Genomic DNA, 71,458 nt, shown 5'->3' with positions numbered 1-71,458 from the left:
ACTTATTTGATTATGTGCAGACTGAGTTCGCTTCCTATGGCTAATATTGGCTATATAATCATGTTTATAAATTATATTGCAGGTTTGGGGTCCAAATGACTTCCCTGACTACCAATCACTATCAGTGACTATTTCGACTTATTTGTTTTGTGCAGGGTGAGTTGGCTTCCAATGGCTACTATTGGCTCTACATTCATATTTATAATTATATGGCAGTTTCGGGGTCCAAATGACTTCTAGGGACTGTCCATGATTATCAGCCCCCATTTCGAGATATCTGATTGTGTGAAGACTGAGTTCGCTTCATATGGCTATTATTGACTATATGATCATATTGTTACGGTGATTATGAGATGATTTAATTTACATTGAAGAGGACATCGGAAAAATAAGGGTTCTTGTAGAGAACCAAGTGAGCTGCTCTAGCGTCTTTGTCTTCCTTGGTCCCCAATCTCGAAATTCCTTTTTTTCCTCTTCGTATAATTACTCGCCTGCCGGGGGAAACGGCGTCTCGCCGTTTTGAGGAGCGTGGTCTGGCTTCAGTCGTAGGACATGAACCGTATGTGGTTGCTCAGAGCGTTGATTTTGGCGGGGTCCGTAAGGCTCGACAACATAATTGACGTGAGAGGTTTGGTGAATTATTTTCTATGGACCGCGATAACGTGGAAGGAGCTTTTGAGCGAGGCCGATGCGACGCAGATGTGTCCAGAGCAACACCAAATCTCCGGGAGAGTAAACGGCGACGTTGCGTCCGTGAACGGAGCGAACACATTGCCGCTCTTGCGAATCTAGAGTCCGAAAGCCTGCTAATTGGCTTGCCTTCTGAGCACGACACATGGCGTCGAGCGGGTGGTCCGTGAGCGTAGTGTCATGTTGCAATTGAAGCAGGGAATTAAGCATGAGGGATGGTTCACGGCCGAATGGATATTTTGGTGGAGGTGAATATTTTCCCCCTACCTCTACGCCTCGCCCAACCTGGATCTTCGAAACCGCCGCCGCCCACTGCAGAGCGAAATGCCCAATACCGGTACCCCGCACCTCCGCCAAAATGTTACGGTGATTATGAGATGATTTAATTTACATTGAAGGGGACATCGGAAAAATAAGGGTTCTTGTAGAAAACCAAGCGAGCTGCTCTAGCGTCTTTGTCTTCCTTGGTCCCCAATCTCGAGATGCCTTTTTTTTTTCCTCTTCGTATCAATATTTATAAATTATATGGCAGGTTCGGAGTTCAGATGACTTCTACTGACTATTAATGACTATTGGTCGCAATTTTGAGTTATTTGATTGTGTGCGGGCTCAGTTGGCTTCCAATGGCTATCTGACTCAGAGTTGTTTGCACGTCATTTTCAAAACCTTGAACAACAGCCTGATATGACGAACTTCCGTGTTCAGATATATTGCGATTTTAATTTACCAGAAATTGACTGGCCGGCAGGTTATGACTCGTTGGCGAGCAAAGTCACCAGCCTGAAAGTATACAGCCTGTTAGATTTTATTTATTTTAATGGATTTGTAGAAAGCAATATTATCCAGAATTCAGTGGGAAATATACTGGACCTTGTTTTAGTTTCTCGCCAATTGTATGTATCTTGCCAATTGTGGACTCCTTAGCACGTGTTGATCATATCCATCCCCCTTTTGTTGTGTCATTTCTCTTTCCGCTACTTCAACGAGGCTCGTGCAGCCAGGAATATTTTTTGTACAGTAAGGGAGATCAGCTTAATATGTACTATCGGGGAAAAATGAAATGCGAACAGAGGAGCGCGTGGCTCGCGGTACAGGCTGCGCCGCCTGGAAGTGAGCCTAGGGGCGCGGGTGCTTGGCCTACTCCGGCGTGTTCACGCCCCTCCCTCTGCGCTCCCCGAGCTTCTGCAGTGCGCCGCTTAGTGCGCTGAAAATTATCACCGCTATCTTTGCTGGCTCAGCGCGTGCGGTGCAAAGAAGCTCGCCGCACTCGCCGAGCAGGCAAAGATAGCGGTGACAGCTTTCAGCGCACTGAGAGGCGCACTGCCGAAGCTTGGGGAGCGCCAATCGAGGGGCGTGAACACATCGGAGTAGGCCACGCACCCTCGCCCCTAGGTTCCCTTCCAGGAGGCGCAGCCTGTACCGCGGGCCACGCGCTCCTCTGTTCGCATTTCATTTTTCCCCAATAGTAAAAGCTCTTGCACAGCTATGACTGGCAACAAATCTTGGAAGATAATTGCGCGGATTCGGCTGCTGAGGCTCTTACAGCAGTAGTTTCAAGCGCCATAAATAAATTCGTGCCTAAGCGTTTTTCTTGGGCAAACAAGTACCCGTCATGGTTTTCAAGGGAGCTCAGGCGTTGCTTGCGACGTAAGCTTCATTATCATCGTCTTTTTAAAAAATCTGGGCTGCATAAGGGGTACGTCAAATTTAGTGAGTGTCGTGCTTTGGCAAAAGGGCTTCTTAAACAAGACGAAAGTATGCATACGGTTGTACTTGATACCGATATGCACACGAAGCCAAAAAACGCTTGGAAGTATGTACCATCAAGAAAGAAGCGAAACCAGAATGTCGTCCCCATAAGAGATGATTCGGGTTGCACATGTGATCTAAGTAAAATTGCCAATAAGTTTGCAGTCCATTTTAAATCCTATATTTCGTCTCTGGCAGTCCCTGACGGCGGCACGACGAGCCAAGGCACATTAAATTTTCTTTCTATTACCCCATTTGACGAACTTGAAATTAAGGAAAGCATTTCTAAAATGAAACCTAAGCTGTCTTGTGGTACAGATGGCATTCCCAGTTTTATTGTGAAAGGGTGTGCGGAGCTTCTGTCTCCTGTCTTATTACACATATGTAATTTATCACTTCGTTCAGGAATATTTCCGTCTCTCTGAAAAAGCGCCGTGGTTGTTCCGATTCATAAATAAGGTGATCCTAGTATTGCAAACAACTACCGTCCTGTTTCGTTACTGTGTAGTTCTTCCAAGGTTTTTCAGGTGGTAATACACAAACGTCTGTATAGACCGACACGGTTTACAAACAAGCCCGCATTTGCCCACACCAGGTGTGGGCACTGCGCAAGCGCAGAAACCAGATTCGCATGAGGTGAAGTTTCTGCGCATGCGCCGTGGCGACAACAGCGCCACCGCCGGAGCGTAACGTCAGAGCCGCGTGTTGGTCTATAGTTACTTCAGCCTAAAAATAAACCCCGAGCGACACGGAGTTTTGAAGGGCAAGTCAGTTCAATCTAATCCGTGCTCTTTTTTAGATTATACTGTTCCATTTGTTCGTGACCATGCACAATTCGATGCAATATATTTTGATATGACGAAGGCCTTCGATAAGGTTGATCATAATATATCTTATCAATAAAACTGGTTAGGGCTAGTTGGTTCATATCGATTAAAAGGTTAAAAGGCGCGAACAAACAGGACGAAAAAAGACACACGTACGACACAGAGACGCGCCAACTTCCAACTGATTTATTGAAACGAATCATCGTCAAACTCGATCCCCATCGCCTAAACACGCACCACTGATAAAAATTCTTATCGCTCATTACACACATCCTTCAAGAAACACAATGTTTTGGGCTAACAGATAAAGAGATGGCATGCTTACGCATCTGTCAGCCGCTTTATGTATACAGAAAGCTTCGATTAGCTATTAAATGGAAAGAGAACTAATCGAAGCTTTCTGTATATACAAAGCGGCTGACAGATGCGTAAGCATGCCATCTCTTTATCTGTTAGCCCAAAAAATTGTGTTTCTTGAAGGATGTGTGTAATGAGCGATAAGAATGTTATCAATTGCATGTGTTTAGGCGATTGGGATCGAGTTTGACGATGAGTCGTGTTTCTATAAATCAGTTAGAAGTTGGCGCCTGTCCGTGTCGTACGTCTGTCTTTTTCGTCCTGTTTGTTCGCGCCTTTTAACCTTTTAAGCTTCTTATCAAACTTGATGGTTATGGTTTGTATCCAACGTAGTGCCATTGGTTTAAAAGTTATTTCTCATGTCGTGAAAATTATGTTCGTGTGTCAGGGCTCATATCTGGTAATTTTTTGTCGCCTTCCAGAGTGCCCCCAGGAAGCAATCTAGGTCCACTTTTATGCTTGATTTTTGTGAACGACATCTCTCATAGCGTGAAAAACTCTGAAGTATTACTATTTGCCGACGACATCAAACTTTTTCGCTGTGTTCGTTTGTACTCGGAGTGCAAACTCCTTCAAGATGACGCGTTGGCAATTTCAAGGTGGTGTTCTAGGAACCATCTTTGGCTTTATGAGCAAAAGACAGAAATGATGTCACTGTCTAGAAAGCGTCAGTCGCTTGTGTTTCCTTACACAATAGACAGCAGTGTCATCTTCCCGAGTGTCCGTCATTCGTGATCTTGGAATTTTTGTTGATTCATCTTTAGTTTTAATAATCATGTTTCAGCTATATGTAATGCCTCTCTTAGGAATCTTGGGGTGATATTTAGTTTTACGAGGCAATTTTCTTCTCCTGATTGTCTCGTGCGTTTGTTTGGCTGCTTAGTGCGTACAAAACTGGAGTTTGCTTCAATTGTTTGGAATTGTATCAACCATACTGCATCATGCTCTATTGAGCGTGTTCAAAGACACTTCATGGCCATAATCTATGACAGGCATTTCGGGCGCAACTGTTACTACAACTATAATGTACTACTTAAGAAACTAGGGTTGCGCACCTTGCTCGATACAAGGCGTTTACATAATTTTATGTTTTTCCATAAGGTTGTGAACGGAAGTCTTGATTCATCGCTTTTGTTAAGTACTGCTTGTTTTCATATTCCCTTGCGGTCAAGTCGATTTCAGAGCCCGTTCTACCCCCGGACTTTATATAATACGTCTCCCTTAACAAGAATGCAGCTGGAATTTAACAGGCTTGACCAATCTGCTATAGTTAATTTTAGTGACGTGACAACTTTTCGACGTTCACTGGAGTCAATCATTTGTGTATAATGTTGAATCTATGTGGCTGTCTGCATTTACTTTCCAATGACGAACTGTACCACTATTTAGGCTGTGTGCGGTTTGTGGACACAACAAAGTAAAGATTACTCTAAAATAAAGATTATTATTATTGGCTATTTGATCCTATTTCTGAATTATATGGCAGATTCGTGGTTCAAATGACTTCTAGTGACTATCAATGACTATTGGTTACTATTTCGACTTACCTGATTGTGTGCAGCCTGATATAGCTTCATATGGCTATTTTTGGCTATATGATCATGCTTATAAATTATATGGCAGATTTGGGGTCCAAATGACTTCCGTGACTATCAATAACTATCAGTCACTGTAGGTTTAGAAAGAGTTATATACGTAAAAACAGGGGACGGGACAACACATCTTTCATGTCAGTCACTTTTTTGACTTATTTGATTTTATGCTGGCTGAGTTGGCTTTCAATGGCTACTATTGGCTATACATTCATATTTATAATTATATGGCAGATTCGGGGTCCAAATGACTTCTAGTGACTATCAATGGCTATTAGTCGCTAATTCGACTTACCTGATTGTGTGCAGACTGATTTGGCTTCATATGGCTATTATTGGCTATAAGATCATATTTATATATTATATGGCAGATTTGGGGTCGAAATCACTTCTAGTGACTATCAAGGACGATCAGTCACTATTTCAACTTATTTGATTTTATGCAGGCTGAGTTGGCTTTCAATGGCTATTATTGGCTACAGGCATCTGTTAATGACCTGGTTCGCTCGAATTGCCAAAAAATGTCTATTAGCGCTTATCGGTCGCAATATTCTGCAATTCAATACTTCTTAATGAAAATGGCTTCAAGTGGCTATTGTTAACCATAGCATCTCATCTTCACAATATCACCTTAAATCGCTTCCGAATGAACATTAGTGACAATTAGTGACATTATATTCATGACGTTTTGAATATGAATGGATTCAAGTGCCTACTATTATTGGCTATGGGCAATTCTTGGCCGAATCAGCTTGAGATGGCTATTTATTTATTTATTTATTTAAAATAACCTCAAGGCATACATGTCTATCAGTAACTATCAGTGACTATACATGTCTATCAGTGACTATTATTGGAAATTTATGCAATTGGAGTGTGTATAGATTTGAATGACTTCAACTTGATGTTATTGGATATATAGGCATCTATTCTCGACTTCGTTGGCTTGGATTGGCTATTTTCGGCTATAAGCACCTGTTCCTGTTATGTTTGGCTTGAATTGGCTGAATGGCTGTAAGGGACCAGTATTTATAATTAGCAGCTATTTCTTTGTCTACAAACTGGAATGGCTTCAAGTAACTATTTTTGGTTATTATCATCTATTTTTACCATATTGGCTTTGAATGGCTATGAATGGCTATTCGTGAATATTCACAATTACTCTTGCTAATAGCAATTGCTAGCCATTTGAAGCCAATCTGCGCAGAAATACATGATAACAGCCAACAATAGCCAGTTGAAGCGATTCCAGTAAGTAAACACAAAAATCGCTCATAACTATCAACACTAGTCACTAGTAGCCATTTGCAGCCAAATCAAGCCATTACAATAAAATAAATGCTTATAGCCAGTAATAGCCACTTGTGGCCATTTTCATTCATAAACACTGAAATAGCACATAAATGTTAATTATACTCTCTAATAGCCATTGCTAACCATTTGAAGCCAATCTGCACAGAAATAGATGATTTTCGGCAACTATAGCCACTTAAAGTCATTCCAGTTGCTAAACACAAAAATCGCTCATTACTATCAACACTAGTCAGTTGGTGCGCAAGATAGGCCTGGCTGGGGTTCAGGAAGTATTTGCGTTGTCTAAGATAGGTCTAATATACGTAACATATAACGCGCTTTTAATGTTCATATGACAATCTCTGAAGATTAATTTAATAAAGTTATGTATCCGAGTAGTTTTGCGGTTCATTAGTCCACGTGTTTGATCCAAATAGGGTTTTCTGAAAAATATGCACCAAGGTGTTTTACATCTGATACTGTTGCCGAATAATTCCCGCTGGTGTCTTATGTAAATAGGAGAGGTATGCGCGTAAAACTTCCGTGATTACATTTATCTATATTTAACTTCATGCCCCCTCTCTAGCACCAGGCCGAGATACGACGGATGTCACCTTGTAATGTCCAACAGTCGGCCATTCCTCGAACTTCAGAATAGACTAGACAGTCACCCGCATAGAGCCTTATTTTAGAGCGCAGCTCTTAGGCGCCCTTTTCCGGCTTGAGCGGCGTCGCCGTCGCCGTCGGCGTAACTGCGCGGTGCATTATGAATAAATTTTCCCGAAGGAACCCGAGGTCCTCCCGAGGTCCTCCCGAAGGAACCCGAGGTCCTTCGGGAGGACCTCGGGTTCCTTCGGGAGGACCTCGGAAGGACCTCGGGTTCCTTCGAGAGGACCTCGGAAGGACCTCGGGTTCCTTCGGGAGAACCTCGGAAGGACCTCGGGTTCCTTCGAGAGGGCCTCGGGAGGACCTCGGGCTTCTTCGGGAGGACCTCGGAAGGACCTCGGGCTCCTTCGGGAGGACCTCGGGTTCCTTCGGGAGGACCTAGGGGGGGGTCACGTGACGATGACGTCATCTGTGACGATGACGATGACGATGCGGATGCCGATGACGTCATCAGTGACGTCACTGATGACGTCATCAGTGACGATGACGATGGCGATGCGGATGCCAATGACTTCATCGGCATCCGCATCGTAATCGTCATCATCACTGATGATGTCATCGTCACGTGACCCCCCCCAGGACCTCGGGTTCCTTCGGGAGGACCTCGGAAGCACCTCGGGTTTCTTCGGGAGGACCTCGGAAGGACCTCGGGTTCCTTCGGGAGGACCTCAGAAGGACCTTGGGTTCCTTCGGGAGGACCTCGGGAGGACCTCGGGCTCCTTCGGGAGGACCCCGGGAGGACCTCGGGTTCCTCCTGGAGGACCTAGGGGGGGTCACGTGACCTGGGGGTCACGTGACGAGGACGTCATCAGTGATGATGACGATGCCAATGACGTCATCAGTGACTTCACTGATGACGTCATCAGTCACGATGACGATGGCGATGCGGATGCCAATGACGTAATCGGCATCCGCATCGTCATCGTCATCATCACTGATGTCATCGTCACGTGACCCCTCCCCCTGAGGTCACGTGACCTGGGGGTCACGTGACCTGGGACCCCCCCCCCCCCCCCCCTCCGAGGTCAACTGATCCCCCCAGTACCCTTCCGTCCTCCTCCTCAAGAGCTGCGCTCCAATTCGGCGTTACAGGGAGTTGTAAACGGCTTTCATATTTTATATCAGTGAGTGTGTGATACCATTCATAAAAATCAAAACAAAAAAGCGGTCTCAACACTGACCCTTGGGAAACTCCAGATGTGACTGGGACGCGGGCTGAGTGCTTGCTTTTGGTTAAAACGAATTGCTTTTCCTGCTTTAGATAATCGGCCAACCATCCAATGATGGTAGTTGAAAAGTTTAATATTTAAAGTTTATGGATGTTAAACGCATGACACTGCTTTGTAGTAAGTGCTGTTTAATGTTAAACGAAATTTGGAAAAAGTAACAAAAAACGACTACATTGTGAGAGGATTCCAAAACCAGACGGCTATTAGATAGTTGTCTTGTTTGAGAACTGAATAATATTTTTGATCCAGATTCGTTTTTCTTCATTAAATGTCCCCAAAGTTTAATGCATCATGCGAGAATCGTAATGCACTGAGAGAAACCAAATAGACTTAAAGCCGAAACTTGTCTGAAGCATTTGTGTCCTTATGCGGGTATCGTTGAAAAAAAAAAACTCTGCTTTCATGATGGTTTTTTTTTTTACTCCCAGGGCCATTTGAAGAGCAGTTAAACGTTCTGGTAATGCTTTGGTGTAATCAACACTGTCAATTGTCACTGCAATTACCACGTACACTTGTTGACTGGAATGGGCTACAAACTAATACTGTTTTAATGATTTCAAAGTACTTTTTGTTGTTTCTTGTTTGTTTAATGTTTGTTAAATGTACTTGAATAATGCTTTCTTTTCTATATTATGGTTTGTCCGTCCTCGATAATCGAACTTAATAATGCTTGTGGTATACTTGCGTAAATTTGTACGTACTTTATTGGATATTTTGCATTGTTCTTGTTTTCTTAATTGTGTATACTTACGTTAATATCTTTCGCATATCGGTATATATATACTTCTCCCGCCTTCCTGTCATGATACCCTACTGGCAATAAAAAATAAAATAAGTAGATAGACATTCACTCCTTTGGTGATATGACGTCCAATGTATTAAAAAAAACGTCACTTTGATGTTTTTGGGAGCTTTTAAATTGTGTCCGATGAGCCAGCTGGGCAAAGATTAACCGATACACAAAAAACACCATTCCTACGCCTGGTCAAATAGTGTCAGGAAAATCCAATAAGAAGAACAGCAAAGAAAAGTGAAGAACACACATTTTTTCTTCCCCTAAGTATTTTCCGCACTCTCTCGGCACTCGTGACTCTAACCGCTCGGGTCCGCGTTTCCGCTCAGCAAAACGACGTTGTCGGCGGGAGTCGTCCGAGTACAACGATGCCGCGGAAAAGCAAACACCGCCCTGTTTCTTTGTAACGGCTTCGGAACCCCACGGTCCATTACTCAGCGTTAATGTCGACCGGGCCCAGTTTTCTCGCTCGGCGCGGAAAGCAGCCGACTCAAAGAACGCTGAGCCGGCCGCATTGTCCCAGTCGCGGGAGCTAATTTCTGCTGATGTTTCTTTCCTCTTCGAACCCAGTCTGAGCTCTGTACCCCATTAAGTTGACACTACGGTGGAGGCTATTCGCGCTCGTCGGTTCAATCGCACGTTTCTCTTTGGACACGTGATGACGCTCCCGCCCATAGCCACACGCAGAGAACAGGGTAATTGTGTTGTATGCTGACCAACCGGAAGGATGGTCAGCACAAGTGAACGTATGGTACCTCCGCTGTGAATAAGACATTTAGCCAGTGCAGACCCAGTTCTGGCCTGGGGTCTTTAACGTGCGTTACAAAGTACGGCGATGCTCGACCGCACGCAGGCGATATGCCCATCCATATCAAAATGGCCAGGGTCGGTGTTTGAACCTAGAATTCAGTGGCAAAACAAGTACAGGACTCCCTTCCTAGCGAGCTTTGAAGTTCACATACCTTTAGGCAAGTATCAAAGCGCTATCTTTTGTTCACTTTTATCACCTAGACCTTCATTATTTCTTGGTTTAGCGAAGTTAGTACGAGTCCTACGAGTATATGTCTTGTTTACATATCTTTTGCTTTAACAGTGTATTCGTGTACCCTGTTTTGAACCCAAACTAGCTAACTAGTTACGGGTCCGTCTGCTTTTTTTCCAGTAACAGGTGCCTGCCTTCCTTCTAATTACACAAATCGAACTGAATTGAATCCCCGAGTTCTGAAGCGCGAGCTCTCTCACCATGCGCTCCGAGACAGCCGAGACGGGTGATGAAAGGGACGCCATGGATTGGCCCGGCTTGCGCGTAGCTCCCATTGCACTGTCAGCCTTAGGGGTACACAGAGTATAGTCGGAGCTACCCTCTTTTTTTCGTTTAGTGGTCCCTTCGAATTTGCTTCCATTCCCCTGTCCCCTCGCAAGCGATCGGCGCGACTGCAACGTAAGTGGTGTTCTTGGGCGTCGGGCGTCGCTTGTCGGCTGCGGGTGCTTGATGGCTGGCGTCGCTGCCCCGTCGTGCTGAGAGGCACTTATCCTGAGGGCCAGCCGGCGGGGATGCAATTTCTGCTCTTGAAAAAGTCGATTTAATAGCAATGGCCACGGTTGTTTTTGTTTTTTACATTTTTTGTTTACACTTGGGAGTTAAAGGGATACTGAACGAAACATTTCAGTGTCCATAATAAGTGGCGCACGAAATTTCCACGAGCCAGCAGCCGCCGACGTACACGAGCACACTCAACGAAATTGAAGTGATAGTCCTTAATTCAGGCTTAAGATGACAGTGAAATGTACGGGCCCCGGGCAAAAGCGGAACAAAAACAGGCTTTTCATCTCCACATGTGAAAGGTTTACGTGCTTACTAGACCACTCAATCGCCTACATTTTACCCCAGACCTCGCTGTGAAGATCAAAAGACTTTCTTTATTATCTTTTTGCCCGGAGCCCACACATCTTACTGTCATCTTAAGCATGAATGGAGGATAATGACGTCCATTCGGTTGCGTGTGCTCACCCACAACGGCGGCGGCTAGCCCGTGGAAAGTTCGTGCGCCAGTTCTTATGGACACCGAAATGTTTGGTTCAACATACCTTTAAGCCGGGGTCACACTGCATATACATCATACCCTAACTTGACACAAGCTTGGCCATTCCAGAGACCCAACTTTTGGACGTTTCTAACTTTCTATGGCTTCTCTCTAGTTCGCCACATATCTTCAAAATAGCCAGACTTGAGCCAAATATGCCACGCGCAAACCGAAGAACAAAACAGAGACGCCTAAATATAGCATTTGTTCGTCAATTTGGTTTCAAAGTTGCCACACGAACCCCGCAGCAACCAAAAGTAAAGCATAACTCCGGCACTTGTCTGGCGCTGTAGCCGCCAAAATTACACAGACTGTGGCCAGAAGAAAGGACACGTTTGGCCGTACCTTACCTTCTTCGGGCTTTTCTAAAACACAAAATTCCCAGACCAAAAAAACAAAACAAAAAATTGACCCAGAGAATGTTGCTGCCTTACACTACATTTCACCTGGACCGCAGCAGACATTGCGAACTTCCCGACGCCAATCGAGATCTGTCGAACACATCACGTGACAACGCGCCCTGTGCGCCACCGCTTCATTCTGAAAGGCCACGTGACGCTCATCCGGCATTGAATTGACTCTGATGGCTGGTAACGTCCGCTCAGTTCTATCGTAAAATGAAACGGAGCCAGGAGGGACTTTTAGTAGATCGTTCTGATAACTGCGACAACGATACCCAACAATCCGCCGATCATTATCGGCAATCAATATGGGAAGTGTCAGAGCGATCTGCTAAAACTCCCTAATAGCTAAACTTCGTTTCGACTTAAGTCCCGACGTAGCCCACGCTACGAGCTAATGGTACCAATCAGGCAGAATCAAAAGCGCAAGTCGCTGGGTTTTTTTATGATTGGTTTAGCGGTTATACAACACGTACAGAAACATAACGAACATCATTATGGTGCGCTTTTGACGTTGTCTGGTTGGTCCCTTCTGCTCGTGGCATCAACTATACGTCTCGAGTTAACGTAAAACGAAACAAGAGTCCTTAACAAGACAATCTATTTTGGCGCACTTGACTTTGTCTAGCGTATTGTTGCGCGTGCAACGTGTAAGGGGAAATCGTTTTGATCTTTCGTCCTCAATCCGTCATATTCCTTACTCCCCTCGCCTCTAGAGAAACCAGTCACGAGATTATCCCCAGGATAATCTCCAGACATTGTTATCTTTACGTCAATAGAAAAGTCAGTTTCCACGTAGAGGGAAATGATAACTTTATTTATTTATTTATTTTTACGTACTGCAGTCCCGTAGGGGCTATTGCAGTAAAGTGGGGGGGGGGGGGTGCTGGGATCACAATTCAATTTTGGATAAGACAGCAAAAAAAAAATGAAAGCCGTTTACAACTCCCTGTAACGCCGAATTAGAGCGCAGCTCTTGAGGAGGAGAGAAGGGTACTGAGGGTCACGTGTTCTCGGGGTGGGTGGGGGGTGGTAACGTGACCTGGGTGACCCCCCTCCCCGAGATCACGGGGGAAGGGGGTCACGTGACCCCCCAGAGAAATTTTTTCGCTAGGTTTAGCGGGGAAATGTTCCCGTTAGACTTAGCCGGGAATTTTTTCCGCTAGATTTAGAGGCGAAATTTTTTTGATAGATTTAGCGGGGAAATTTTTCCGCTAGATTTAGCGGGGAAATTTTTCCGCTAGGTTTAGAGGCGAAATTTTTCTGCTCGACTTAGCGGGGAAATTTTTCCGCTAGATTTAGCGGGGAAATTTTTCTGCTAGATTTAGCGGGGAAATTTTTCCGCTCAATTTAGCGTCGAAATTTACCCATAATGCACCGCGCGGTTACGCCGACGGCGACGCCGCTCAAGCCGGAAACGGGCGCCTAAGAGCTGCGCTCTAAAACATAAAAGATCATGAAATAAGACCAACCAGTGTCATTTGCACACAAAAACTCGTCTGGAGGTAATGAACGGGCTTTACCGGGTAGAAGATTCCAATGTTCAATCGATCTAGGGGATAAAATTTCATTTAAACATGTCAGTACGTGCATAAAACGGTGAAATGTTTAGGCTATGCTGGCTCTTTGTTGATGACGCTATGTGAAACCTTATCTATGTATCCAATGAGGTGAGACGTGGTGAGTTAACCGGACCATATAGGACTTTAAGGCTGTCAGTATGACGTCTATTAGATAGAAGACTTAACTTCAGAGCAGAAAGGTTAGAGGATGGGGTAAAATATATGTCGTAGCGACAGAAAATAAAACGTACTGGTTTGTTTTGAACTGATGCGATTGTGTTAATATCAGATTGTTTGCAGGGATTTCAAATCATCAAAACGTACTCGAGGATAGGGCGAATTAGTGTCTTATATCTGAGAATGTTGGTTTTTTGCGGGGCAACACGTAGGGTACGTTGAAGATCACCGAGTTTTTTTATGTGCTTTGTTACAGGTGGACTCGATGTGCTTTCACCAAGTCATGTCTTGCAAGAAAAGAAAAATCAAAGGACTTGCATTCAGAAACTCTTTTCACTGTGTAACCATTGAATTAATATGTGAACATAGAAAGAAACTTACGCATAAAAAAGTGAGGAGGAAAAGAAGGACGAGTGTGTAAGCACTGCCTTCATTGTGCTACATGTGTAAAATAGCGCCTGTGCAAAATTGCCTGAATGAGCTCAAAAGACGTTACCTCTGGTGATGCAAGGTTTTTTAAACTGAAGGGATGAAGAAGAGGGAGAATTATTTCATCTAGGCAATAATTAAAGCCGACAAAGGAAAAGCAGTTTTTATCCATTAAATGAAAGTCGACGAAGGAAAATATGTTATTTGGTAAATGGTTCTTAGTCCAGCGGAGTGCACGCGTATGTTCCTTGTGTCTCTCTCTGTTTTGTATTTTTCTCCTTGCATTCAGCTGGAATATATCGCAAGCATAAATAACCAACCTGCTCAGCTTCAGGCGATCACAGAATTAAGACAGTTTTGCGAAAGTTTATGGTCATTTGCCAAGTGTTACACCAGGCGCAGGAGCTTGCAAACGAACTGTTAAGGAAGTTATAGCCTTTAATTAAGGGAGTTAATCGTGTGGTACAGGGCGTAGTCGTCAGCGTAACGACGTATTCTAGTTGCGATGTTACGTGGTAAATTGTTGATGTAGAGCAAGAAAAGAAGCGGACCAAGAACAGAGCCTTTTGGAACACCTGATGACACATCGGCAATAGAAGGCTTGGAGGTGTTGAATCATACATACTGTGAGCGATGGGAAACAAAACTTGATATCCAGTTAACAAGGGAAGGGTTGTTTAGTATCATTAAAAGTTTGTGCAAACGTTTCGAATGGGGAACAGTATCGAAATCTTTAGATAGGTCTGTGAATATTGCATCCACTTGGTTGCCAATGTTAAGAGACTGAGTGATGTTGTGAGTAAATTCAGTTAGTTGTGAATCTGTGACCACGTCGAAACCCGTGTTGAAGATCACATAAAGTGTTGTTAGTTTCAAGGGACGCCATGATGTGTTTGTAGATTAAATGCTTCAATATTTCGCATAAATGAGTTGTTAAAGAAATGGCCTGTAATTAGTTAACGGACGTATGTCGCCGGATTTATACAATGGAAGGACTTTTGCAAGTTTCCAAGACAAGCGAACTGCTGCGGTTGACAGTGATTTCTGAAAAAAGAAACAAAAATAGCGAGGTACCGACTAGTTTAAAGAGAATACCGAACACGAAAGGAATTATGAACGCGGTCAGGGCTAGGGTTTTTTCTAGAATCTAAATTCGACACCATGTTTAGTACGCCCTCATCACGCACAGTTGCATTACAAATTGTAGAATGTGAATTATTAATTAAAAAAGGATTTTGAGATTGTCCATGCTATACACCGCTTGGAAGTATTATTGAACGCAATGGCGATTGTTAGTGGATCGCCACTGAATACGTCGTGAATTGTAAGAGAGCCTGAAGAAGAACTACCGGTTAAAATGGATTGCGAAAATTTACCTGGGTTGCTTTTTATTAAATTTTGCACTGTAACTAAAAAATAGAACTCTTAAGTCAAAGTTCCTCCTTCGCTTCGTTAAACTGGGCAATCATCACTGAATCACCGGAACGTCTCACAGGCCGGAGTCTATTGACACAACGTGATAAATGGAATATTTTACGTGTTAGCCAAGAAACAGAAAGATTATTTTTTAGGCACCCCAATCTTTTTGATTCCTGAGGTTTTCTTCTTTTCTTTCTTCAGTCAGTCTGTCCTTATCCTCTATCGTTTTATATAACCTCAACGTTTGGGCAAACAATCCCTCTCTGTCTGATTTTATCTTTCTGCGCGACATATAGCCGAACAAAACTCTTTTTAGCCTTGCTGCTGTCTTCTGCTAACGGAACGGAAACTGATAGGAACCACTTTTCATCAAAGCGACGTTCTGTTCGGCGCTGGGAGATGGAGGCAGAAAGAAAAATGACTACGTTTCACACTGTCTTGCTGGTGCTCCCATGGTGTCCTGGCAGCTAGGTTTGTTTGCTTCTGACTAGCAGTTAGTATTACATTACTATCGCTCTTGAAGTATTTTCTTTTTCCGTTTAAACTCACAATGGGTTGTAATAATTGCGAAATCTAATATGACATCCTTTTTTTTTATGAAATCTGAATGTATGTGAGCGTTTGAACTTAAACATTTGCCACAAAAAAACCCCGTAAAACGTCAGATTAAAATGTAATTAAGTGCCGTTTCCTGTTTTTTTTTTAAAGAACGACGCTCATTGAACAGAAAAAAAAAAAAATAACGAGATGCTTAATTTCTATCTGATATTTCTAAAGCATTTTTCTTGACATTTGGAAACACGGTCATTGAATACTTAGAAGAAAAACGCTTCTTTTTATCATAAAGATTTATTAATAAGAAAATGCTATGGCAAGAAGAAACACAATCTTACCTTGCTCGGGCCTTCCTCAAAGAAAAAAAACGAATCAATGCTTATGAGTGTGCCTTTTCAAATTGCACGCCGTGGATCATTACTGCAACATAAAAGAAACCAAAAACAAAAACGAGAAGCAAAATACTCACAAATAAGCCATGCTTAGTTATCACCTTCCTTAAAAGGTGTTGACAGATCTGTTTAGGATTTACAGACTGTTAAAAAAACGCAGTGAAAGCTACATTAATACGTTCTGTGCAGGTAAGTGATACGGTCAGGGTGATATAATATAAGTGGCTAATCGTCCCAAAATTTTAGTCAAAGGACATTTTAATTAATAAATATAAACATATGGTTACTATGAGAAACTTGCTGAAAGTCTTCGAAGGAAACAGTGTGTCGTCTGCTCGCAGCTCCTGTCGGGAGATGTCCCCACAAGTAGATAGCGTCGCTAACTATAGATCTTCTGCTGCGAATGCGCCCGACCATGACTTCGGCAAGTTTATTTTGCTCTTATTTTTTTCAGGAAGGGAACTACGCCTGAAAATTTCACTCGATAAAACTGACCTGCTCAATGCACATTCCGTGAAAGTTCGAGCTTGCTCAGTGCAGGCGCCCATTTTTACGACCCGTTTTACAATCAAAAGTCTGTTTGGAAAACCGTATAAAAGTCTGTTCTTCCCTCCTCTCTATACTTATAGCTCCTATGCATTCCCATTTGTAGATATAAGACGTCAGCAAGTCACCTCATTGGCTTCATTACTTCACTATACTTCGTATTACCTTATAGCCATCGAAAGCATTGAGCCTATCTTATCGCTCAGCGATTAATAATGTTGCAGCATATACCGATAAGAACGTCGCAAAACGAATCAGAAAGCGAGAAGCGGGAACCGCATAAGCCACTCCTCTTGTCTCTTACGTTGTCGGTGACGGTGACAATGCGGAGAGAAAGTTGTCTGCATCTCGCGCAGTAGTGGCGATGACGTCAGAACGACGCCGAGCTCTGATTGGCTTTGCTTGCGAGGATAGTGGGTAGACCTCAAAACTAGATGCCTTAAGGTCTACCCATTATTTTCTGTTTTTCAATCAGCCAATAAGAGCTTGGCGTTCTGATATCATCGCAACCCCTGTGCAAAAAACTGACGAACTCGCGCTCCTCATAGGTTCGAGCGCGGCCGACGTTAAGAGCCGAAGGGACCATTCAAACACGCAAAAAGCGCAACATCATGTTTGTCGTCTTTCTGTGCGTGATTACACGCCGGCTCAACCGACCAAGTTCAGTGAGTGCGTCATGACTTTGCACTCTTATTCTGTGTATGCGTTTCTGCGAATTTTCTTGGCTTTGACAGCGCCAGGCACTGATCTCTATTGTAGTAGGCTGGATCGCGGATTAGAAGCCCGTCGGTGTCGCCACCGGCGGCCATTGCTTGACACCAGGTCATATACGCAAGCCTATGGGAGAAACGCACAAAAGTAAGAATATTGAAGCATGTACGTTGAGCTCTTAGGCGAGTATTTTATGGCGTGCTGCGGTCCTTATGTCGGATGTTTGGAGATCGAATCGGTATTTGTCAAACGTTCGAACGCCAATTAAAAAATGAAACGTACCGGAGCACCTACGGCTGAGCTGGCAAGCTAGGTCTCGTAGTGGAGTAAACAAAGGAACTTGCCGTCAATGAGACCGTCCTCGGGGAAGCCAAGAAGTTGATGAATGACAAAGAAGTTTCATCTCGACATCGGCTTTCCGGGAGTGAGCAAATTCCCCGTAGCAAAGCCTTCGAGCTTGTCGTCTGCTAAATCCAACTCAATGAAACCGCCACGACTCCGCGGTAACTCTAGGTAACTCTCGCTTCATTGTGCTGCACTGCAGCGGAGTCACTCTCGATCACAAAATATTTATTTATAAGAACTGCGATGGCTCTCAGTTTTGATGTTTGTATGGAAGCTATTTGACGGGCTTATCGAAAAGCATCCAAAAAGTTTCAGTGCCGACAACAGCTTAGAAACAGGGGAAAACGTCACTTTTTCTCGTTCTTCCCATAGAGTCTCATGCATTGGTTGGTGTCAATCAATGGCCGCCGGCGGCGACACTCGGCCCCAGCTGCCGAGGCCGGGGTCCGCGATCCAGCCTACTACAATAGAGATCAGTGGCGCCAGGATTCGGCGCTGGCTCACACGCTTGTATTTGGTTGCAACCGAATAAACCACAAGCGGTTTTTCGTTTTTTTTTTTTTTTGGTGCCCCATTGTGTTGGTTGTGAGCAGTCACATGAAGTTTAAAATCTGGTATTAGCGCACTCATTTACAACCATACACGAGGGTATAAACCATATTTTAAAATAAAAAAAAATTCCAGTTTAGTATTTTCTAATATACTTTTTTTTAGAGATTAATCTGACCGGCTGATTTAAAGCACTGAATTTTTTCTTTAACTCTGTAAACCAGACGTTTCAGGATAACAGTTCACTGCCTCGTAATAACGTTTGTTTGGTATCATTATTAGACTCATGGCTTCTTAACGAGCTATTTCAAAATCAGACTCCGCTGACCAGCTATCTTGTTACCAGTTGAAACCAAAACGAAGTCCAATCGGGTGTCACATGATATTTCTGAATAATTAAGTAAATTTGTTATAGACGCAGACGTCCGCTTCTACTTATTCATCCAGAGCTGACTAGGTGGCACAGGCCGCCGTCCAACTTAAAAGCTTAGGCCGCATCCATTAATCCACTCATCCATATAGCGCCGTGTTTGTGTATATTTACGTGGATATACGTGGATGTAGCGGACGTGACCGATCGTGTCCCCCCATCCGAGAGGCGGCACTCTCGACTTTCAGCACTGTCAGAGGAGCTTAGGACCGCGGCTTCCAACGAAGGCCGGTCGAGGTCTCGGACATTGCCTTGCCAGACCAAAGAGAAAGTCGACTCTCGATTTTGTTTTCTTCTTGCGTTCCGGGATGTCACTTCCTCTTTTTGTCCGAGTTCATGTTCTCGCTTGCTCGATTCTTGCTGTCTAATCTTTCTTTTCCTTGCCGCCTCTTAATGGACAGAAAAAGGCTTACGTAAAGCCTGCTAGTCTTCTCTTGCGTAATGCAACATGCGTATTTTCTTCTTTTTGAGTGTTTGTACTGTGGTGTCTTTGTTAGGCCCAGTAGTTCCACAGCATATCCTTAAAAATGATACTGAAGTGAACTTAGAGTTGGCAGTGGGCGATGGATATATAAAGATCATGCTCAAGGACCCGCTGCTGCAATATAGGTATCGTAGTCATTCCTCCTCGTTGCGTTAGAGATTTATGAAAAAGGCAGTAACGTTGCACCAGGATTAACTACCATCAGCGTTACCCTGAAGCAGCTTCACCCGCTCTGCCATAGCTCAATTCTGTACTATAGTCTCTAGCTACTATTCAAAACTATAGAAAAAGATTGGCTGCATGTTTGGAAGTTTTGTCATACGCCTATAAATGCGGTAGCTTCCCAGGTCGGGTGGTACGCGTACTTCGTGTGGAAACTAGGGCAGGATGACCTTTCGTTTTTCAGTGCCTAAACTGTGTGGTTATCTTAGTTCAAGTGGTGCCTATGGCGGGGTTTCGTATGGAAACAGATTAGATTACACCACTGCCTCTTTGCGACGCTGTGCGCGCTTCCATTGAACACCAACCGGGTACAGCCTTTGCGCTGAATTCCCTGGGTCACCAAGAGAAGGGAAGCGCGCTTTCCTGCCCTTTCCACTTCTCGTCGTTCCGCGCGCTCCTTCTGCATTACCCCTTTCCGCTCCTCTCCTTCTCGCCCTTTTTACCCCTCTCCACTCCGCGCCCTTTCTTGCACCACCTACATCTGCTCCTCCCGTTTTTGCGTTCCGGATCCGCAGCTCAGTCAGCAGCGGACTCGGCTTCCACGCCTGTGACTGGGGTTCGATCCCTGACACCGGTTGCCGTTTTTATTAAGATTGTTTAGCAGCTACAGGCTGACCGGCCTCCACATATCGTGCTTACGCGACTCCTGAGGTCGCTTGGCCCTATAAAACTGCCGCTTAAAAAAAACAAAAAAAAAACTGTGATTTCACTGTCCTGAAAAACACGGAGACGGTCAGTAGCGGTGAACAGTAAGGAAGGATCTGAGCGAGTGATGAAACTGAGAATGCGAACAGGCCACAAGTGTTGCGATGCGCGTAGGGATATTTTGCGTGAACTTCACTTGCTCGTTGTTGCTACGCACATCGCATCAGTTATATCTAATGGTATTCTGAGTTTTGTCATTTGTTCGGATCATTTGATGGTTCTCGCCCCGATTAAATGTCGTTTTGTCCTTCGGAAAGTGAACTCGTCGATTTCTTTTAACGTGCAGGAAAGAGATAGAAGGCGAACATGTTCACCCCTGTTCTCACGGAACTTAATTTTGAAATATATTTGAAGATGTACGCCGATTTTTACCAGAATAATGAGTGACATTTATTACACTAAGTAATCGAATAATATGTCTAGTATCTAATAAAATTGTTACAAAGTATGGCAAAATTATAATTAAATAATTAAACATTTGGTCAACGTATTTATTGGATGGTGGAACAAAACTATCTTTAGCTATGGAAGAGCGTACTTTATGGCTGTAATTTTATTTAAATGGTTGATGTTTTGGCATGTATTAAAAGGCGGTGGGTCGATATCACAATGAGCGTTAGGAAGTGCTTTTGAAGTAATCTGAAGGCCTGGTATTCACCTTGACATGTTTATTTGATTCAAATACAAAGCAGTGAACTTAACAAAAAAAGCAACGGAGTACCTTAATTGACTTTTTATTTATCTTTCCGCCTACTCCATAACGACATGAAAAACTAAAAAAAAAAAAACGAAACACAATGTGACGTCAGTAGGGAGGAATTTCTCAGCAAATAGCAAAGAAGCAATAGACCATTTGCAGTCTCTCCCAAGCGCCCCGGCGCGCGCGCGAGGAATCTTGGGATCGGTGTTCTGTCGGCCCCCGTCGTCTGGCTGCTCTCCGTTGGAATCGCATCACCTCGCCCTAGACATACTTTTCATCTTCGTTGTTTATACTTAATAATCCTCTTTTTTATCTACTCCAGTGTATTTTTCTTGTTCATAAGTGTATCTATTTCGTTCAGCGCTTTGTATTTCTTCTGTATATTACGTGTTTTTGTGCATATTCCATCGTTTTCGACGCGGCCGTCGACGGACACCACGCCGCTTCGTTCGCCGCTCCCGGGGTGAGTACTGACTGTTGCCGTTACGCTCTATCCCGCTCCTAGGCCGTTCATTTAACTCGTGTGCGGTCGCGAGAGAGCAGTTTCGAACATCACTACAAATGTCACCGCTGTAAGCAGAGAAATAAAGTAGTCATCACGAAGCGAAGGCCGACATGCCTTCGCTTCGTGATGCGCTCGCCCTGTGAAATGTGAGCGTGGGATATCGAGTACTGCTTGCGTGCTCAACATTCGGGACGGTGCTTTGTCGTTGCGATCTTTTTGCCCTTCGGACGCTTGCGAAGCTGTACCAGCGGTCGGCGTGCCTCGGCAGCGCTCGTCAACAACCGTCCGCGCAGCATCACATCCTTCGCGTTCGGTTCTTCGTCGCGGCGGGAGAAGGGGTTCTGACTGCGTTTTATGCATAGTATGGGGGAGATTCCATTGTTTATCGAAATTACAGTTCAGCTAGCGCGCTCACTGTGGTGAGGCAAGATTGCCCCTGCGAACCGCGCTAACACAGCGTCCCGCGAGTGCATATCTTTATTGATCATCCCGTTTTCACGCAAGCGCGTGCATATGAAATGCTAGACACTTTTTAGTGGCTCTGCGAACTGCTTCTTTTGGACGAACACTGACGCATTGAAAGCTGGAGTGTCTTTGCCACTCCTGTACAACACTTCACGGTCGTGCCAGCAGCTTTATGCTGCTGGCACGAAACGGATTATGGTCAAAACGCGTTCTTCGTATTCAGAGCTGCACTATATCATGGACACTGACAGGGCAGCAGCAACAAGCAGCTCAGTGACACTGGAGATGCTTGTCCCCAATGCCAGTGCGTGGCTTGCTTTCAGAATGCTCCTTCGACTGTGTAATGTTCGAAAGTGCACAAGAAGTTGTAGATTACAAAAGCTGGCATGTTTGCCTAATAGCAAACGCTCTTTTTTTAGCACAAAGTTTACAGCAGGCTTTTTTTGAGGGGTTGTTACCCTAGATGAACTCTTACTTCGCAAGTTTAGGTTAATTCTGTTAAAACAACACCAAACCCATTAAAAAACTGTGTTGGTCAAATTTCCGTCCTCCTTTTAAAACGCTGACTGAGCTGCCTTTTTTTCAGGGAAGGCTATGGCGACACGGGATGTACCAGAGCCGCAAGAGCTACCACTTCCAGCAGGACCTTGGACCAAGCAGCTGAAGGACTTTCCTTCCGCATTCTCGGAAAGCCACATCCAAGGGCATGGCCAAGCAGCTGGAGCACAGAAGCACACAAGTTCTGGCTACAAAATGTTCAAGGCCCACAAAGTGCAGAACATCTTCCTCCACACCACAAGTGCATCAGAGACAATTGTCAAGGCTAACGTGGAGGCTTCCATGACCCTTACGAAGCGATACGCAGTGCATGCTGTGCTCTGCCAAGATGGGCAGGTCAGCAAGGCTTCCTGTTCCTGCAAGGCTGGACAAGGCGGTGTGTGCAAGCATGTGGCAGCACTGCTTTGGCACATGCTAGACCTGATAAGGGAGGGAAGGTCCTACATCCCGGATGCTCTGGCCTGCACTGAGGGAGCAAGGCAGTGGGGCCCATCTTCAAAGAGAGGTGCAAGTACGGTGTCGTTCAACGAACTAGAATTCGTCAAGCACGACTCTAGCAACAAGGCGAAGAGTGCGAGAAAAACCACGGAAGTGCATGTGGACGTGGCGCAGGCAACCGTCAAGAGGCTGCATACAGATTTCATTGAGAAGGGAATATTCCCAATGTTTGCGGACGTGATGGAAGAAGCTGCCTTCACACCCTTGCCAAGGAAGGTTCAGGAGCACTCGAACACGGATGATGGGGCCTCTGCAGCACGGATCAGCTTGCCCATAAAAGAGTGCTGGAATCACCAGATGCCACCAAGCGATCCATGCACCCTGACTCTTACACAAGCTCAGCACCTGGAGGAACAGACACGTGGCCAAAGCAGAAGTATGCTGTGGCACACGGAACGTGAGAAAAGGATCACGGCATCACAGTTCGGAGACATCGTCAAACGACAAGCACCCGTGAACGAAAAGTTTCTCAGGACGATTTTCTCGGGCGGACATGGCACGACACGTCACATGAGGGCGGGACTTCAGAATGAGGCGGCTGCTCTGAAGCGCTACAAGGCCAAGCAAAAGGTCCAAGTCTTCAGTGTTGGCCTTTGCATCAACCCTGGCCTTCCCATGCTGGGGGCATCACCAGACGGGCTGGTCTGGGACGAAGATATACAGGAGTACGGACTAGTCGAAGTGAAGACCGTGTCACGGGCGATAGATGCGAACCTGACGACCTTCGAGGAGGTGATGAGCAGAGGGTTTGTGGAGTTTATCCATGCGGACAAGAGTGTCGACAAAAAGCACAAGCACTACTACCAGGTGACAGGACAACTTGCGCTCACAGGACTGGAGTGGTGTGACCTTGTTGTTGACTGGGCGAAAGACTGCTGGGTCACACGGGTGCCCTTTGATGAGGCACTCTGGGTGAACGTTATGGTGCCACGCCTGACAGACTTTTTTTTTAAATATCGGAAAGACTGAGTGTTGATCATAAAATTGTAGTGTCTGTTGTGGGCGGTTCTAGTGCCAAGTTTGGACACTTTTGGTAATCGGGTTGCAAACACTGCCCGCGTGGGTGGGCGGCTCCGTACGTCAGCCTGCTGGTTTCGACTTCGACAACACCGGTTCTTGGCCTACCCGGTTTACGCAACTCGAGGAGTACGCTTATGCCTCCGTACTTCGCCAAGCACCACCGGACATTCAGGTGCGGACACTTCTCTACTGCATGGGCCCCGAGGCTCGGGTCCTTCTCGACATGTTCGGCTTGAACGCCGCCTCCCTGAACAACTACAACACGGTGGTCAAGCGCTTCTCGGAACACTTCCTGTACCCCGTCAACGAGGTGTAAGAGTCCTCGAGGTTCCACGAGCGGGTTCAGCAGCCGGGAGAGAGCGTCGACAGTTACTACGCCGAGCTCTGCAAGCTTGTCAAGTGGTGCAACTACCCGTCCCCCAAAGTCGAAGAACGCCTGGTTCGCGACCGGTTCGTTGTTGGTCTTTGCGACGAACGCCTGTCCGGCCAGCTCTGCTGGAAAGCCAAGCTCAGCCTCAAGGACGCGTGGACGCAGGTGAGGCAGATCGAAGACGCCGAAAAAGAAAAAAACTGCTCGCGGGAGTCGAGAGTGTCCAGGTCACCGTCAACGTTGACGCCACCAAGTCTTGTCATGGTCCGACGCACCAACGCAAGACAACAAAACGGTCAGACGACGCATCAGCAGTGTCTTCACTTGGCGATAACGACCCAGGTTCCTGCAGCTACTGCAGTCGGGCCCCCCACACACGCTCAGACTGTCCTGCTCGGCAGTCTCTGTGCAATTATTGCAAGAAGAAGGGCCACTTCGCGGACGTCTGTTGCGCTCGGAAACGAAAGCAGAGCAAGGTGGCGTTCCTTACCGCTCCACGCAATCCTCGAGACTGAGAAGGCCAAGGCCAAGTACGTTGAGGTCAATGTCGACAACTACACGGCGATATTCAAGGTAGATTCCGGCGCGGAGGCGTCTGCTGTTTCGGAAGCCTTCCCGAACTTACCTCATCATCTGGACAAGGTCGACGACCTGCTGACAGCACCAGGAGACCAGTCGCTAAAAGTCATTGGGTACTTCATGGCTACCCTCCTGTGGCGAGGCAAGACCGGTCATCAGCGTCTGTACGTGATCAAGTCCCTCTCTATGCCCCTGCTCGGGTTCCCAGCCATCCAGGCTCTGGGTGTGGTAAAGTTCTTGGACGACATGAAAGTGCCGGCACCGCAGGGACTTTTCAGAGGTCTCGGCACGCTCAAGGAGGAGTACAAGATTCGGCTACGCCCGGATGCGGTTCCGTTTTCACTTAGTGTTCCATGCCGCATACCGATACCCCTGCGCGAGGTGGTGCAAACAGAACTGGCCAAACTGGAGCAAGACGGAGCCATTCGGCGTGTCACCAACCCCACACCTCGGGACGCTGGACTGTTCATGGTTCCAAAGTCGTCGGGAGGTTACCGTGTCTGTATCGACTTTACAAAATTAAATCAAGTTGTCCCGAGAGAACGTCATGTGCTCCCCACCGTCGATCAAGTCCTGGGACTTCTGGGCGATGCGGCAGTCTTCTCGAAGCTCAAAGTTACCTCAAGCTTCCATCAGGTCAAGCTTTCCAAGGACTCTCAAGAGCTTACGATGTTCATTACGCCGTATGGGCGTTATTGCTTTTGCCGACTCCCATTTGGCATCACGTCGGCCCCTGAGTTTTTCCAGCGACAGGTGGCGTGGATCTTGGAAGTCCTAGACGGATTGGTCAACATGGTCGACGACATCCTAGTCTTCGGCAGAACGAAAAAGGAACATGACCAACGCCTGCGGCAGGTGCTGTTGTGTCTCTCCGAGGCCGGCGTCACCCCTAGCTTCCGTCGACGGTTCGGCCTCAGGTGGACCTGTCTACTCGCGTCATCGTGATGTGCCTCGTCCAGCATCACCACCACGTGTTCGTGGTGATGGTACGGGCCGACACTACTCAACCCATTCTGGAAGACAAGTGGTCGCTCCCAAGAGACTCAATCTGTAAAACTTTGTTTTTTTTCACAGCCAAGGTGTCCGATACTCTCCTTGAACATTCTAAAGGGGGGATTTTGCGGGCGGTGCTAGTGCCAAGTTTGGACACTTTCGGTAATCGGGTTGCAAACACTGTGCCCACGTCTTGTGTAAAAAGCCATTGCCTCGTGTGATAAAGGTGCCTTTTGGTTCCTAGCTCTGGACGCTCAGTTGGTTGCTTGCCGTCGCTGGTGGGCTGTGCAGTTTCACCGCCGGCCACAGCCCGGCACGGCAGTGTCACAAAGGAATCAACCTCATTTTTAATGCCAAAGACTTGGAGAACATATAATAAACCAACTTTTGTGAACTGAAAGTGGCTGTCATGACAAGTAGTTGGAATGCCTCAGACTGCTCATGTCGGCACAAGAATTTGTTGCAAACTGTAGCGCGTACCTCTGTCCGATATAGTAGTCGCAATATTTGTGTACTGAAAATAGAGTTTGTGCACTGTGCATGCTAAATTTCATACACTTTTCCATTGTTTACAAACCCACGCCCCAGCGTGTAATCTTCACAGCCTAGCATGCGCGTGGTCGTCAGTTGTGAAACCGTCCAAAGCACGCGCCATACACACAAACACTAAAGATGGTATGAGAGCGTGTGACACCTAAAGAGGGCATGATCCTCTTCTGCATTATGCGCGAAAGTTCCAACAACGACCATGTGCTGTGGCTACCAACGCCGCTTCCGGCGGCCCACCTGGGAGCAAAATTGGTTTACGGTAGTGTCGTTACTGATTTCAGCGCTATTGATGGTGAAATTTTGGTTGCACGTCAAGGTCCCCACATGTTCTTCCTCTGGGGTGACAGACATCTTCCTTTGGTTTAATCTGTAAACCCTCTAATCTTCATTTGCTGGGGCATATTGACGGAGAATTTTAGTAATTCGCACAATTTACAATGCAACAGCTTGTTTTCAACATCTTGAATTTTTGCCTGTGGCACACGCAATGGCATCTCAGTTAAAGCCCCTTCATGTTTTAAAAGTAGCGCAAAGTGCGTCGATGCACGAGGCACGTGCAACATGCAGCCCTTGGGAAGATCATGGCGACACAGCGCAGCACTGAGCTAGATTTCAGACGCCATGTCCTTCCCAGAAGTGGCACACGGTACGTGTCTCGAGAATTTCCACAACAATGAATGGCGCCACTTTTCCCAGGATAGAGGGGCTTTAATCTCAGTCTGCCTGTTGCCCCACCAAACAGTTCTGCTAGGAGTCGACTGTGGCCCCACCATTACGTCTATTTTTCTTTATTAACCACTACATTTCCGCCCTTTTTAGAGGATATGTGTGTATTAAAATAAAACATCCAAAAGTATTGAAATTAATTTAATCAGTCCTAGTTAAAAATTAAGAATAATCAAATGCTCGCTACTCTGTCGTGTAGTGTGCAACCAATCTAAAATTAAAACCTGGCAAGTTTGGACAACATTTTATTGCGTTGAGTACTTCTGACAGGAATCCTAACGTCCTTGATTTCTTTCATCATGACCATCTACCTTTGCTTTGAAACATTTATTTAACGACCAAAGAAGTGGCCACCATATCTGCCCTGCTGTTTGGGCATAAAAAGAGGAAAAGCTTTTAATCTTCTCGGGAGCTTCCAGGGCGAATGAGACAAGTGGCAGCGATCAGGGACTCCTGGGGCTTCAGTAGTCTGGAGTCACCTGGTTGATCTCGGCGAGTATGGTTTCCTTGAGTGCCGTAGGGAGGTTCTGAAGTTGCCCGACTGTGACGTTGTTGGGGGCCAGGTGCACTGCGAGTGGAGGGTGAACGGGCAATCCATCCCAAGAGCTTGGTGACAGGGTGAACACAAGTGTAGCATCCAGAGTCATGTTGCGCTGGTTGCGGAAAAAAGACGTCCGAGGCCCGTTCAGCTAGCTCCTCGGGAGAGACACCTTTGCGAAGGGCAACAGTGGCAGCAAATTGCCTAGGTTTGTGGTCCCCGAGGAGAGAACGGAGGAGCCTTCAAACTTTCGAAAGATGGCTATTGCCGGAGATGGATCTGCACAGGGAAGTCCAGCAGTTGGAAGCGAGTTCCGAAGTGTAGCACGAGATAGTCTTTTGGAGTTTATGTGAAGGTTTGAGGAGTCGTCGTGGTCTGCGAGAACGGCGGTAACAGGCCAACAGGTGAATGCGGCGGTCCAGTAAGTAAATGCTCGTCAAAGCGGCATCGTCCGGTACGGTTAGCCGCTTTGTGGCAGACTTGTGGGCGGACTGGATAGCTTGTATAATGTCGGAAAAGCCAGCAAGTTCCATGACAGAAGAAAGAGCTGCTCGGAAGTTGTCCCACTTAGTGAAGAATGTGTCGCAGCAGGCGCGACAGTGAGATAGGGTTGCGGATAGGAAGTCGTAGCGTAAAATAATGGGGAGGTGATCACCGCCGAGGCGGTCGCCGGCGACATGCCATCTCCAGCGTCGAGGGTAACGAGCACAGGTAAAGTCGGGGCAGGTGTCCTGCTGTTGGGAGGATTGTTTGATACGTGTGGGGGTGTCTGGGATGTTGAGGAACGAAAGTTTCAGCCCTGTGAGGTCTGCAAGAAGCCGCGTGCCGTGGGGAAGGTCAATGTCGTAGCCCCATGCGTGTGTTTGGCATTAAGATCACCGCAAACGGGAACGTCGTCTTTTGGATAAAGACGGGCGAAGTGCTTAAAAAAAGGGATGTTTAGCGGCTGCCTTGTCCAGCGGTTTAGCGATGTGTCTGGAGCCACATAGACAGAGAAGAGAAAAACGGGCCGTTGAGGAATTGGCGGCAACCCGTAACGCTGGTCATTGCAGAGCACCTCTGTGAGGTGTCGAGAAGAGTGAAGCACACTGATCGATGAACGTACAGGGCGGAACGAATCCAAGGCAAGGGGGCACTAGTCTCAATGTTCGGAGCAAGTCCATCGTACTGTGGCAAAGAAGGGAGGGGGCCGTTGATTTCTTGTAGAGCAAACGCAGCGGCCATGTCGGATGACGAGTGAAGATAAAATTTTTCGATGAAGTCTGCCTTCTTCTGTTTAAGCGAGCAACAGTTCCACTGAACAATCCTGGGGGCGCTAACCATGTTTGCGTGGTGATAGTGGGGGGCCGCCGAACGGAATGATGCCCTGCATCGCGAGGCGCCCGATTACTGCACGGGTGCAGGTATCCACGAGAGTAAACAGCGAGTTTTGCATCGTCGGAATTCGCTGCGTGGCTGCCAGCATTTGTTTTGTGAAAAGGGTGATTTGTTGTTGCAAGCCAGTAAAGTCTGACCCTGACGGAAGTAGGGCAGGCGTCTCACTAGTGCTGTTGACAGCTCTCGCTGATTCTGCGAAGGTGGTCCGAGGCGGTTCTGATGTTGGGACTTGTGTGAGGTCGGCGGTGATGTTGTGTGCCGGCGTTAGGAGTTTTGTGGCGAGCACCGGGCGGGAGTCAGTCTTCTGCTTCGCAGACCTCGGTGCTGCGATGAGGGCTTTGGGCGCAGATAACAGCACAGCTTGCTGAGCAGGAGCTAGTTTCAGGCGTCACTGGTGGTGACGCCGGCTTCTCTTTGGATGTTGATGAAGGCAACTGACGACGCTGTGTTGTGCCGTTGGCTTGGGTGCTGTTGGGGCACTGGGCAACGCGAGGCTGGTGCCGTCGAATGTAATGAGTGCCGACCCAGAGTTTGTGAGAGGACCGGCCTGGAGGATAGCAGATTTCCGGCAATGAAGGTTTTTTAGGACGCAGAATCCAGGTCGCCAGACTTTTTTTATGAATCCGCGAACCTGGCCACGGCGAATGGCCTCGTAGCCTTGCACGGAGACCTGCAGAGTGCCGATCGGGATGTATGTTACATTGAGGAATGCATCGCACACTTGAGACAAAGCAGCATCAACTGCAAGTTGATTACTGCAGTCGAGGTACCTCACTTGGTAGGGGGCTGCAATGGTGTAGGAGACCTGAGGTCTATCTGTGCAGCAACTGCAGAGTCAATGGCAAGAAAGACCCCGTCCATGATGCGGCATGGTTTGGCCGGCCGTAGAATGACAGTGTGGGAGAACTCACTGCAGAACGATGCTGCTGGAGGCGCCGCGGGCGGGGCCGCCTTACGTCGGCGAGAGACAGGATGCCATCCGTCCTCCAGGGGGAACGAGTCAGGGTTCGAGTCACGTTGGATGCACCGGGGTGAGGTGGTAAGCTTAGTCGCAGCGGCGCCGAAGAAAAAAATGCCACGAGCACGCTTCGTTTCATTGGCGGCAGTGCGGATGTGGCAACTGTTGTTGAGGGGCGACAACTTGCTTTCGGGATCATCGTCGCCGAGGATGGAGAATGGATTCTGAGTAAAGACCGCAGGTTGAATTCACGCGGCAACAAGTGGTGCATCAAGAAGCGACGTGACGGCAGGAGTGGTTGCACCGGCTGTGGGTGGTGCATTGAGCGGTAAGCTTCAGACAGCGGGAGAAGCCAGCGTGGCCTCGGTGGGTTGTGAGTCCATTTCGTTGGGTAGAGGAAAGTCCCGAGGGCCGTAGTCGGTGCTAATGGTCGTCATGGGTCATGAGGGCGTGTGGGCACAAAAAGTTGCCGGAGCTGAAGTGAGCTAGATAGAGAGATATGGCCTCTTTTTTCTCCACGACCATCTACGAAGCCACAAGACTGCAGCTCTAGCTTCGACTGAGCAGTGGCTCTCTCGTGAAATTGCACAGCAAAGCACAGACCTTCCAGATAGAGTCCAGGCTCTTGCTCATACTGTTTGGGAAAGTACCCCTCAAGATTCGAAAACACTTCATTTGTCCAATCACTCGTTCCACGTGGATCCGGACCTTCGCAATCGCCCTAGTTTTCGCTTCGTCCTCCAGGGAGAGCTGTAGCCTTCCCCCAAGGAAAGGTGGAATGTTCAGGTTAGCCCCTGCAGCTTCGACCTCTTCAGTGATCAAAAAGCCTCTGTCCGCCATGACAGAGTCTCCGGGCTCAAGAAGGTTGCATAGCCCGGAACATGCGGTCAGGGCTTTGTCAGAGACGCGGCCAGGGGCAAGGTCGCTCACGAACGACACGAACCCATTGGGGGTGATGCCCAGCAGTCCCTTGGCAGTGTTGTGGCACTTGTAGCTTGAGTAGGTATCACTCTGCACCCTGAAGTCGCTAGGTGTCTCGATGAAGATTTCCGTGCAATCCAGAATGACTCTCGTCGATGGATACGCCTCGATGAAGCACTCCGGCATGTGCTTGTTCACAACCTGTCGCGACGGCCAGTAGTTGAGTTGAGCAAGGTAGTCCGCTAGGTAACCAATCCAGAATGTCCACACCCGGCTGACTGTGCTGATGTGGATACGAAACCGGTATGCAAGGTCCTGCTCCAAAAGTCCCACCCTCAGGCGGGACAACACGAGCAGCAGCTGATCATCCATGGATAGATAAGGTGACCTTCTCTGCGGACCTTGACTTTCCTTGTGAGCTTCATAACCTGCCTGAACAAACTTGTAAAAGGCGAGAAATCTCTCCAGGGAGTCGAATCCCGTGTAGAAGGCCAGTTTCTTTGGGTCCTGTTGCACGGCTGTGAGCGTGAAGTTCTGAAAGGGGATTGTAGCATCGATGACCTCCTCTGCTTTGTCATACATCTCCTCAAGATGGGCTACTTTCTTCCGCAGAGCTTCATTTTCTTTCTGTAGACGGTCGTTGTCCTTGCGCAGTTTCTCGTTTGCAGAAGCGAGCTCCTCTAGCTGCCTGATGCGATCACGCAGGGCTTGATCGATACATCCTGTGATGCTGTACTGGTGGTCTGCCAGATGGGGAGATAGCAAAATAAATATCACATCATTTTTGCAGTCAAATATCAAAACAAAAAACTAGGCTTTCTCCTTGTAATTGCCTTGGCTCTGCCAAATAGCATATCATGTGCCATACAAAAAAAGCATCACATGTTAAAGGGGCCAAGAAACGATATGCATTTGGATGTTCTGCACCTCATACAAGCATACTGACGTCTGTAGCACAAATATAATCTATATAATAATCTATATACCACAAACCAGAGGCTCCCCTGCCAAGGTTATATTCTGAGGAATAGAAGGCTAATTTACAGTCAGAAATCACAATGTTGAGAAAGCCTAGGGTTCACACCAGGGTGACGACACTTGAATACAGACGGCTTATGAACTGGACCCAAGCACTGAGTGAGCACCTGACTATTTGGTTACAATCAATGCCATGGTAACTATTGGGGCTTGGGCTTGTGTCTAATCACTGCGCCAACAGTAGCAGCTAACCCCTAACAGTAATCATGTGATTATTTTACCTGGCTGTGAGGAAGAGCAGAATATTGCTTGTTCTCAAGCTTTATTGTGCGACAGCAGCATTTAGCAGAAGTAACTGAGTCGGTTTATGACCTCTTTAATGCTGCTCTGTTCCACACGAAGGAGCTATAATGGGAATGCTGGCTATTCGCCTTGAGATCCGATCGTCAGGGGTGCTGCGGGGAAATGCGGAACTAAGCTTTGTTCTACACTTACTTGGAGCACGGAGAATGCTGCGGACGCTAACTCGAAGCCCTGAGAGGCTCCGGTGCAGCGTTCGTGCGCATGCATTGGAGTCAACTGCGAATTCTAAGAGCATGCATAGCCTTGCCCGTGCTCCATAACAAAAGTGGGGATGGTTTTTTTGTGGACGCCAGAGAATCGCCGCTTGTCTTGTAGGAAACAATGGATAAACAAAAGCATGTGTCCCCACTTTTCAATCTGGATCTTGAGGCAAATAACATGCAAGCAGGGCTGTGGCAGCATCTCCTTTGTACCTGGCAGACAATGAAGTGAGGGTGTGACCGCAATCTGAAAGAACAACTCCGCGGGTACCTTGCATGTGCGGTATCTTAGAGTGCACCGTGCCATATGGTGCTGCGAGTATGGAACGGCCACAACTTGCGTGCTATAGCCAGCGGTGACTGAGTTAGTACAGTTTGTAAAGTTCGACGTACTGCATGTAAGTGTTCCATGCACCTATCGGGACTGCTGCACAGTTGACAGGGATGCCAAATAAACAGACGAGCAACACTGATGCTCAATGTTAGGAGCTTACCGCTAGCTATTACATCATCAGTGTCAGGGGCACCAGCGGAGGCCAAGGGGCTGCCGGGTTGTGCTGGCTCCTGGCTAGCAGGCAGGGTCACGGTCTGTGCCAGGTCAAGGTCCGACAGAAAGTAGGCCGGCAGCGGCTGCAGCGCATGGCGCTTCCTTGCGCAGATCATGTTTGGGACCTTTGGGCAGGCCGCAACATCTGCAGGCAAGGATAAGGCAATTGTTCACGCAATTATTTTATAAGCATTACATACCGGCTGGAATTCTGTCTAGCACAGGGCACAGCTTACACTGTACGGAGCACATAACATGTCAAACAACCAAGAGCTCAGCTGGATCAATAGCGGTCACTGTTTCTACCCTTTGGTAGCTGGTCTGGAATGTTGTAGCCAAATAGCGATTGTTGCAGTTCTTTCTGAGACGAAGTGCATTCAACAGCCACCGGCGTATAAAAGAAGGGAACAAAGTTTATATCCTTATTCAACATAGTTTGGCACACAACAAAAGGTTTGTCCCAAGCGAGCCAATCAGAGTACACTTCTCTAGTAAAGAGCTGTCACATACATTTGACTTCAACACTTCAATCAGTTCACAGGGGTTATAGAGTCTGCCACCTGCCATGTTACTGTGAAATCGACTATATTCGGTGCCATCTTAGGCTGTCCATACTTGCCTAAAGGGCCCTTTATTAAACATAATTATATTTCCGCATTCATATGTGTTTCCATTTGTGACACGAACGATATGCACAGCTGCAACTTCTTACAAAGCAGTTGGCTCAAGCATATTACGACCGCAAACTCCTGACAAGGCATGTCCAACTCTATCTGCTTGAATGGTCACTAGGAAGCTGCCTAGTCAAGCAAACACGGTGGACAGTAATTATAGAGTCCTTGCACCTGACGTCAGTTTTCGCTCAAAATATTTCTAGAATTCATGTTGGTACATTTTCTCCTATGTTTTTCTATGTGCTAAGAGAGTGTTTTCCAGCTCGCTGAAGTCCTCTTGCATTGTGACCGACTGTGTCAGATAGAGCAGTCGGAAATATAAAGAAGCATCGTCTGGTACCGTTCAAACACACTGCTGTTATTTAGAGTCGAGATGAGCTGGCACTTCAATGTACGACAGGAAACATGCAGAGCCTTCACTACTTTCCACAACGAGAGAGCTGGATTAAAAGCTGTCATTTGGGGCCATCAGAGATGAAGGCAGCAGAGCGACATCCCCTGGTGCCTTGAGCAGCAAGCTAGCTAAGCCAAGCCAAATCCTTGAAAAAGGCAGTCAGTAGGTTTATATGCCACCTATTCCCACTGCAAATTTAATGACGGACGAGAATGTTATACTTTTTCAGTTTCAGTGATATCCTTGATGCTACTTAACCGCACGTCGCAAAACCTCTTTTCGATTGCAGTCCATTTGCGTCGTCTAGCCGTTGAGAGATCTCATGTATTCAGACAAAACATTGTTATTATGTCTGCAGCTCTACAAAATCTGACATTACGATTGCTTGAAGCTCCGTCTTTTTCTATGAGAGCGATGATTGCTTCCGTAGGTCACGTATTTCGCCATGCTCACTGGGTAGCACCGCTGTCCACAAATCACCAGACGCCACCAGCAGTGACGTAGCTCACGTGAGAAACGACCCATGTATACAGTGATCACAAGCAAGAATATAAGCAGGGAAAAACAACTATTGCAGAAAGAAACAAAAATAGGCAAATAACATACACTTCGGAAATGTCCTGGTTGGAAAAAACCGGGGAGCTTTGTCCTCGTACTTCTTTCTCCCAGTTTCGTTAAAATGAGCGCCGCATATTCTGCTGTCAGAGGTTGGCGTCCACAGAGAGAACCGTCCAGTGGTACCTGCATGCAAAAGAAGCAGTTAGCACCATATTAAGATTCACCCATTCAACTTTGGAGCAAGTGCAACTCAATCTCAGTGGTAAGAATGGATGCAGCAGCCGTGGCGTCTGAACAGGGGCGTCAGTAAACTATCCGGGCAAGGGGGTAGAATTCAGTTCTCCTCCTCCCCCATCGTCACCCCACCGCCTTCTAAACACTTCCAGTACCATTGTGCAGCGGGCACTAAGAACAAGCACATAGTTTATGCCTAACAAACCTGGAGTGGATGCACGCTGAAAATGATAGAAGCACTGTGAGAGTATCTTTGCTTTAGCTGTAGGGTAGTGAGATGAAGCGACATTCCTGCGATGCAATCAAATATTGGTATGTCGGTGCAGGTGGAAGTGGCCAAGAGAGTGAAAAGGGCACATGCAACATCTGGGATTCTTTGAGATTGTCTTTTTTGTTTCAGTCGTATGTTGCACTTATAGGTCAAAAATAATGAATGCTATTTTTATTTTTAAAAAAAATGTGTTTCGCAGGTATGTTGTACATATGGGTAAAATGACTTGGGCCACGTCGGACAGTACACACACTGTACCTTCCTGATCATTGTCAGGAAAGTGTAGATAACAAGTAAAAAAATATGGTAAATACCTTTCCTGTTGATTCGCTGTACCCAAATGTTGCGTAGATGGCTGTTCTTCGGAAAGCGATTCCAGGACACATGCTTGGCAGTGAGAGTGGTGTGGGCACAGCCCGGTACACAGCAGGTTGTACCGCCCGTCATGTGGCTTCTGAGGGTGACCTAAGAAGATACTACATTCAGCTGACATCTCGAATAGTGAAATAAATAAGTGAAGTGACCATCAGTTTCAAAGTTGCAGTTGCTGACATAACTCGCTTGCTAAGGGCCCGCTCAACTCACAACCGCTGTTAAGAGCGATTGTGAAGCTATGCGATGTACTACATACGCATACCAGCCGCGACGATGAATCACCGGCGCTCGCGGACGGTCAGCGAACGCGAGAAAAGTGACGCCGCGCGGACGGTTGTTGACGAGCGCTGCCGAGGCACGCCGACCGCTGGTACAGCTTCGCAAGCGTCCGAAGGGCAAAAAGATCGCAACGACAAAGCACCGTCCCGAATGTTGAGCACGCAAGCAGTACTCGATATCCCACGCTCACATTTCACAGGGCGAGCGCATCACGAAGCGAAGGCATGTCGGCCTTCGCTTCGTGATGACTACTTTATTTCTCTGCTTACAGCGGTGACATTTGTAGTGATGTTCGAAACTGCTCTCTCGCGACCGCACACGAGTTAAATGAACGGCCTAGGAGCGGGATAGAGCGTAACGGCAACAGTCAGTACTCACCCCGGGAGCGGCGAACGAAGCGGCGTGGTGTCCGTCGACGGCCGCGTCGAAAACGATGGAATATGCACAAAAACACGTAATATACAGAAGAAATACAAAGCGCTGAACGAAATAGATACACTTATGAACAAGAAAAATACACTGGAGTAGATAAAAAAGAGGATTATTAAGTATAAACAACGAAGATGAAAAGTATGTCTAGAGCGAGGTGATGCGATTCCAACGGAGAGCAGCCAGACGACGGGGGCCGACAGAACACCGATCCCAAGATTCCTCGCGCGCGCGCCGGGGCGCTTGGGAGGACTGCAAATGGTCTATTGTAGTTTGTAGAGGAATTTCCTCTTTACTACACGTAGTCAACAATGCGTACACCGCATAGCTCGAGAAAAAAAAAAGACTTCCGCGGTTTTATAGTTTTTAAAACATTGGTGTGTCCTAGGGCTGAAATTCTCATAAAGTATTGCATTTTTTATGTTAATCTTTACTGGAAAAAATGCTTCATTATGGCCCTGGCGACCTAACAGAGGAGTTCGCAAATTAATAATTACTACAAATGTAGAAAATTCGAAAGAAATATGGAACATCATAAATTCTCTAACAATATTTTTTTTTGTTTTTTTTTGTTTTTGCCTACACCTTTGAATAACAGCTGTCTTTAAAGAAAAAAAAACTATAGAAGAAATAGTTCATATCACTAAAGAAATGTCCTGGAACAAAGCTGTAGGGCATGATGAGATATCGGTTAATATACTGAAGGCCAATATTGTTGTCTTGAGTTAACCATTACAAAAAATATGCAATCAGTCATTTTCGAGTGGTGTTTTATCAGATGAATTAAAATTTGGTAGAATTGTACCTATCTCTAAATGTGATTACCCCAACTCTGTGGAAAATTATCATCCAATTACAATTTTACCCGCCATTGACATTTTGTTTGAAAAATTGGTGGCGAATAGAATAATAGAATTTATTGAAAAATACCAAATACTGGCATCACAGCAGCATGGCTTTCGCAAAAATTATTCTACTAACACCGCATTTAAGTTTGTAAGCAAGATAATAAACCAAGCTCTCGATAAGGGTCAAATTACCATAGGCGTATTTCTCGACATTAAAAAAGCCTTTGATTGCGTTGACCAACACATTTCCCTGAATAAGGTAGAGCGTTCTGGGTTCCGACGTCCGGCAATTTTGTTCTTCCTTAGTTATTTAGCGAACCGGAAGCAATTGATAGACATATTTAACGAAAAGTCAACCCTGAAAGACGTGAAGGCTGGAGTGCACCAGGGCGCTGTGCAGGGTCCTGTTTTCTTTTCTTTATATGTGAATGACGAAGCTAATTAATTACCCATGCAAAAACAATACTGTATGCTTATGACATAGCACTATTAATCAGCTGCAACTCGGTGGCGGAAGTCGAAACCCTTGCGATTGAAGATTTTGCGAGAACGTTAAGGTGGTTCAACGCCAACAAATTAGTCCTAACATTAAGAAAACTAAATTTATTATTTTTTTCTTTACGTTAGAAACAAGTATCTAACGTGTGTAACCTGCAGGTGAGTCACAAAACTCTCTGCCAGGTTGACACATAAATACTTATGTGTAATATTGGACTCATCAATGTATTGGGCACATTACATAGAAGCAGTCTGTAAGAAGCTATCTTTTGGGTGCTTTACACTGATCCAAGTACAAAAACACTTTAACAAAGCAACACTGCACCTAATTTACTTTAGCATTTTCCACCCGCATATAACCTACTGAGTGGAGTCAGGGGGTGCAGTTATGTATCGTACTACAGACCTATTATTGTATTACAGAAAAGGGCCATGCACATAATAGCTTCACTACCGAGGACTGCCCTGTCTTCGCCATTTTTTAAAGAACTTAACATCGTGACCTTTATTCAAGCTAGAGATTACAAACTTGCAATACTGGTCAAAAGGGTAATATATACAAACACTCCGTACCACTCATCTATTATGAGTTTTCCTAATAGGAATAGAAGGCATGCGAACAATAGTAACCTTAACTTACCTAAAATATTGTCACGGGTGGTGACCAAAAATAACAAATAAACAGGAAGAAATAAATGTTTAATGTGGCGAACTTGTGCCAAAAATAAAAGACTACAAAAGATAATAATAGAGCATCGCGGGCGTCGAAGTCGGCGTGGCAGCAGAGTCGAACGCTGGGGCGAGACTGACTCGACAAGGTAGCGGGCGGCCTCTTATCTAGAGTGTGTCACTATCTCGAAGATTCGGCGAAAGCGGCTCGAGCGTCGCGTGATCGGGGCGAGAATGAACACGCACTTTCTAGAAAACAAAAGCAGGAATAAATGATAGAAGTTACGTGCGGTACATGAATAGACGATAACTTTCTGGGGGTCCGTGACCGAGCGTTGCTTTCTCAGTCCTGCGCGCGGCATTATCCCCCCCCCCCCCCCCCTTTAAAAGTGCATCGTCCCGATGCAGCACAAAAACGGAAAACAAAAAAAAAACAAAAGGACAGCAGAATTGCTAGCCGGAGTTCACAGTCCACAGTTCACTCGTCGACGAGAGTGGAGAGTCCTATCGTTCGTAATACGGCTTCAGCCGGACGACATGCACAACCTCGGGTCGCGGCTGACGTCTTGCAGATGGGCGCGTTCCGTCGGGTAGAACTTCGTAGTTCAGATCGCCGAGGCGTCGGATGATCTTGTAGGGCCCAAAGTAGCGCTTCAGGAGTTTTTCGCTGAGACCGCGACGACGAATCGGCGTCCACACCCAAACCCTGTCTCCGGGCTGGAAGTGGACGTCCCGACGACGAAGGTTGTAGCGGCCAGTGTCGATACGTTGTTGGGCTTGAATCCGGAGTCTGGCGAGCTGACGCACTTCTTCTGCCCTTTGGGCAACCACCTGGGCGTCGTCGCTTGCGTCGACAGTCGGTTCGTGGGGTAACATAGCGTCCAGCATTGTCGTTACCTTGCGCCCATGCACCAGTTGAAAGGGTGTCACTCCGGTGGTCTCTTGTACGGCCGTGTTGTAGGCAAAGGTGACATACGGCAACACCTCGTCCCATGTCTTGTGCTCCACGTCGACGTACATGGAAATCATGTCGGCGATGGTCTTGTTGAGTCTTTCCGTCAGCCCATTGGTCTGAGGGTGGTACGCCGTGGTGCGACGATGGCTGGTGTGGCTGAGACGAAGGACTTCTTGTGTCAGCTGGGCCATGAACGAGGATCCACGGTCTGAGATCAGGACTTCGGGAACGCCGTGCCGGAGGACAATGGATTCAATGAAAAACTTGGCAACTTCCACAGCAGTTCCGAAAGGAAGGGCTTTCGTTTCGGCGTATCGCGTGAGATAATCTGTGGCGACGATGATCCAGCGATTTCCTGACGTCGACGGCGGAAAAGGGCCAAGTAGATTTATTCCGATCTGCTGGAAGGGTGCCGTTGGCGGAGGAATTGACTGCAAGAGTCCGGCCGGCCTCGTTGGAGGTTTCTTTCGTCGCTGGCATTCATGGCATGATCGTGTGTATAGGTGGACGGTTTTGGGGAGCTTGGGCCAGTAATACTTTTCACGGATACGGGCCAGTGTCCGGCTGTAACCAAGGTGTCCGGACGTCGGGTCGTCGTGGCAGGCTTGGAAGATCTCCTCTCGAAGGTCGGTCGGGATTACCAGCAGCCACGTGGAGTTGTTGTTGCCGAAGTTCTCTTTGTAGAGAACTCCTTGTCTAATGGCGAAGGTCGGCAGGGTTCGTGAAAAAACGCGTGGTGTGGCACTCCCACGCCCTTCCAGGTGCTCTATTAGTGCGCGCAGCTCAGGATCGTCTCGTTGACGTCGGGCCATGTCGTCGCTGTTCACTGCGCCCAGGAAACACTCGTCGTCATCGTCGTCGTTGCTGTCGGAGGGTGTTTCTACGGGAGCTCTGGACAGGCAGTCGGCGTCGCTGTGCCTGCGGCCTGACTTGTAGACTACTGTCAAGTTGAACTCTTGTAGTCGGAGACTCCATCGCGCAAGGCGTCCTGACGGGTCCTTGATGTTCGCAAGCCAGCAGAGCGAAAGGTGGTCCGTGACTACGCGGAACGGGCTTCCATATAAGTACGGACGAAACTTCGTGATCGCCTAGACGACCGCAAGGCATTCTTTTTCAGTCGTGGAGTAATTTCGCTCCGCCTTGGACAATGTCCGACTTGCGTAGGCGATGACTCGCTCGGTGCCCTCTTGTACTTGAACCAGTACCGCGCCAAGTCCTGCGTTGCTTGCGTCTGTGTGAATCTCGGTTTCCGCATCCTGGTCAAAATGTCCCAGAACAGGAGGCGCCTGCAGTCGTCGCTTCAGCTCGTCAAATGCCTGCTGCTGCTCCTCGGCCCATTCGAACTTCTCGGCGTCCTTCGTGAGGTTTGTGAGCGGTGCGGAAATCCTTGCGAAATCTTGAACGAAGCGCCGATAGTAGGCACATAGCCCAACGAACCTTCGCACGGCCTTCTAGACCGTCGGCGCTGGAAATGCTGCGACGGCGCGAGTCTTCTCTGGGTCGGGGCGAACGCCTTCATTACTGACCACGTGACCTAGGAACTTCAGCTCGTCATAGGCGAACCGACACTTTGACGGCTTCAGGGTGAGTCCGGCGGTCCGTATGGCTTGGAGAACAGCTCGTAGTCGTCGCAGGTGCTCGTCGAAGTCGCTGGAAAACACTACGACGTCGTCGAGGTAGACGAGACAGCTCTGCCACTTCAGTCCTGCCAGTACGGTGTCCATGACACGCTGGAAAGTTGCTGGCGCCGTGCACAGTCCGAAGGGCATCACCTTGAACTCGTACAGCCCATCCGGCGTGACGAAAGCTGTCTTCTCTCGGTCCCGTTCGTCGACTTCGATCTGCCAGTAGCCGCTCTTCAGGTCCATCGATGAAAAGTATCGGGAGTGGCGCAGCCGGTCTAACGTGTCGTCGATGCGGGGGAGTGGATAGACGTCTTTCTTCGTCACCGCGTTCAGCTGCTGGTAGTCCACGCAGAACCTAAGCGTTCCGTCCTTCTTCTTAACCAGTACGACTGGAGAGGCCCAGGGACTGCTTGAAGGTTGGATTATGTCGTCGTTCAGCATCTCTTGAACTTGCTCCTGGATCACTTCCCTTTCTTTAGCGGAGACTCTGTACGGTGACCGATGCACAGGCCGCGCGTCGTCCTCGGTAACGATGCGGTGCTTCCCAACGGTGGTTTGGCGCACCTTTGACGACGTGGCAAAGCAGTCGCGGTATTCGGTGAGGAGGTCACTGAGCTGTCGTCGTTTCAGGCCCAGAAGCTTAGGGTCAATGTCGAGCTGCGCTGGCAACGTACTGTCTTGCTGGGGTGGCGAGGATTCGTGGGTAATGGCGGCGATAGCGGCGGAGTTTCGGAGTTCCTCGACCTGGCCCACGGCTGGACCTTTTGTGAGGTGTTGCGCTTCATTTCGGAAGTTCGTCACGAGGACCACAGTGCGGCCATCCTGAAGTTCAGAAACTCCTCTTGCGACGCCTATTCCTCTTCCAAGAAGCAACTGGAGGCTTCCTTCGAGCAGAACTTCGCCGCAGAAAGCTTCGGTGATCCCGACGGGTACGAAAACACTCGACCGCGGCGGTAAGTTCACGTGGCTTGCGAGGACTCGGACCGCAGACGACGTCGCTATGGGTTCCTCCGGTGGTGAAACAGGTTTTCGTAGCGTCAACCGGTTTGCTCCGAGGTCGATGACGGCGCCATACTCGCAGAGGAAGTCCATTCCGAGGATAACGTCCCTCGAACAGTCTTGCAGAACGACAAACTTGACAGGGCACGTTTCTCCGTGGATCTCGACGCGAGCAGTGCATCTCCCGACTGGTGTGATGAGATGTCCTCCGGCGGTTCGTATTTGGGGTCCTTCCCACGGCGTCATGACTTTTCGAAGGCGGCGGGAGAGCCTCCCACTCAAGACTGAGTAGTCTGCTCCGGTGTCCACGAGTGCCGATGCGTCGTGGCCGTCGATGACGACGTTTAGGTTGTTGGACACCGTTGCAGGCGCGTCGTAGCGATGCGTGGCGTCGGGAGAGTGGGAGCGCTCCGGCGTTCTTGGAGGCTCTTTACTCGGGTCGTCTTCGGCAACGGCACCTCCAGGCGTTGCCGCACTTAGTTTTCCCGGCGACGCAAGGGCGACAGGCTCTCTCGGCGGGGTCGTGGCGCTGGAGACGCTGAACGTCTGGGCGACGGTGAGCGGGACTCACGGCGGAGCGGCGTTGAAGATGGCGAACGTCGGAGATACTCCTCGATGTCACGAGGACGTTCGTCGTACCTTGGGCGCGGGTCAATCGGGTGGAACCCGCGCAGCCCCAGTTGTCGGTAGGGGCATCGACGGTAAATGTGGCCGGCTTCACCGCAGTGATAACACAACGGGCGTCGATCGGCCGTCCTCCACACGTCGGTCTTTCGTGGCGCAGCTTGTTCTGGGCGGACGTACGCCCGATCTTCGTGGCGTCGGGAATACTGCGGCGCTGGAGGTTCACGTCGAGGTGGCGCCGTATACGGGTGAGCAGGGGGTGGTCGTCGGGTAGCTGCGGCGTAGCTCAGCTTCGGTGGTTCAGGAGCGGCGCTGGCGAGAACTTCTGGCTGTAGCGCCTGCTGCAGTTCTTCCCGGACAATCTCGGCGACTGAGGGCGTAGCCGGGCTTGTGGCAGCAGGTAGTAGTTTCCTGATTTCCTCTCGCACGACATCCCGGATAATCTCGCGGAGGTCCGGGCTGTTGTAGCTGGAAGTCGAGAGGGCAGCGACGCCGGGAAGTCGCTGGTAATGGGAGGCCCGTGCTTGAAGGGCACGTTCAATGTTCGTTGCCTCCGTGATGAATCCTTCGACTGTGATAGGCGGGGCTCGCACAAGGCCGCCGAAGATGTTTTCCTTGACGCCTCGCATCAGGATTCTCAGCTTCTTTGCTTCGGAGGCTTGAGGATCGGCGCGGTTGCTGAGTCGCAGGACATCCTCCACGAAGCTAACGACGCTCTCGTTAGGTCCTTGGATCCTCGTTTGAAGAAGTTCTTCCGCGTGTTCTCTTCGTTGTTGGTTCGAGAATGTTCTTCGCAACTCAGCCTTGAGTTGCTCCCAGGAAGTGATCGATGCTTCGTGGTTCTCGAACCAATTCCGGGCGGTTGCTTCCAAGGCAAAGTAAGCATTTTGAAGACACTGTTCTGGTGTCCACCCGTTATGACGGGCCACTCGTTCGTACTGTTGGACCCAGTCATCGATGTCTTCGTGGCTTTCGCCGTGGAAGGGAGCCGGAGTCCGAGGAACGACAGGCAGGTAGACGACGGCAGAAGCGGCGGGGGTCTGCGGCTGGTTGGCCATCGTCGTCTTGTTCGGCTTGGGCTTGTCCAGCAGCAAACCGTACTCTGGATCCTCTCCCTTGGTGCGGCGGCTGGTCCGAGTTGTAGGTTCCTCGTAGAGTGGTCTCCTCACTGGGCTTGGAATCGGACTTGCACTGCGGGCCCTTGGAGGGGAACGCTGCACGGGCATGCGGTACCCCGCACCTCCACCCAAATGTCACGGGTGGTGACCAAAAATAACAAATAAACAGGAAGAAATAAATGTTTAATGTGGCGAACTTGTGCCAAAAATAAAAGAGTACAAAAGATAATAATAGAGCGTCGCGGGCGTCGAAGTCGGCGTGGCAGCAGAGTCGAACGCTGGGGCGAGACTGACTCGACAAGGTAGCGGGCGGCCTCTTATCTAGAGTGTGTCACTATCTCGAAGATTCGGCGAAAGCGGCTCGAGCGTCGCGTGATCGGGGCGAGAATGAACACGCACTTTCTAGAAAACAAAAGCAGGAATAAATGATAGAAGTTACGTGCGGTACATGAATAGACGATAACTTTCTGGGGGTCCGTGACCGAGCGTTGCTTTCTCAGTCCTGCGCGCGGCAATATCTAACACGTATGGACGTCGAAGGCTTTCCTTTATTGGGGCAAAAATATTAAATAATCTACCACACTCAATAAAATGTCTGACACAAAATGAACCACCCATAAAAACCTATATAATATCTGACATTTATAGTTCACCTAGCTGAATTTTTGTTGGTTCTGTCGAACATAATATGTATTCATGTAGATTCTTGACTCCTTGGACTCCTTGTATATGTCCGAAGTTTTATACATTTGATTTGTTTCGCATCGTTGCTTTTATTATATATTTTAGCACTCTTGCATTTTTTAGAGTATTTCTCACATCGTTCCTGACGGATTCAAAAACAAAATGCACATTTCTTGTATGGACCCAAAACTAGCCTTGTGGCTATAGATCCAGACCCCATACCCAGCAATTGTACATATAAAATTGGCGAAATAAAAAACCTTCTTTTTCTTCTTCTTCTTCTTTTTGTTTCTTCGTCTTCTTCTTCTTCTTCTACCTATCAATGTGTAATGACTGTCTAGAATCAATCAACAAATGAGGAAGCAGAGAACGAAGCAAAACTTTTCTTTCTCTTTGTTGTACGGTATTTAAAATTAGCTTTCTCGATATAAATAACCCTCACCTTTAGATTCCAGTAAAAGTACATCTCCTTCCCAGTGCTTCACACAACCACAAAAAAAAAGTATTACTTTTACAAAACATTTTTTTTTTTTAATTTGCCGTTAGATAGTCGTTTTAGGAACATGAGCCAACGTCCCCACGTATACGAGATATCCTCCATGCTGAAAGCCGTCTACATCAGAGCCGTTCTTTCCCGCGTTCCTAACGATCGACCCTTTTCTTAAGGGCTGCGAAAGGCTGCGACGAACCGGTCATTGAGAAAGTCTTGGTGGCTCTCTCGCCGACTTCATTCCAAAGCAGCCGCGGAGTTCCAAATGTATATTCCATTCACCCCTAAGCTGACAGCACGGCACAAGGTATACGTGCTCGTTGATTCAATCATACCTCCAACTGTCCCTCTTCATCATGCTCCCATCCAATACCCACGCGTAGAAGAGAGCGTGGTCAGGTAACGAAAGGCAAGCGGCTGATTGGTCCGGCGATCGCGTAGCTTTCACCGCACTGTCAGCTCAGGAATGAAAGGAGCCAGGTACCGTTGCTAAGGGGCCCGAATGATTGGGCTGGGGAGGTGAGCCGCACGGGCGTTGAGATGGGAGCCTTAACGACAGGGCGGGGCGTCTTTAGTACGCGGTTGGCCGAGTCGGGAATTACCGGTGGGCGCGTAGACGGATATATGGGGTGTTCCCTTGCGTAAGTTGTAGCCAAGGCAGTTCCATTTGGAAATACTTTTTTTTTTTTTCAGGCAAAACCGTAACTTATTCCTTAATCAAAAATACGAATGATGATGTTGTTTTTTGTTTTTTGTTTTTTTCAAATTCCCGATGAGCTAGCTGAAGAAGAAACAATATTAATGATTTTGTATATATATATGTACAGCATTTATATCCTGTGACACGTTAAAAACCCTAAAGGCCCCTCCTCGAGCAGCTGAAGGTGGATCATCATATGGGAAGGGCGCAAAGAGACGTCTGTGATGATGGGAGTCGGGGAACAACGTCTATGGTGACAGATGGTGTCCCTAAAGGCGTCTTGGAACGGATGATAACCCAGACGGGAAGCATTTTTAAAGAGTGAACGCAAAATTGCGTCATGATTGCTGCCTAAGTCCTTGCGGTGACTGTGCGGAGAATTAGATAGTGCTCATCGAATGTTGGCGTATATTGAAAGGTTCTTGATTACTCTTGGCTTTTTTACCTAGTTTACGGGAAGTTAAGGAAAGAAAACACTCGCAACTCACTAAAAGTGTCGGGAGTATTCAAATATTCGGTTGTGTGTGTGTTTATACAGCCTAGAACTTGGTCTGCCTCAACGGGCGACGAGTCCCAGCTGTAGATGAGCAATTTAGCCAGATAAGTACAACCGCTAGCCTGGGGTCTTTAACGTGCACCAGGCAGTAGTGATACACGACCGCAGGCCGGTACGATGCTCATCCGGATCGAAACGGGCAGGGGTGGGGATTGAATCATGGATCCCTGGGTTCTGCAGCGCGAGCTTTCGCTCCACGTGCTCCGAGCTGGTGGGCGCTAGACCACTCGGACTCTGATCTCCCTTTCGTGAGTATTCCCTGGCGTCCAAAGCTGTGTGCGCGACTGCGGAGCGCGGGCAAACGGCGAGCTTGCAGAGTTCTTTTGCACCGTGTGGTCCGCACCATCAAGATTACCGGTCTTCGCAGCCTTGTAATGTGAACTCGTTTTGAGTCTGCACTCTAAAAATCGTCCTCAAATATGGCATCCATATGGCGGCGAGCAGAGCCGTGTATAGAGAAAGTTTCGTCAATGGGAGGGGCAGAGCCAGGGCGTGCACCAGACTCCGAGAGAGGGCTTGGCATGCTCTCCTGACCAACCAAAATCCAAAAAGGATCCCCTAGCGGTGGTTGCGACAAACAGTTGTAGTCATACCTATACGGTTTTAATAAGCGCGTAAGAGTTAAATGTAGTAACCCTTTTTGGATGAAAATCGGGTGCACGTGATGTTTCGATTATGATCATGCCGAAAGTTGTAAGAAACGAATGAGCCGCTCGAACTCTATTTTGCTCGACCAAAGTGTGACCGCTCGGACGGCAAATTCCCGGCCCTCGGTGCCTGGCGTACGGATTATGTCGATCGTTCCGGTAGTCGCGCTCTTCCACCATGATTTTGATTGACCATGATTAAAACTTTACGTGCACCATATTTTCAGTCACCGAGAGTTACTCAGACGCACTTAATAATTTCGTCTCTCGCCACCACCGCCAGGGTATTATTTCCGGCTTCTGATTGGCCACATTCGAATTCGTGAAACGCCCTGGAGCACGCCCAGCACGCTTTCGGCCAATGACACCTCCTCATTTGTCTCCAATACGTCCAAATAAATGGCAAAACTCTACATGTTCGGCCCTGGCGGCGAGAAGTCTGGGTATCGCCTTCTGGATGTATTTTTTCACAACCCAGAGTAAGGATACTTCAGCTTCCTCTGCCGGTGCAAGCATAGGCAATGTGAAGCTTCTATGCACTATGAAAATTATAACATAACCGCGTGGGTAGCACGCGCACTACCCATAGTGAGGAAAACAGACCCGCCCATCGCGAGCTTTTGACCGCGAATAGACAATTTCAAGCATGGCGCCTCACTGGTTCCCTATGCGTGCAAGCATGTGGAGCATGTGATTTCCCGCACTTGCCAGCACGAGCAGAGACATGGCGGCGCCTCAGCCCCTCGTGCGATCTTCTCAGTCCGGCACGCGCATGTTCGTTACTTCGCAAAGCGAGCAAATCGCGCGCCATACATGAAACCGGCCAGGACCCCTTTTCTTTCTGAAGGTCTTTCCACCTTTTTTGTTTAGCCTCGTACCCAGTTACGTTGTCCCCATATCCGGTATGCGTTCCGAAAAAAAGCAAGCGATTTCAACCCGGGAAAAGAAAGAAACGTATGGAAAGGACATAACAAGAAGGAATGACGGTTGCAATTAAAATTTTAACATGTTCTACTGGTGAGGCGAAAGGAAAGCGATGTTTTCACGCATACCGGAAGTTCCTGAATTGAAGATGGCGGTGCCCACGTAGAAAAGGTGTATACTGGCAGCGCTGGCACCACGTGACGCGGGCGATAGCACGTGGCGAACGTGCAAGGTGCACAGAAGAGCCTCAAAAAGGAGCAACTTAAGAACGGAGTAAAGACATTAGAGCAGTCAGTCACATGAGCCAAACTAGAGCCAATAAATAAGCTACGCTTAGAGTATGGGCCGTTGGTATGGGCACTCTGTTCCCCGATATTATTGTGGGCGCCGCCATCTTGGTGCTTGTACAGAGCAGACGGAACTGCCGATCGTCATGATTTGAAAGTGCGACTTCCTCAGCATTAGATCCGGTACTAAAAAGCTCATGTAGTTCTGCTTTCCTCTGTGGCGAAGTGTTCAGACGTTTGTGGAGAACGGAAGAACGTTTCCTGTGATTTCAGGAAAAGCTTCAGGTTACTGGCAACCATGATTTTAAACCACAAGATGAGTAAGTGCCGTTATTCTGAAGCGTAGCTTATTTAGAGGCACTAAGCTATACCACAGTTGACGATGGCTCTCGGCACTGACTGCACTGATGTTCCTCCTTTCAGTCACACGGATCGGTGTAGTCAATTAGGAGTCAACTTGAAGCTTTATTTCAAGAAGGCCACCGTGGGGCGTGAGCTTTAAGGTGTATTTCTAGTTAACTAAGTGTACTTTAAAGGAAAGCTGAAGAGGTTCTTAAGAAGCGAGTTAGGGGTGACTTCTAGAGAATTTTTATCCCGTGAATCTTAATATCACATTCGGTTTCCCGAAGATGTAACTAAACGCAAGAAAACTCAAAAATCCTCAGACTAGCGCGTGCAATTGCAAGCTCGTCAGCTGTATTCCCCCACACTGGTAGCAGTCGTGACGTCTTTTTCCGACCTTTGTGAAAATAGGAAGAGCGCGAGTGCATGGCTATGACAGGCGCCGAATTTGCGCGGAAGCGGATATTCCGAAGACTGCTTTTACAACGTAACGCTCCGCAAAGAAAGGGACTTGAGAGGTACTTTGAAGATGACTTGCTGCATTCACCGTGCACAAAAATTAAAAAAAAAAATAATCTGGATATACAGGATTTTGGAGGCCAAACAAAGACGATTTGGGTGTTTTCGCTCAAATACAAAAAAAAAAGTAGGTTCTTACACCCCTTGTCACATATAATACATCCCAAGACTTCAGTTCGGCATACAGTGCACTGAAGTTGGACCGACGGTACCAACTTTGACGAGCGGCTTGATAGACAAGTTGTACAGCTTATTAAAATATCGACTGTACTTCCGACTGAAAGCAAAAAGAGTAATCGGGGTTTTCGGGGCCCTGTTGCAAAACCTTAGTATTTTTTTAATTTTTTTAATATGTAGTTTAGTTATTTATTATGTTATACTAGGGCTCCGTGTTTTCCGAGTTTATTTTTCGTGAAATTCGGAGGATGTTTTTCAGAGTTTATTTTTTAGCAAAAATTCGGTGTTTATCGGAGTTTATTTTTCGTAAATCCCCGATTCTCCGAAATTCGGAGATTTATTTCGCAGTGTTTCCTATTAAAAATAATAAATAATAACCGGATGCAAACATATGCCAGATAAAAAGTAAAACGCGCTTGTATCAATTAAGATTTCTTCAGTTGAATTTGGCGTGGGTGTCGTTAGCAGTACTTACTTGTCCCACGACAAAAGTCGCACACCAGTGTGGCTTCGATAAACGTCGATTCCTTAAAATGAATAAACTGCCGGAGGTAGCCGCAAGGAAGCTCGTAGTCACCCCATCAATCTATCCCGCGGCCGTGCGAGGTGGAGTGGTTAAGGGTGTAATTGAGAAGTTTCAACTGGCTCTCTCCCCTATTTTATACAATCTATATGGTCCATAGCTTTCACTGTTACCCCCAGAAACACACCCTCTTCTTTCTCTAAATCCCAAACCCCATGGCCCAAACTGGAAACCAAAAGAGTGGCGTTTGTCTTGACACGAATGGTACAATGACCTAGCTGTTTCCCTGAACCAACCTTAACCAGACCAACCGTAAGACCCCTTTTTGAGAACTGTCCGAGGCTTGAAAGATAATGATGGTGTCATTTTCCCAGAACCATTGATCCTGCACTGCACAAATTGTAAAATAAAAAAAAAAAAGTTTACTTATTTTTTTTGCTGTTAGGGACGGGGGGGGGGGGGGGGGGGGGAGTGGCATGGGCAGAGAACAATTTGGAGTTTATCGGATAGATCTGAAAACACGGGGACCTAGTTCTAGCTTGAACTCCGTGTTTTCGGAGTTTATTTTTCGTCAAATTCGGAGGGTGTTTTTCAGAGTTTATTTTTTGCCGAAGATCCGGAGTTTATCAGAGTTTATATTTCTTTGATTCCCAATTCTCCGAAATTCGGAGTTTAATTTCGCAGTGTTTTCTATTGAAAATAAATATGTAAATAATAACCGAATGTAAACGTATGCCAGATAAGAAATAAAACGCGCTTGTACCGATTAAAATTTCTTGATTTGAATTTGACGTCCGTGCCATTGCCATTGGCAATATTAATCTGTTACACGACAAAAGTCGCACACAAGTGTTGCTTCGATAAACGTCGATACCTTAAAATCAGTAAACTCTTGGGGGCAGTCGCTACGATGCTCGTAGCCATCCCATCCTATTCCATCAATCTATCCCGCGGCCGCGCGAGGTGGAGGGGTTAAGGATGTAATAGAGAGTTTCAACTGTCCCTTTTCTCTATTTAATACAACCTCTATGGTCTATGGCTTTCACTGTTACCAAAAACATAATTTCTCCTTTTTCTAAATCACAAATCGCATGGTTCAAACTGGAAACCAAAAGACTGGCTTTTGTCGTGACCCGAATGTACAATTACCTGTTGCCCTGAATCAACCTCAACGAGACAAGCGGCAAGACCCCTTTTAACAACTGTCTAAGATTTGAAAGATAATTATGGTGCCATTTTCCCAGGACCATTGACTCTGTGCTGATCAAATTGTAAAAATATTTATATCTTACTTTTTTTGTTCTGTTTTTTTTTTTTTTTTGCGGGGGGGGGGGGGGGGGGAGGGTGGCATTGGCACGTAAACATTCGAAGTTTATTGGATAAATCCGAATTGATCAAAATTTTACCGGCGGGTGTTTTTCGGAGTTTTTCGGATTTATGCGAAAACACGGAGCTCTAGTTGTAGCCCACCGTCATCAAGCCTCTCGTAAAAGTTGGGGCGGTCATTTCGACGTCAGTGTGAGCTGTACGTCGAACTCAAGTTTTGGGCTGTCTGATATGTGAAAAGGGGTGTAGCGGCTACAAGTTTTTTTAGGGTGGACAGAACCCCCTAATTTTCCCATTGCGGATATACTTTTAGTGTATACACCTTTGCAAGTGGGATCCCGGCTTAACCTCGAACAACGCGCAGAAATGAGGCGGACCTACCCTCCAGCCAGGACGTTCGCTGCTTGTCGTACAACGTTGCCAAGCGTCTTTTGCTGAAGCATACACCACTGAGCGCAAAAATAAATAATTATAAAACATACAGGTGTGGTATTCGTCCGCGAAAGAGGACAGACAATTAACTCAATTACCTAAACCGGTAAAAAATCGAAAACTTTTAAGAGTATCCAGTCTCAAAGGCGCTCATCAGAAAGCGCCAGAGGCCCCATGGCGATCCTGAGCGATGGCTGTGCTCGAGATAGCTCCGGCTTCCACGACGTGCTGGAACAGAGGCAGCGATCGCTATAAAGTAAGCTCCAACCCTTAAGGGCTACTCCACCGATTTTTTCATTGTCTCCGATTTGCTTGAAATTTTGCTAAACTAACCAACAAACATCGCGGAAATAGTATCCCAAATATTAGGTCAAAATATTGTTTTTTCGCGAAGTTATTGAATTTACAGTTTTGGTCCTCACCGTGTTTTTCAAGCTCGAAGTCTCTACTGGCAACAATGAAAAAGTGACGTCAGTGGAAGGCAGGGGTTCACTCTTTGGGCTGTAGATTTTGTTTTAAACTGATTCGAAGCAGTTTCATGGTGTCAAATGAATGCTTGGGAAGCTCGCTGCAGTACCCGCGCTCCAGCACGGAACAAATGATTGGCATATTCTATTTTTTGGCTGCTTGCTCGACTGGCAAGCCTGCCTGCCACTGACGTCACGGCCCTGAAAAGCGCGCGTATATTTGAATGTTGGTTTTTGCATCATTTTCACTTGCCGATTTCGCAATAACTATTATGAATATCGCGATTCTAAATAGCATACCGGAGAGAGTAAAGGCCGGGGAGTCAGAAAATATAGTTAGTTGAGGTAGCTCGAAAAATCGGTGGAGTACCCCTTTAAACATGCCCCGTCCTGCAATATTTGATGCTACGATTCTGTGTGGATACCTCCTCCTGGGTTCCAAAACAGTAAGTGTATCGCTAACACTGGTCGTCGGCGATAGACCAGACGCCGCCATCTTGTCATCGCGCACCCCAATGACGTGTCCCTGGCGCCCCCCAGCAAGGCGGTAACGCTACGCGGCGCCAGCATCGCCCAAAATGGCAGCGCACAAGAGCCTTTTCTTCGAAAAGTGTATAGAACTTCGTGTGTTTTCTGGGCTAGCAGGGGCGGGGACAGGAGGAGGTGAAGTGGATAGCGAGGTTTGACCCTTCTGTTATTCGCTCTGATTGACTGTCTGTGTGTTTGCAGAAAAATAAACTTACAGACGTTTTTTGGGGGGTTGGGGATGAGCGAACGGGTATTGAACTAAAACCGCACTCACTCTTCTAACACATCATACGAGAAACTGTCTGAGGTGTGCATCTTCCTTCTAGTTCTATGACACCTTGGTCCTATAAACAAAAACTCTCTGGAGACATGTTCCAAGCATGCATACATGCGTGAAGTCAACCCGCTTATTTCGAACATGCCTTGTAGGAAATCGCGTACCGCCGCCGATTCGCCCTTTTCCCACGTGGTCCGTCAACAACCCGGGTCGAGCCTGGTTCTTTCACGGGAGCGGGATTCCGCTCCCAGTTTATTGGTACAAAAACACACAACGCTACAAAACACTCAATCTAAAATACAAATACAAGTTACATTATACAAATATTTACAACCGCGCGTTAAGCCCAACGCTAAACACAAAGAAGGCCTTAGGCCTCGCGTCCCGCGATGTCCTAGATCCGGTCGCCACCCACTTGCCTGCCTGCGTCTCGGTCTCGTCCGGAGTTCTTAGAGGCCTCTCGCCCCCTGCCCCACCGAGTATATACCATCGATGGGCGAGGAGGTTTCTCCTCGCCTGCCACGGGGGCGCCTGCAGCGCCCTCCAGTGGCTAGGAGAGAAAGCGGCGCGTCGGGAGCCGAATTCGAGATCTCGATCGACCCCGCGGCAACACGACCATGTGATCGTGTCGCGGCCAAGATTGGCCGAGTGGTTTGATGGGCGCCCTCGTGAATTCACGGTGCGCCATACTCCCCTCTCCTAAAAATCGAAGTACGCCGGAATTCAGACGTACGGCTAGGCTGCTGAAAACACCGTCGCTTGGTTTGGCCTGGAGACCCCCCACACGCACACACACACCGCTGGTCCCATGGGTCGTCCTCACTGAGGTCCATCAGTTCGCCCGAGACCTGGGGTGCGCGGCCCCCGCACACCTCACAGTAGACTTTGTCGACTTCGGCTTGGCGGCAACCTCCGGGGCAACGGGGTCCTTGAGCAGTGTGCCTGGCCACCATGAGACTGCCCCCCCCCCCCCCCCCAGGAAGTGGTGCACTGGAGAGGGACTGTGGTTGTGACCCAGCTGCGACAGCCCTCCCGGAGCGATGTGGGGCTGGAAGTCCAATGTCACTGAGAACTGCACCCCGGCGTCCTGTGTGGCGTCGCGGACGTCCAACGAGGCTCCCCGAGCTGTGGTTCCGGCCGGGGAGTACGCTGCCCGAAGACGAGGAGTTCAGCCCAGGCTGGTGTTTGTCCAAACTGCGACTCCTCCTTTCATCCTCTCCCAGAGAGGATGAAAGCCTGCTGCTTCGAGACGCAACGTACGTTGCGTCTCGAAGCAGCAGCCGCAGGGCCGATGACGCACAAGCTGGGAAAAGTCCAAGGCGCGCGGCCAGCGAGGGAGCAGTACCCCAACACCAACAGCAACGCCGCACAAACAAAAAAAAAAGAAAAACATTCCACAGCAAAAACAAGAAACAAAAACTAACACTGAGGGTTCCGAGACACCCCTCCCCCACCCACAAAGAAAAACAAAAACACAATGCCGGGAACGCCGATTTCGGATCGTTCCCCCCTCTTCTTCCCTTTCCGGGGCCACGCACTCTACGAGGTTCCGATCCCATCGGGTTGCCTCCGGCTACGCGTGTTGTAGCTGTGCCGCGGTGGTCCCAGGAACTCCTGAGATCGTTGGTGCCCGCGAATGCCCCTTTGCGGCCGCTTGACCGGCTCATCCCCTTCTTTGGAGAAAAAGGGTTTCAGTTCGCCGATGTGAACTGTCCCGCGGACGAGATCAGAATTCTGGTCCCTCAGCGTGTATGTCAGTCGAGACTTCTTGGAATCGATGACAAAGGGGCCAACCCACTTGGGGGCCAACGCCGCCGAGAAAAACTTACTCGCATCGCTCTGCACGTGACTTCGCCGCAGAACGGTGTCGCCCACCTCGAACTGCGCATCGCGGTGCACTTTGTCATAGGTGTTCTTCTGCTCCGCCCGCGCGCGAGCCCTGTTTCCGCGGGCGGCGTCCAGCGCCCGCGACAGTCGCTCTCTTGTGCGCGTCGCGAAATCCTCGTGCGAGGGCACCGCTCTGGCCGCGCTCTGTCGCGGGCGAAGAACCGCATCGGTCGGCGTAGAGAGTTCTCTGCCGAAGTTCAAAAGCGCCGGCGTGAACCCAGTGCTGCGGTTGAGGTTGGACCGCAATGCAAACGAAATCGAATCCAAGTGCAGATCCCAGTCCCGCTGCTTACGAGCATACGCCCCGAGCAGCGGCTTGATGTCGCGGTTCCGCCGCTCGGTCACATTTGCTTGTGGATGGTAACACGAAGTCTTACAATGCTTAATCCCGAGGGCCTGGCAGGTTGCCGCGAAGACTTTCGAGCAAAATATCGAGGCGTTGTCACTCACCAGTCTCTCGGGGAACCCGTAGCGACACCAGACTTCGGACAGCCTGCTCAGGACTCCCTTGGCTGTCACCTTCCGCATTGGAAACATCTCGACGAATCCGGTGAAGTGGCAAGTGACTACCAACACATGTTGATAGCCTCCGCTTGACCGCGGCAGGGGTCCCATCAAGTCGCAGGCCGCGATCTCCCATGGCCGCGTACTCACGATGGGCTCGAGCAGGCCGGGTGGTCTGCCGCCCCTGGGCTTGCGCTCTTGGCACACTGCGCAGCTACGGACATAACGGCACAGCTGCCCCTTCATGCCCGGCCAGGTAGCGAAACGGCGCAGCTTATGCCACGACTTCGGTGCACTGCCGTGACCGTCCGCATCGTGGTAGTGACGCAGCGCTGCCACTCTGAGATCGCGGGGAATCACGGTCTTGAACGACTCACTTGAATCGCTCTCTTCCGGGAAGTAGCGCAGCAGGACGCCGTCCCCATCGATCAGGTAAGACTCCAGCTCACCTGCTTCAATGTCTAACTCCTGGGCGGTGGCACTTGGCCCTCTCGGTGTTCCGGAGTGCCGCAGCGTCTCTCCGCCTGTCTGGTCAGGATACATCTCTTGCCTGAGCCGGTCGAAGATAGCGCGACAAAAAGAATCGCGCTGCTGCACTTCGAACAGTTCCGTTCGGTTGAACGCCGGTCCCAGTGAGGTAATCGCCTCAGCCAGCTGCGCGACGCCGCCACAGTGGCGAGCGGAGCTCGAGGCGGGATTTCCCGTCTCCCGGGGGATGGCCCCGCCTCCGCAGTCTGCTGTCTCGCGCGGTGGGGGATCCACGGGTGCGCGGGAGAGCGCGTCGGCCACCACATTTGTCGTGCCCTTCCGGTACCGAATTCGGTACTCGTACTTCTGCAGTGTCAAGGCCCAGCGCGCCAGTCTTCCGGCGGGTTCCTTGATTCGGGAGAGCCATGCGAGGGCCATATGGTCCGTCTCGATCGTGAATTCCGTCCCCTCGACATAATGATCGAACTTCTTAAGAGCAAAAATGATGGCGAGGCATTCGCGCTCACTCACCGTGTAGTTCTTCTCTGCCGGGTTCAGCGCCCGGCTGGCAAATGCCACCGGGCGGATCTCTCCCTCTGTCTCCTGCAAGAGCACCGCGCCGAGTCCCTGGTCGCTGGCGTCCGTCTGGATCGTGAAGGGCCTATTCAGGTCTGGCAGTTTGAGGGATGCTGTACGCGCCAAGGCCTCGGTCAGCTGGAGGAACGCCTCCTCCTGCGCCGCCTCCCAGCTCCAGGGAGCCGCTTTCCTCAGCAATTGCGTGAGGGGTGCCTGCATGGCTGCGCAGTTCGGGATGTAGGCTCGGTAGTATCCTATCATGCCGAGAAAACGGCGCACTCCCCCGACATCGGTAGGGACTGGGAACTCCAAGATCGCCCGCAACTTGTCCGCGTCGGAGGAAACTTTTCCTCTCTCGATCCGGAATCCCAACAAGCTGATCACAGAAGCTCCAATTTGGGCTTTAGTCGGGTTAAGTGTGAGGCCGGCGATCCGCAGTTTGCGCAACACGTCCTCGAGGTGACGAAGGTGGTCCTCGAAAGTTTCCGAGTACACAATGATGTCGTCCAGGTACGCGAGCGCGTGCTGCCACTTGGCATCTCCGAGCACCCCGTCGATCAACCGCTGAAATGTCATCGGTGCACCTGTTAATCCGAACGGCATCCGAGTGAACTCGAACAAGCTTCGGTGACACACGAATGCAGTTTTGCTTTCGTCGCCCGGGCTCATCTCCACTTGGAGGTAGCCTTTGCTTGCGTCGAGGGTAGTGAAATACTTCGCCTTCCCCAGATTCGAGATGATTTCTTCGATGCTCGGAAATGGATACGCATCTTTGACGGTCACCGCGTTCAAGCGCCGATAATCGACGCAGAGTCTCGATGTTCCGTTCTTCTTGGGCACCAAAACCACCGGGAATCCCCAGGGTCCTGATGACCGGCGAATGATTCCCGACTTCAGGAGCTCATCGACTGCGGCATCTATCGCTTTTCGCTTCGCCAGGCTCACAGGACGCGGATTGGACTTCCAAGGGCGTGCGTCCCCAGTTTCAATGCGATGTTGCACCTGCTTAGTGCAGCCCGGCTGTTCGGTGAACATTTCGTCAAAGTTGTGCAGCAAAGCCGCCAACCTCTCTCGCTCTGGTCGAGACAGTCCATCGGCATTGGCCAACGGGTGGCCCATTCCGTCGCAGTGCTCAGCGGAGCTCGGAGTTGGGTGACTCATGGCGTCGTCGCGGTCGGTTCTTTCCTGTTCTGTCGCTTTTCCCAGCGCTGCCGCCATGGCCCCCATAGAGTGCTCTCGGAAACTTGAAAGGGGTGCATGTGCCCCCTCTCGGTACCCGCCACTTGCCACGTCAATGATGATGCCGGTGTGGGCCAGGAAATCCCGTCCCAGAATGATGGGTACTGTCAGCCCGGCCAAATGGACGAACCGCTGTCTCTGCGCCCGTTGATTCCAACGTACCACGAGACGCACTGCTCCCCTCGAGGTCGTCGACCTACAAGCCAACTGGAAAGTGGTCTCCCCATGCCTCACCCGAACGGACTTCTGTTGGAGATGCCTGAGGACCTCGTCCCCAATTAGCGACGCACTAGCCCCGCTATCCAGAAGAGCTGCGAACTCCTTTCCCGCCACCGTCAGGGAAATAAATGGGGCCGCGGTGCTTGTCACTGTTCCGACTCGATACGCCGTCGGCACGCATACAGTCGATGGGGTGTCGGGGACCCGCTCGTTGGTCTGTTTCGCCGCCGATAACTTTATCGGCGGCCTCCTCCGTTTCCCGGTATCTCCCTTGTGCAGTCGCGCCTATAGTGCCCGATTTCGTGGCACCGAAAGCAGCGGCCTCGCCAACCTGGGATAGGACTCTCCCCAGTGGGACGTGCGATGCGCTCACCCCTTTGTGGCAGCGGGTCGGCGGCAGACTGCTCCTGGGCTGCGGCGATCCGTGGTGCGCCGGTCGGCCGGAATTCCGCCGCGTGGACGGCCGCGCTCCCTCCTCGGCGTGATCCTGGCTCCAAGGCGTCATCTGTGAGCTCCCAGGGATTCCCGCTCGGCTCCCCGCTGGCCGCCGCCATTGCGGCTTCCCCCCGTCGACACCCACGTGGCACCGGCCCGTGCCACGCGCATCGGGGTTCGAGCGTGTCGATTGGTGCTGGGGGAAGGTGGTACCTGCGCTCCGCCAGTATGTCGGCCTGAACCTTGCGTGCCTCCTGTGCGAGCTCACTCAGACTTCCGAATGGGCGCCCACGCAGATACCGCGAAAAGGTGGGATGCGCCTGCCTCACCACCCGCTCGACCTGCTCCTGGTTCGTAGCATTCGGATCGGCGATCTGCAGGAGTTCCTGCATTGCCCGCAGGTATTCAGCAAAGGGCTCAGCGGGAGCCTGCGTTCTTTCCTCCAGTTCCCTGCGCATTCTTGGCAGGTAGTCTGCCGGCAAGAACTCTTGCCGGAAGAGGGCCGTGAACTCGTTGAGTGTTCCGGCTGACTCGCCCACAAGGCGATGCCACCTGGCTGCTGGGTCTACAAGAGCCACCGGCAGAACCCTGCCTAGCGTCTCCGTCTCGGTCAGGCCGGTAGCCTTCCGATATCGCTGGATTTCCAGCAAGAAGTCGGTCGCGCTCAGAGCTCGATCGCTGTGTCCGCTGTACTCCGGCACCGGAATGCGGATGAGGGTTTTCGGCGGTGGCGTTTGCCTCTGCATGCTCTGTAAGGCCTGAGCGAACGCCGCAACCAACGCCGTGGATTCACGGGACATCTCCGTGCTTTGCGGCATAGACACTACTGGCGATACCGCCGGCGTTTCCGGACTCCGCACTACGGTCATCTCCGCGGCGTTCCCCTCCGCCAACCCCGAGAGCCGTCGCTCTTTTTCCGCTTGTGTCGTCGCGACGTCAGCCAAAAACATTAAATCCGTTAGCGCGAAATTACCCGCGGCCATCCCGAACACTTGTTTGGACGTGCCTTTTCCAACTTCAAAGTGCCGCGGTATAGACCCGCCAACCAGGGGGACCGCCCCGCGTGAACTTTCACGCAGTGTCGTCGACGGACGTTGCGACCGTAATTACGGCTCGCCTGCCCCAACGTTGATGCGCCATTTGTAGGAAATCGCGTACCGCCGCCGATTCGCCGTTTCCCACGTGGTCCGTCAACAACCCGGGTCCAGCCTGGTTCTTTCACGGGAGCGGGATTCCGCTCCCAGTTTATTGGTACAAAAACACACAACGCTACAAAACACTCAATCTAAAATACAAATACAAGTTACATTATACAAATATTTACAACCGCGCGTTAAGCCCAACGCTAAACACAAAGAAGGCCTTAGGCCTCGCGTCCCGCGATATCCTAGATCCGGTCGCCACCCACTTGCCTGCCTGCGTCTCGGTCTCGTCCGGAGTTCTTAGAGGCCTCTCGCCCCCTGCCCCACCGAGTATATACCATCGATGGGCGAGGAGGTTTCTCCTCGCCTGCCACGGGGGCGCCTGCAGCGCCCTCCAGTGGCTAGGAGAGAAAGCGGCGCGTCGGGAGCCGAATTCGAGATCTCGATCGACCCCACGGCAACACGACCATGTGATCGTGTCGCGGCCAAGATTGGCCGAGTGGTTTGATGGGCGCCCTCGTGAATTCACGGTGCGCCATAGCCTGGGACACACCCGCTTAATTCGAACGTGCCTGAGGCGTGTCTGCAGGTAATTCTGTCCTCGTGTTTGGAGAGAAAGCTTTGTGTCCATTGTGGGATATATGAGCTGCGTGAATTACGGATTAAGTTTCCGTAATTTCTGATTTGAACGAAATAAAAACAACTCAAAGCAAAAAAAAAAAAAAAAAACCTGTATAGCAGTCACACAGTTTGTGGGGTTTTTTTTTTTTTTTTTTTTTTTGAAGCGAACGTTGAATTTTGCGCGGACGCATTCTAAGTTACACTGATAGTATCACCGTTCGGTACGGTTCTTGAGATCGAGGTATTTAAAGCGCCGCCATTCTCTTTCTGTCCCCGAACTTTCTCGGTTTTATTTCGATTTGATATTTTTTTTTGTTTTTTGTTTCTCGAGTTACTGGAGCGAAACGAAAAGGGACAGACGACGAGAACGCATGCTCGTTTGCTCCTAATGCAAATGCGGAAAGAGCGCGAAGCTCGTTTGCATAATATGCTAACGAGCAACTCCTGGAAAAGAGCGCTCCCGTGCGTTAACTCCGAGCTAAAAACGGATCGTCCACCGGCAAGAAAAAAAACTTTCAGGAATTTTTATTTTCTTTTTATTCGCATTTTATTGGATCGTTTATTCCTTTTACAATCTTAGTTGCATTCTATAGCGATACAGAAGTAAAAAAAAAAAAAGAAAAGATATATCTAATTCTAGCTGAATGTTTGCTCCCGTCTACTGGCTACTGCGCCATGCTAACTGAGAAATAAAAATGTGGTATGGCTTCCTGGATTCTATACTCAATATTTAATGCTTTCCAGGCAGCTCACTAGTGTAGGTTCAACGTTGGCCAAATAGTGGATTGATTGAATTTCAATATTAACCCCAATATCAACACGCTTCAATCTTGGGCCCACGAAATTTCCGATATGGTGCCAATGACTATCCAGGGTTACTCTCATTATTTTTCCAATATTGGCGTTCCAGTTTGTCCAATCGAATACCAATATTTCTAACCAATATGAGGCCATAATTTCTATTATTGGATCCCAATAATACTCCAGGAGTTTTAATGCTGATGTCCAATGACAGGCCAAGATTTCGGGTATTGGTATCGAACGATACTCGAGGATTTCCCATAATGATATCCGATATTAGGACACGATTTTGGATATTTTTGATCAATATTATGCCACGATTTCCGGTACTGGTATCAAATGATACGCCATTTTTGGTGCGATCATGCTAACCAATCATATTCCAGCGTTTTTAATACTGAAATTAAATCACAAACTAATTTGTTCAATGTACTTAACCAGTTACATACAAGTTTTCCTCAATATTGAAAACCAATAATAGACCATTTTTAATTTTTTTTCATTTTTTAATTCATGTTTTCTAATTTTGTAATTTATTATTGGCGCAGCTTTTTCAAATATGTTAAGCAGGATAAGCTCAAACTGCACCAATAACGGACTCATTTTCAGCCAGGTTTAGGCAAATGTTTGACAAATAAATCCTTTAATAATAGCTAATATGAATATCGACAAACGAACATTTATTGTACCACGTGTATTTGTTTTTAGTACAGTTGATATCGGTTAAAATAAATGTTATGGCATCTATGTTTGCATTACCCTAAATCAAGGGTCAAACTGATAATGCCCGAGTCGTCCCACTAGAGCGACAAACAAAAACAAACGACAGTGACAAACTTTAAACGAGATCCTTTCGCGATTTGACAAGCTTTATTGAATGAAGAAGAATATATGCTCGAACACGAGCATCATGCACGCGAGGCTATCTTCGGCCATTGGAAGCGCGCGCTCTAAGAGAGCGCGCACTTCCAGTTTCGCCGTGCTTCGGCAGGCTTGAAATGATCGTGCTTACTTCACGAGCACCGAACGACTAAACGCCTGCCAAAGATACCATCGCGACCATGCTGCTTGTGTTTGAGGCTTGTCGCTGTCGTTTGTTCCTGTTTATCGCTCTGGTGGGACTCGGGCATACTAGATCATACAAAATACAGTCTCCAAACAGGTTCGAATGCGAGTCACCGTGAGATCCGTGGGTCGAATGCTACATGGCAATGAGTTCGAGAAGAAATTTGGCACGCGGCATTTTAACCACGGATATTTCGGTCAGTCATGTTTGCAGATTAATTTTCTTTTTGTTGCTTGTATAGTGTGTGAGGAGTCTGACTCCGGCTTAAAAAACAACAAACACATAATTGATTAATGATTCTCATTTATTTTACCAGTGATATCCCTTCATTGCGGAACTAATGAATGTCGAATTTTTCGTCAATTCTAAATCAGCCAAAGTAATAGGTACGGCAAAAAACATGTTCCTTTCAAGCATCAGTCTCCAGCTTAGTCACAAATCAAAACTGATTTTTAAAAACATTGCTGCCTTGGATATCTTAGTTTCCAAAACGTAAGGTGTTTCGGCAGGATTCCCCACTCGATGATGCCTTCCAGGTCGCAAACTGAGAAGAATCACAAAAAGCAATTGAAACTATTAGCATGTATAATAATATATCAAAAGGTGTTATACATTCAGAAAAATAGCAACAGCATATGAGTAGGTGATTACGTGATAGAACAGCAACGGCGTTTTTTGTTCTTGTACAATTCAGAACGGGCAGGTGGTTAACGCACAGCGAACGTAATGTCCTTTGAACAAACAAAACAACAGACAATATAAAATATAGGTTCACGCTATAGTATTTTTGCTTTACATTGAGCTAAAGAACATTTTGGACATCACAGAGATCAAATACGTTAAGAAATTTTAACGGCTTCCGTTTATTAAACATCTTCAAATTCGCAAATAAGAGAAAATAATAAGAACAAGCCTTTGCAGGGAAAGAGACAGGGAGAGTTGTATGGATTCGATATCGATTTCATCAAGGCAGATATATATATTTCTCCATCATACGTATTCGTATGAAAGTCAAACACGTCATCACATACTGGATTAGTTTACTTGGGCCAATAAAAAAGCTTAGCTTAATACTCAGAAATAGCGCACCATTATCTTTTTCCTTTCAAGCTATGGTGCAAATAACGCAGATTTAGTTGCGTTAGAAATTTACCTGGATTTAATCTTTAAGAAAACGATTAACGTGACTCACAACGTTTATTGTTTTTTTTTTTTTTATCGGTTTCTCGTTATAAATGAACACTACAGATTTGACGGTACTTAAAGGGACCGTGAAGTGATTTTCCGGCTTTTTTCAAACGAAGACACGAATAGGGAGATTTCATCAGCCAGTTTGACCGCACCAATATTCCCGTAATGCATCTAGGGAACTTAAGACATTCTGCCTTAGCGACAACCTCGTTGGAGCTCTGCGCATGCAGATCACGAGAGGTCACGAGCCGTTCTTGGGCACTTCCACCCGCCTCATGTGAACTAAAGCTATGGCGACTTCACGCATGCGCCGAACGCTTGGTGAGATTGGTTTATGAATCTTCAACGTTCATAAAACACGGAAAAGAAATCCGTTTTCGTTTTAGTGCTTGCTATTGCGCAAAAAGTAAAATCACGTCTGCTTTTCACTTTGATTTGACAGGACTTGGTCCCAACTTGTGAAATTACGCGGCCGTGACGTAACGTATGCCTTTCTATCCGAAACTAAGTTCTCCCAGGCGAGCGAGGGAGCCGTGTTGGGCAAGAGCGGTGCGTCGCACGGACGAATGCGCTCGTCAGCAATCAATCCGTCAACGAATATTTGAATCCGCGTTGATGGCCAATGATTACCGTGACGGCACTAATCATCGCTTGAAGGACGGTGGAAGCTTCGAGCCATCGTACCGGTGCCCAAACACTTCACAACCGCGTGATTTCTCATTTTGCATTTGAGTTGAGGATTCAAGCTAGGACAAAGAAGTTGGAAAATCATTTCCCGGTTCCTTTTATTCTTTCTTTGTTAACGATGAAAAAAAAAAGACTAAACAGTGATTTGAACAAAAACATATTTTATGCGGCCAATCCTTAGTTATAGAGATTGGAAGAAAGCCCAAATGACGTCGAAAATTGAAAGCGAGCAAATTTCTAAACAAGTGCTGGGGCACGTGATGTTCGGTCGTGAAAAACGAAAACAAGACAAGATAAACAAATATACTTTTATCACGACATCTGAAAAGGGTTCCTTTGAGAAGGCATGCGGAGGGCAAGTTCGTCTGCCTCTTTCGCAGGGGTGATAACGGCGAGCTCTGACGGGCCCTGATTGAAGGATAGTGGGCAGAGCTCAAGGCGGCTTGCTTTGAGGTCTACCCACTATCCTTCAATCAGGGCCCGTCAGAGCTCGCCGTTATCACATCACCACAAAAGAAGCAGACGAACTTGCGTTCCGTGTTAATACGTAGAGGATACTGATGGCACATGACGAGCGCAGCTGTCAAATTAAAGTTGAGATGATTTACGTTCGAAATCAACGAAGGACATCTGGCACGCCCCAACGGAGGACCAGCTATGAACTTCGACTACCTGGGAATATTTTGACGTCCAATCAAAAACTCGGTATGAGGGCGTTTTCGCAACAACAAGCCTCCGCCAGATTGAGCTCAGGCGTACGTTCGCGGCCTTAGAAAGTGATGCGTGTAATGCGCAACTTTCAGTACAAACAAATGGAATCAATATAAGACACGATCACGCGTCTGTGCCATTATCTGCATTGTAGAGATTTGTGAGAGGGAGTATAAGCACCAGGAAACCAGTCTGTCCAAGTTTTGCATACCTAAAACCCGAGTCACATTTCTACAAAAATGATGCACACCTTCTCTTCTATTGTTTGTTTAAGAACAAACACTTCTAATCAGTTTTTGAATGCTCCTTCGATGTATGTGTTTTTGCATGCAAAGTAATTGCAATCGCGTGTGTCGCGAGCGCGGGCGCTTGGTTTCAGCTGACGAGCGCACACTCGTGCCAGATGAAACGAAACAATTCTCGTATCTAACAGCAGTAAAGTCAACGATTGACACCTGTAGAAAACTTAAAATGTCGCAACAAATGTTCATTCGTTTCACACTAGTTTAAATTGCTAGCGAATCTTATTGATATTATAACAAAATTGATAAAGAATATAGTTTTGATTGGAAAATTTAGCCGAATACTTAAACGTGTCAAGGACTGTATCACCAAAATAAATTCACAAACGGGAGACACGACCCAACGTCAGCCTTTACAAGAGTATCGCAGACACGATTCTTGAAGAATCCGTCGACGTTTGTAATTCTCTTTTGCGCGCAAATTTATAGCACTGGAGGCACAGTCAGCTAGAAAAATAGTCCATAGACACACAATACAGTAGTCTCGACGAACGCTGGTGCTCCACGTGATATGTGCGGCTCGTCCTCAAACACCTCTTCTACAGTGTAACTTCCTCGCTCAATGGCTACGATTACATGTGCATTGTTTACATAGATACCACAGTAGCGTCGAATTGAGTTAACGTATCTAATCGTCCCATATAAACGCCTCGATTGGCTAGCCAAGCGCATCACATCGAGTCCGATCCGATCCGTTTAAAGAGGTTGGTTTGAGATTTTCAAGCCTAATAGAGGCCTCCATGTAAACTCTACCGAATCGAATCGGGTGTCTGAAGGACGGGGGAAGGGGGAGAAGGAGGAAAGGGAGAAAGGCTAGGATGACCTTCAAACTTTGCTCACCTACCCCTTTCCGTTTTTTGCCACCGTCCAGACCGCGTAGTCACGGGAGAGCTCCACTAATCCCCCCCCCCCCCGGACAGGTCGCGTGGGGTGCGCCGTAATCATTCGACCCGAGTTGTCGTCACCCGTCGATTCGAATCTATGTGAATGCAGTGGTTATAGTGAATTCAATGCGCTACGGTCGCATCCATGTAAACGTAGCCATGGATACTTTAGTGACGGATCGAATCCAATGAGCGTATCGAATCGTCCCATTTAAACGCCTCGATTCGCTAGCCAAGCGCATCACATCGACTCCGATCCGATCCGTTTAAAGAGGTTGGTTTGATATTCTCAAACCCAATCAAAATCTCCATGTAACCCCTAGCGAGTTGAATTGAGTGTCTAAAGGACGAGGGAAGGGGCACAAGGATGGAGGGGCGAAGGGCAAAAATGACCTTCAAACAGGCGCCTTGTTCTACCATCCAAACCGCGTCGTCGTTGATAGACTACACTAATCTCCCCACCCCCACTCCGACAGGTCACGCGGGGTGCGCTGTAATGATTTGACGCGAGGTGTCGCCACCGGTCGATTGGAATCCATGGAAACGCAGAAGTCGATTTAATGTGCTACGGTCGCATCGGATGGAGGAGGTTCTTCGCCTCCGTGCTATACTCCGTTTCATCTTACGACGGACCGCAACGGACGGCACCACCCACCACAGCCAATCCAAAGCTCAAAAGGTGCCACGTGCCCTTTCGGTTGTGCGGAGCGAAACGCGGAGTGTGAACTCACGTGTCCCTGGAGGAGTACTGGATTGGCTAAGATGGCTTGTAGCGTGCGTTGCCTTACATCGTAGGGTGAAACCGACGATTTATCTTTTTCCCATTCTGCGATCTGCCTCCTTTCTCTCTTAAACCTTTTTTTTTGGGTGGGACTTCGCAAACCTTTCCAAGCAAAACAATGGGCCTCGTTCATGGGCAGGGGATTAGCGTCACCTTGGAGAGCCGTCTCGGAAACGAGCAACGGGGAGATCGCTTCCGTGTAGTAAGAACTAAGAAGCGCCCTGCAAAAACGTCGCTTCTTTTCTCCACCCCGTCAAGTAACATTATATTTATGCAAAATAAATCACGAAATATAAGACGCCCCACAAGCACGCCACATTTTCAGAGCAAAACCGAGCCGTAAAAATTATCCGCGAACACTGAAATGCGGTAATCTGTGACACGCTCATCCAGGTTTGCTAGCAAAATTATCGGTGCCAACGAGTTTAATATTTAGCAACAAATACGTTAAAATAGTATTTCGAGTTACCCTACCATAAGCATTTGTGACCATAACCTTCATGAATAACGACCACTTAGCAAGCACTCACGCAGGAGTAGATTACATTAATTGCTACATAGTTCATTTTAGTGCACCGCTCCCATTTTGGGGTCAATAAGTTAGTAAGCGCTCACGGTTTTGAAACCGTCTTGCGATTTCGCTGTTTTGCTCAAAGGAAGGCTACGCAGATGTGACTCGACTCGAGTAGCTGGCGCGGATCTCTTAAAGCAAACAAAGCTATTGTCAATTTTTTTTTTTATTGGACGATTGCAATAAATTTGTTTAGAGCGGTGAAAAGTGATCTTTTGGGTGACTGACCTGATTTGTAAAATTTAACACCCGTATGCGCTTTCGAAGTAAAATTAATAATCGCGGGTATGCCGAGTTCGTGCTAAAAATGGCGCACAATGTGAAAACACGAAGCTAACGGCGGACTGCGAGAAGGAAGAAGAGTAGGCGCGAGCGTCTACACAGTGAGGTCGAGTTGCCCTTTATGGCTCACGCTGTATATGTAATTCATGTACGTGCTACGTTGTCAAGAGTGTCATAGCATCCAGATGAAACGCAAGAAAAATCCACGTGCTTTTGCAGCAGGGCAGCGCTTCAGCACCGTGAAGCTACGCTACAGCGTAACTTCACCTACTTGCGGACATAATTCCGTTGCCAGGTAGTAAAAGCTTTGGGCACACATGCGTTTGCACACCTTGAGCGCTCATCAAAGTTGTGCACGTGCAGCCTTCACTTGTTGTTGTTGTTGAATTATGTTTATTGATGAGATGAGTGGTTCGGCTGTCTTGGTGGGGTGGCCTGAGACAGGAAGGGGGGGGGGGGGGCATAGGGTTTTAGGAAAAAAAAAGAATGAATGATGTGAAAAAAAAATTAAATGTGATGGTGGGTCCCCGTCTCCCTGATGTAGCTCATCAGGGAATCGAGGATTGCTTTTCTGTGCTGCGGTGTTCCCTGGGGTCGGGACCATTCCTCGAGCGTCGCCGGTCTGTCCTCTTCCCGAAGAGATTGGATCGTTTTCTTCCTCAGCCGTTCCAGGCCTGCACAGTCACAGAGGAGGTGGCGTAGTGTGGCTGTATTGTTCTCGGCGCAGGCCTTGCATCTGGAGCCCTCGATGTCGACGAGCCCGAAGCTCGCTTGTTTGGCCGGTGTGAATGCTGTTCCGGTCCTTATCCGTCGGACTCGGACAGCTTCCCATCTGGTATAACTCGTTGGTATGTTGTCTTCTTGGGACGGTAGCAACCCTCTGAGGTAGGCCTTCCTCGCCTGCCTGGCAAGTTCAGCCTGTTCCTCAGGGTCTACCGTGTCATTCGTTTCAGAATGAGAGGTCGGGCCAGTCGCGGAGCCGTGAAATATTTCTTCCGCTGCGGCCCTGTGTGCCCTTTCATTCCCGGGGATTTTGCTGTGCCCGGGAAGCCATGTGATGTGCAGGTCGGTGCCACGTATGCGAAGCTCCGTCGACACTGTCTTAATTTTTTTTATTGTTCGGCCCTTTGGTCTGCTGCTGCGTGTAGCGTTAATCGCTGCTTGCGAGTCTGTAAAAATTCTGGCATGAGGTGCCGTCGCGCTCTTTCCTGCGATGTCCTGGGCCGCCGCCAATATCGCCCTCAATTCGGCCTCCCTCACCGTCGTGCCCGACGGTAGTGATTCGGTTTGTGTCCTGCCTCTCTTTGCGTCGTGCCATGCAGATGTCACTTTGTCACCGTTCTTTGCGGCGTCGGTGTACCGTACTTCTTCGTTTGTCGCATGTGTTTCGCACCAAGCCGCGTGCATCTTAGCGCCTCTAGCCCTCTTCCTTTGGTTAAGAACTTGAGGTAGAGGCCGATGATCCGTTATCATCTCGTCCTGCCACGGAGGTAGCGCCTCTTCCAATGGCGGCTTGTTGCTTGTCTCGTATCCCAGGTCTTGCAGGAATTTACGTCCATGTTTAGTGCGCTCTAGCCTTTGAAACTGAGCGATTGCTTGGGTTTCGGCCCTGTCTTTTATGTTGTTCATTTGTGCTTCCCTTTCTAGCATTTCGAGTGGCGTGTATTGGGGAAGGCCCGTGACTACTCGCCTGGATTGGTTGTTAAGTCTCTCGAGTTTCTTCCACTGCGTCTGGTTGAGATTCAGCCAGTTGCAACTGTACAGTGCTCGTGATGTGAGAAGGGCCTCTGTGAGGATACGCAGAGCCTTTTCATCTGCTCCCCAGGACTTGCTTGTTGTTTTCTTTATGAGCTTGAGACCCTGAGCCCACGCCTTTTCCATCTCTGGGATCCATCTTGTGCTTCTTGCCGTTTGCTCGAAGGTGACTCCAAGGATTCTGATATGTGGCGTTTTGCCGACTTCTTGTCCATTGAGTTCTAGCCGTACTGAGCCTGCTATTCCTTTCCTGTGGTCCCTAGGGCGAGCGACCATCATATATTGCGTTTTCTCTGGTGACGCTTCCATTCCCACCTCTGCCAGGTAGGTGGCTACTTCATCTATGCCCCGCTGCATCGTGCTCTCTTGTTCCCCCAGGGATCCCCCTCGGGTCCAGAGCGTCACATCATCCGCATAGATGGTGAATCCCAGCCCTTCGATGACTCGAAGCCGAGCTGGGAGACCCGCCATTACCATATTGAAAAGCGTCGGCGATAGAACTGCCCCCTGGGGCACTCCTCTTTTACTCGGCGTTTCTGGGCCCATGGTCTCTCCGATCTTCACCTGGAACCTCCTGTCGCGCAGAAAGTCTCGTATAAAGTTCAAAGTTCTTCCACGGATGCCGCATGCTTTTGCCTCCCGGACGACTGCCCAGTGCGGCACTGAATCAAACGCCTTGCGTATGTCCAGGGCGACCACGAGCCGTGGGTCTTGTTTGTCTTTTTCAGCCAGCACCTCCTCATAGAGCAACCTGAGGCTATCTTGTGTCCCCATTGCTTCGCGAAAGCCCGTTTGCCGGGGATCCAGGCGTTCGTGCTTTTCCAAATACCATTGTATCCTTCTGAGCACGATTTTCTCCATCGTCTTGCAGATATTAGATGTTAGAGATACAGGTCTCATATTTTCAATGCGATCAAGCAGTTTACCGGGCTTGGGTATTGGCGTGACCCACGAGAGTTTCCAGGCTCTCGGTAGCATACCCTCTTCCCATACTGTGTTGTATTTGTCGAGAAGTTTCTGCTTCGATTCTTCCGGTAGGTTTCTGAGAGCTTGGTACGTTACCCCGTCCGGGCCAGGAGCACTACCGGTCTTCGCCGTGTAGATTGCCTCGATTAGTTCTCCCATATTTAGTGGGTCTTCCATTCCTTCCTCTTCTGGCGTGCGGGTGTTCATTGCAACCGGTTTCTGGTTTGCGCTATCTTCTTCTTGGGGAAAGAACAATTCTCCAGCCCTAATCGCCATCTTTGCCTCGCTGATATTGAGCTTGAGGGCCAGGTTCTGCGCAGCGTTTCTTGTCTTGCGCTTTGCTCCGTTCAGTCCCTTGTAAGTTCTCCAAGCTCTTCCCAACCCGTTTCGTGCGTTAAAGGACCCGCAATGGGTCCTCCACCTCTCGCGACCGAGCTGTTTAGAGTACTGCCTCGCTTTCGCTGCTGCTCGTTTGAGCTTGATTTTTAGATGCAGCGTCCTGTTCTTTCGGTACCGCTGCAGTGCTTGTAGACGGCTGGCCCAGAGGTTTAGTAGGTGATTGTCCGGTGTTGGGGTTCCAGGCTTTACTAGAACTTTCGTCTTCGCTTCGCTCAGAGCCGTCCGAATGCACACCTCGATGTCTCGGCTGTCCTCTGTCTCAAGCAGTTCCCTAAAACGATCCCATTTGACTACTGGTCTTTGTTCTTTGCCACTGTTGCGTTGTCCGTGATGAATCTTCATTTCTACCGGAAAGTGGTCACTGTCAAGGTTGTCTCTCCACGTTGACCAGTCGAGCACTAGGCTTGCAGTGGCCCAGGAGAGGTCCGGGGTGGAGTCCTTTTGCCTACTGTGCATTCCAATCCTTGTCTTGGTTCCCGGCTCGTTGCGAAGTGTAAGGCCCGCAGTTTTCATTGCGTGTTTAATTTGCCGGCCTTTTCTCGTGCTGTTGGAGTACCCCCAATCTTTGTGTCGAGCGTTGAAGTCCCCGGCTATGACAATCGGATCTTCTTCGGCTAGACCGATAAGTTCGCCTATCCATGCCGTTGCTTCCTTGTCATCTTCCGTTGCCGTTCCTGGTCTTATATAGACGGAGGCTAAAGTCATCCTATTCCGTTTGTGACTGAGCCTTACGGCTACCACTTCTCTGTTGCCATTGCACAGTGACGCCGTATCGAGCTGAGCATGTGGTATGTGCCGCAGGACTGCTACTGCTGCCCAGCCTTTCTTCGTCTCTGGGTTCCTTTCGCTCGGCCTTGGGGTAGTTACTATGGTCGGGTTTGTGTAGAAACTATAGCAGGGGAACGTTAGGTTCGGGATTCGTGTTTCTTGAAGAAGGAGTACATCCGGCGGCGGCTGTCTCTCGAATCTCAACCTCAGCTCTGCACTTTTGGTCGAAAATGTGCAGCAATTCCATTGGACAATGCGGGTCTGTTCCGTGGTGGCCTGTCCTGTACTGCTATGGGAGTTACTTCCCATGTCGCAGCAACGCCAGCTCCTTCTTGATCTCTCCGATGGCCTCGAAGATCATCTTGAAGCCGATGTGTACGTCGTTCTTGAGTTTATTCATCTCTTTCTCGGCGTCGAAGTCTGACGCCTGCAGGCTTGGCTGTTGTCGTTGGGTAGATTTCGCCCATTCCGGTATCCACGTGGGAAGCTCGTCTTCATCGTTTTTCCCCGATGCCTTGGGTCGCTCCGTGATGGACTTGGCAGCTGCAGCGTAACTCTCTTTATTTTGCGCCGGAGGTTTGGGTGTCATCTTTTTGTCGGGAATTCTTCTTTTTGGACAGTCGTTACTGGTGGCCGGATGTGGGCCGTCGCAGTTACGACATTTTGGTTCTCGGTCGCACTCGTCCATTCCTTCGTCGTGCACGTTCCCGCACTGACCGCAC

General features: G+C 48.4%; 2 protein-coding genes across 3 annotated transcripts; one reads left to right on the top strand and one right to left on the bottom strand.

Moving 5' to 3' along the window:
* Positions 1-21,096: 21,096 nt before the first annotated feature.
* LOC121835165 lies at positions 21,097-26,295 on the top strand. Its single transcript, XM_042289125.1, has 2 exons — positions 21,097-21,370; positions 22,464-26,295. The coding sequence occupies exon 2, from the start codon at positions 22,472-22,474 to the stop codon at positions 23,900-23,902; it is 1,431 nt and encodes a 476-aa protein (XP_042145059.1). The 5' UTR covers positions 21,097-21,370; positions 22,464-22,471; the 3' UTR covers positions 23,903-26,295.
* Positions 26,296-27,402: 1,107 nt separating this feature from the next.
* LOC121835164 lies at positions 27,403-36,537 on the bottom strand. 2 transcript variants are annotated; one of them, XM_042289123.1, is made up of 5 exons: positions 36,216-36,537; positions 35,498-35,648; positions 34,727-34,861; positions 33,000-33,197; positions 27,403-31,707 (listed from the first exon to the last, which is right to left on the bottom strand). In XM_042289123.1, exons 2-5 carry the CDS (start codon positions 35,628-35,630, stop codon positions 30,593-30,595), a joined length of 1,581 nt encoding a protein of 526 aa, XP_042145057.1. In that variant the 5' UTR covers positions 35,631-35,648; positions 36,216-36,537; the 3' UTR covers positions 27,403-30,592. The 2 variants fall into 2 exon arrangements, with proteins under 2 accessions (XP_042145057.1, XP_042145058.1); XM_042289124.1 differs by lacking the exon at positions 36,216-36,537 and having other exon boundaries at positions 35,498-35,920.
* Positions 36,538-71,458: the final 34,921 nt, after the last annotated feature.

The sequence above is a fragment of the Ixodes scapularis genome, unplaced genomic scaffold (genome assembly GCF_016920785.2).
Source record: "Ixodes scapularis isolate PalLabHiFi unplaced genomic scaffold, ASM1692078v2 PGA_scaffold11__112_contigs__length_91849675, whole genome shotgun sequence".
NCBI classification, from domain to species: domain Eukaryota; kingdom Metazoa; phylum Arthropoda; class Arachnida; order Ixodida; family Ixodidae; genus Ixodes; species Ixodes scapularis.
The sequence above is the reverse complement of the archived record's forward strand: the minus strand, read 5'-3'. Positions and strand labels throughout refer to the sequence as shown.

What these genes read in the sequence shown, in the direction of transcription:
- LOC121835165 (XM_042289125.1), top strand. Translation starts at nt 22,472, where the DNA reads ATGGCGACACGGGATGTACCAGAGCCGCAAGAGCTACCACTTCCAGCA.
- LOC121835164 (XM_042289123.1), bottom strand. Translation starts at nt 35,630, where the DNA reads ATGACGGGCGGTACAACCTGCTGTGTACCGGGCTGTGCCCACACCACT. An exon ending in AACCAGGACATTTCCGAAGT is followed by an intron (nt 33,198 to 34,726) that starts GTATGTTATTTG and finishes CCTTGCCTGCAG; the next exon opens with ATGTTGCGGCCTGCCCAAAG. An exon ending in TGATGATGTAATAGCTAGCG is followed by an intron (nt 31,708 to 32,999) that starts GTAAGCTCCTAA and finishes CCCATCTGGCAG; the next exon opens with ACCACCAGTACAGCATCACA.